General features: G+C 40.0%; 2 protein-coding genes across 4 annotated transcripts in view; both read left to right on the forward strand.

Annotated features, from left to right (window-relative positions):
• LEMD1 (LEM domain containing 1) overlaps window positions 1-12,100 on the forward strand; it is a 17,623-nt gene extending 5,523 nt beyond the window's left edge. The window contains exons 5-8 of one of the 2 annotated variants that reach the window (XM_081322802.1): window positions 1,015-1,101; window positions 1,824-1,919; window positions 10,886-10,944; window positions 11,801-12,100. In XM_081322802.1, coding sequence (XP_081178928.1) covers window positions 1,015-1,101; window positions 1,824-1,919; window positions 10,886-10,944; window positions 11,801-12,005 — 447 coding nt within the window. In that variant the 3' untranslated portion in view covers window positions 12,006-12,100. The remainder of the gene's footprint in view (window positions 1-1,014; window positions 1,102-1,823; window positions 1,920-10,885; window positions 10,945-11,800) is intronic. The other variant, XM_081322803.1, reaches the window with a different exon arrangement.
• A 24,833-nt stretch (window positions 12,101-36,933) lies between these two features.
• Window positions 36,934-59,811, forward strand: KLHDC8A (kelch domain containing 8A). Of its 2 annotated transcripts, XM_081325320.1 has the most exons (7): window positions 36,934-37,131; window positions 47,756-47,811; window positions 48,410-48,824; window positions 49,815-49,979; window positions 55,387-55,602; window positions 57,706-57,807; window positions 58,563-59,811. In XM_081325320.1, exons 3-7 carry the CDS (start codon window positions 48,449-48,451, stop codon window positions 58,754-58,756), a joined length of 1,053 nt encoding a protein of 350 aa, XP_081181446.1. In that variant the 5' UTR covers window positions 36,934-37,131; window positions 47,756-47,811; window positions 48,410-48,448; the 3' UTR covers window positions 58,757-59,811. The 2 variants fall into 2 exon arrangements, with proteins under 2 accessions (XP_081181446.1, XP_081181445.1); XM_081325319.1 differs by lacking the exon at window positions 36,934-37,131 and having other exon boundaries at window positions 47,568-47,811.
• The last annotated feature ends 10,930 nt before the right edge of the window (window positions 59,812-70,741 follow it).

Here is a 70,741-nt window from a genome sequence, read left to right on the forward strand (position 1 = left end):
CAAGATCTCACCTCCACCCCATTAGTACTCTGTTTTATGTATTTATTTATTGGATTTTTATCCAGCTTTATTATTTTAACTTATTTAATTTCTGCTTATTCAACGTCTAGTATTTTATGATGTTTGTAAACCACCCAGAGTCTCTTGATAACGAGATGGGCAGCATCTACATTAAATAAATACATCTCAATTTTCTCAAGATTGGAAAATAAATGAAGCCTTTTTGCTAAGGAAAGGGAGGCTCCATTCCTATCCATCCAGCGGGGAGAACCTGAATATGTGTGCACATAATTTCTAATTCAACAATTAGCTCTGCATGTGATCTTTAGGGCCAAAATATTGTTGTGCTCTGTGCTATTAACAATGATAGGGATCACTTCAGGAGAATAAACTACCTCAGAGAATCGTCTTTCTTGAATTTTGGATGGCAGGTGTCTGTTTTCATTTCTCCATGTTTTCGGCCATTACATTGTACCTATAAGAATCCAAACCAATGCAGATTTTGGCAAAGGCATTGAACTTTAACAATTAATTCATGTGATTTCAGCCTATCCAATGTGTCAGCACACAAGAGTTAAGCTGTGTCCCCAAGAGGCCATTTTAAAAAAGTTATTTATCTGCAATGGATGCTTTTCAAGTGAACATTGTAGATCACTTTTTAAAACCCCTCCTTTATAGCCAATACAGAGAAACGTTTCACCTTCTAAGAATTACTCCTGTGTGTATGTAAGAGAGGTAGAACCTGGTCCATCTCTCAAAATGTGCTGCCAAGACAACCACCTTCAAGGTTGTATCACTAAATATACATTTTGAATTGTGTTGTGAGTAAGCATCGACTCCTTGCATGTGGCTGCGCTAATCACATTACCACTGTGTGGGGGAAAAACAGGCTTTTTATAGCCTGCTAACTTTGAGCTTCTGCTCACATTTAAGAACTTGTACTACCCCAGCACCATGCATCTAATACAGTCTTATCTTTTTGCAACCTCAGTTATGCTTTCTCTTCTGCCTTAGAAAGCACCTTTAGATGAAGTAACAGAACGCCAGAAGAAACTCTTGTCACCTGATTCTGAGCACAGTTTAGCCAAAATAGTAGCAGAAGTAAGTACTGTAACTGCTTGAGCAGGTCCCCAAAGATGTAATTTGTCTTGTAATACATACCTTGGCATCTGTATCATTATTATTTTTTTTCAAAAATGGGAAGCTGGAGTATTTAAAACAAACTGGCATTCTCAAGTAGAATTATATTTCCAGTAATGCCAAAAGAAACCAAATAGACTCTGAATGCCTGTTGGGGTGGAAAAAAGTGGGTGGCTTGTTACTTTATTGGGAAGGTACCAAACTAAAAGAAAACAATTAAACAAAAACGAGTTGACCATATCTAAAGTGGCAGTGATTTTGTGAGATGGACCATAATACGCATTTAAAAACCCAGAAAGCAGTGCTTCATGGTCAAAGAGAAAAAGACTTTTGACATGTGTAGGATACTTACATTGCACTTGTTGGCAACTGCTTAAATAAAGCAGCAGGGGTTTTCCCAGGTAGCACCGGTGCCTTCCACAGCAATAGTAGCAGCAACAGCAGCGTGATTCCAGGAAAAGACATGTTTGGTTTAAAGACTTGCTGACAGATCCCGTGTGAATGCCTTTGCAACTGCTAAAGCCACTTTATTTCCTTCAAATCAAAAAGTCAAAAATTAACATGCAGTTGTACTCCCAATATTTCTGAAATTTGATCAGAGAGGATAGATATTTGCCATGGAAGTTTCATGCTTATACCCTGTCCGTATGTTTCTTCATTAGTATCAACTTATCTATTAACAGCTTCAAGAGATATTACCAGAAGGTAAAATGGCGTCACATCGCTCACAAGGATTAAGGAAGAAAGTTGGCAATAGCTCTGAGACAAGCAAACAAAAGGTATCTTTGGAACTCAGTGTTTTAAAATCTTATATTAAACTTATAATTTGTTAAGGTAGAATTTTGAAACAAAATGTAAAATAAATTATTATTGAGGAATCGCACACAGCTCTAAACAGGTCAAATGATATGTTTCTCTTGAAAGTGGCCCAACTGCTAGAACTTTCTACTGTATGAACTTAATTAGACCAAAACTAAGAAACCCTGCATCAGCAGGAATGTAACATTCAGATCAAAAGTAGTTAAGGGTACTTACTACCTATCTGATTTGGTCACACTTGACTTGGCATATGATAGCCAGATCTAGCTCCCTCAAATTGAAGATCTTTTAAAAAAATTTTTTATTGCTTTTATATAAACATATTTAAACAAAAAAAATACATATAAAAACAAGACATGACATAACAATACAATACAATCAACAACAAAAATACAAAAAGAATACTTAACTTCCATTATTCCTAATCTTTCTAATCATTTTCAGGTGACTTCCTCGAATCCCCCCTATCTGCGTTTCTTCGTTAATCCTCATTAGCAATTTCTATTTCATAATTTTAAATCATATTTAATATCTACCTATATTTAATTTCTTATCATTTAACAATCATTATTTCATATTATCCTTAATACTAAACATTAAATTCTAAAACTACAACCTATAAACACCTCCAAGTCCATTTCAAACTAGTTGGTATAGCAATATTTCTTCAAATAATCCTTGAATTTTTTCCAATCTTCTTCCACCGACTCTTCTCCCTGGTCACGGATTTTCCCTGTCAGTTCAGCGAGTTCCATATAGTCCATCATTTTCATCTGCCATTCTTCCACCGTTGGTATTTCTTGTGTCTTCCAATTCTTAGCTATCAAAATTCTCACCGCTGTTGTGGCATACAGAAAGAAAGTAACATCTTTTTTGGGAATTTCTTTTCCGACTATACCCAATAAGAAGGCTTCTGGTTTCTTAATAAATGTATTTTTCAAAACTTTCTTTAATTCATTATAAATCTTTTCCCAGAAGTCTTTTACTATGGGGCAAGTCCACCACATGTGGTAAAAGGTTCCTTCTACAGCTTTACATTTCCAGCATTTATTAGCATATGTATGGTAAATTTTAGCAAGTTTAACCGGTGTTAAATACCACCTATACATCATCTTCATCATATTTTCTTTCAAAACATTACATGCTGTAAACTTAATACCCTTTTTCCACATCCTCTCCCAGTCCTCCATCATAATGTTATGCCCCACATCATTAGCCCAATCAATCATCACTGATTTCACTTGTTCATCTTCTGTGTGCCACTCCAGCAATAAATTATACATCTTGGAAAGATTCTTTAATTTTGTATCTATCAGTATCTATCTAATTTTGTATCTATCAGTTTCCAATTTGGATTTCTCTATTTGAAAACCTCTTTTTTATCCATTTTATACACTTCATTCATTTGGTAATATTGAAACCAATCGTCAACATTATCTTTCAACTGCTCATATGTTTTTATCTTAAATTGGTCTCCTTCTTGTACCAATATATCCTTATATTTCAGCCACTTGGTTTCCATATTTGACCTTTTCTGGGTCTTAGCCTCTAGTGGCGAAATCCACCTGGGTGTTTTACTTTCTAACAGGTCTTTATATCTCATCCACACATTAATCAATGACTTTCTAATTATATGATTTTTAAAGCCTTTGTGGACCTTTATCTTATCGTACCATAAATATGCATGCCATCCAAATACATTGTCAAAACCTTCCAAATCTAATACATCTGTATTCTCTAACACAAACCAATCTCTCAACCAGCAAAAAGCAGCAGCTTCAAAATAAAGTTTCAAATCTGGCAGGGAGAAGCCCCCTCTATCTTTTGAATCTGTTAACAGCTTGAACTTAATTCTAGGTTTTTTCCCCTGCCAGATGAATTTCGATAATACCTTTTGCCATTCTTTAAAACAATTCAACTTTTCAATAATTGGAAGTACTTGAAATAGAAACAACATTTTTGGCAATACATTCATCTTAACAACTGAGATTCGGCCAAATTGAAGATTTTTGACTAAAATATTATAGGTGCTGAGGAGGCACGATTAAAGTACTTTTTAAATTTGCATATAATCTGGGCTACTTTCAGATGGGAGGTTCATAGCGCTATTCTTTCTCCATCTGAGACATCTTTAGAGTTCTCTCCAGGCTTTCAGAGCAGTAGAAGATATTCTGGATTTGGGGGGAATGCTTGGGGCGAAATGACCACCTTTTTCCATTCCCACTCTCCAGAAACACACTATATTGTAAACTGCTCAGAGCCAGGGCTACAAACCAATCTCGACAGTGTTTATTTTCCAAGTGGGTAGGGAAAAATCCCTGCTTTTTTTTTTCATCACTACCCAAAATCTTTTCATACACTTTACCATAAAGGTGAGTCTTACAAAGTGCTCTAAAGGTGTTTTGAAACAGAAGGCCCCTAATACTGCTTGTTTAGAAGCGTTTTCTAGCCTTTCCATCTCCCTTGTGGGGGGAAATATAGAAATGTGGAGAAATTAGAATACAAACTGAAGATTACAATGTCTACAAACAATTTCCACAAGACTTTTTGAGACAGAGAAGTGCTAAAAACTTCTGGCAGCACATTTAAACCCTAAAGTCTACTTTTAAGCTTGCAGGAATGACATAGCTGAGAAAATTTTATAAACCATCCAAAATATTTATAGGCCCCTGACTTTCCTCTACATATCAAACCTATTTATTGTATTGAACTTTCTTCAGCAAGGAATTAATAATATTCTAGAGGCCTTAAATGTGTTTAAAACAGAGTAAGTTACAGGGAGCTAACCTTTTTAGTTGTTCTCTTCATTGTTGTCCCTCCTGACCTCTTATTTCTTCTTGTGTAGAGAAGATAAAAATAGTAGCATTGCTGAAGGCTTTATTGGCACAAGAGACTTTAGATCATAAGGCATAAGAATAGCTTTGTTTGAAAAGCATCTTCACTTGAAAAATGCTTTAAATCCTTCTTAATGTAGCTGCTAATCTCTGAAATATTAGGCAGAAATTATTTTTAACACATTTTTTTTCTATTGGCTCTTGTGACCATGAATAATGACACAAGATAAAACCTTGAATGATTAATTCCAATCCACTCCCTCCAAAAGATGAAACGCTGTGGTTGTATCTAAAGACTTTTGCCTGTTCTTTTATGCTTTCCTTTTTGTATCTGGGGGAAATATGGGGCATGTTTATAGTATTAGTGTGGTATCCTTTGGAGGAGATATTCTTGAAGACTTTTGATGTCTTTGTAGTAATGTCTTGTGGATTATTGCAGATTAATACTAAATAGGTTGAAAAGTTTGTGCACACAATGTCAAATCTGCAGACAGTCAGTTCTGTAACTACATAGATCCCAAAGCAGAACAACTCTTTATCATGCTGGCTGGGGAATTTCTGGGAGTTGAAATCCAGGCATCTTGCCCAGGTTGAAAAGGTAAACAATAGCAGGTCTGCTAGTAATTTTCTTTCATCAGCCACCAAGGTATTCTTTGAGGCCTTCACTTCATTGTTTATTTTCTTTTCATGCCTGAGGGCTGGCAGTTTGTGTTCATCAGGACTGGCATTTCTATTTTGGCTATTTAAAGGTAGGCAGGTATGTATTTCAGAGCTCAAGCTAGAATTTGGAGAGCTCAGTGAGAAGAAACAGTATACTAGGAACAAAGTATTCAAGAGCAGGAAGGAGAAATTGCATCCAGTAAACAGACAAGATTTAGTTCCGAATCTACATTCAAGGACAAACCTTAAATAATGAGTAAGAGGTAGGTCATTGCCTAAGATGAAAGCAATACATTTCCTCCTAGGGAGCAACATCAAACTTGAAAACTATATTGAATAAGTCAGTTGCAATAGTGGCTGTTAATCAGGTGCTGCAGTTTATTGACTGGATATATATTTTGCCTTATCCCTAGCAGCTAAGGAACTTTCCTCTTCTTTATCTCACAATAATAATCCACTTTGGTGGGCTGGGCACTGGGAGTAATTTATTCAAAGTCACTGAATGAGCTCTGTTGTAAATGGGTCTTTCCAATGATGGTCTAATATTGCCACAGTACTTGGTACCAGGCTTCAAATCATATATCTGCCTTTGTTGTGTTGGATGGGCTTTTAACAGAAAAGAGGATTATACATTTAAGGATAATTTATTAGGCAGTTAGCTCTAGCAATAAGCTTTGGTTTTCTCTACTACGTTTTTGTATCTTTTACAAATTACCGTATATACTTGAGTATAAGCCGACTCGAGTATAAGCCGAGACCCCCAATTTCACCCCCAAAAACTGGAAAAAGTTATTGACTCGAGTATAAGCCGATCCGCCGTTCTGCAAGCCTCTGCCGCCAGCAGAGGCTCGATCCGCCATTTTGCAAGCCTGAATACACAGGAATACCCTGTGTGGCCAAGGCTCGTCGGCAGGTCTCCGTTCCTCCTGCCGACCTTTGGGGAGGTTTGGGCGCCTCCCCAAACCTCCCCAAACCTCGGCAGGTCTCCGTTCCTGTTTGGGGAGGTTTGGGCGCCTCCCCAAACCTCCCCAAACCTCGGCAGGTCTCCGTTCCTCCGCGCAGACCTGCCGACCTTTGGGGAGGTTTGGGCGCCTCCCCAAACGTCCCCAAACCTCGGCAGGTCTCCGTTCCTGTTTGGGGAGGTTTGGGCGCCTCCCCAAACCTCCCCAAACCTCGGCAGGTCTCCGTTCCTCCGCGCAGACCTGCCGACGTTTGGGGAGGTTTGGGCGCCTCCCCAAACCTCCCCAAACCTCGGCAGGTCTCCGTTCCTGTTTGGGGAGGTTTGGGCGCCTCCCCAAACCTCCCCAAACCTCGGCAGGTCTCCGTTCCTCCGCGCAGACCTGCCGACCTTTGGGGAGGTTTGGGCGCCTCCCCAAACCTCCCCAGGTCTCCGTTCCTGTTTGGGGAGGTTTGGGCGCCTCCCCAAACGTCCCCAAACCTCGGCAGGTCTCCGTTCCTGTTTGGGGAGGTTTGGGCGCCTCCCCAAACCTCCCCAAACCTCGGCAGGTCTCCGTTCCTCCGCGCAGACCTGCCGACCTTTGGGGAGGTTTGGGCGCCTCCCCAAACGTCCCCAAACCTCGGCAGGTCTCCGTTCCTGTTTGGGGAGGTTTGGGCGCCTCCCCAAACCTCCCCAAACCTCGGCAGGTCTCCGTTCCTCCTGCCGACCTTTGGGGAGGTTTGGGCGCCTCCCCAAACCTCGGCAGGTCTCCGTTCCTCCTGCCGACCTTTGGGGAGGTTTGGGCGCCTCCCCAAACCTCGGCAGGTCTCCGTTCCTCCGCGCAGACCTGCCGACCTTTGGGGAGGTTTGGGCGCCTCCCCAAACCTCCCCAAACCTCGGCAGGTCTCCGTTCCTGTTTGGGGAGGTTTGGGCGCCTCCCCAAACCTCCCCAAACCTCGGCAGGTCTCCGTTCCTCCGCGCAGACCTGCCGACGTTTGGGGAGGTTTGGGGAGGCGCCCAAACCTCCCCAAAGGTCGGCAGGAAGAACGGAGACCTGCCGAGGTTTGGGGAGGTTTGGGGAGGCGCCCAAACCTCCCCAAAGGTCGGCAGGTCTGCGCGGAGGAATGGAGACCTGCCGAGGTTTGGGGAGGTTTGGGGAGGCGCCCAAACCTCCCCAAACAGGAACGGAGACCTGCCGAGGTTTGGGGAGGTTTGGGGAGGCGCCCAAACCTCCCCAAAGGTCGGCAGGTCTGCGCGGAGGAACGGAGACCTGCCGAGGTTTGGGGAGGTTTGGGGAGGCGCCCAAACCTCCCCAAACAGGAACGGAGACCTGCCGAGGTTTGGGGACGTTTGGGGAGGCGCCCAAACCTCCCCAAAGGTCGGCAGGTCTGCGCGGAGGAACGGAGACCTGCCGAGGTTTGGGGAGGTTTGGGGAGGCGCCCAAACCTCCCCAAACAGGAACGGAGACCTGCCGAGGTTTGGGGACGTTTGGGGAGGCGCCCAAACCTCCCCAAAGGTCGGCAGGTCTGCGCGGAGGAACGGAGACCTGCCGAGGTTTGGGGAGGTTTGGGGAGGCGCCCAAACCTCCCCAAACAGGAACGGAGACCTGCCGAGGTTTGGGGACGTTTGGGGAGGCGCCCAAACTTCCCCAAAGGTCGGCAGGTCTGCGCGGAGGAACGGAGACCTGCCGAGGTTTGGGGACGTTTGGGGAGGCGCCCAAACCTCCCCAAAGGTCGGCAGGTCTGCGCGGAGGAACGGAGACCTGCCGAGGTTTGGGGAGGTTTGGGGAGGCGCCCAAACCTCCCCAAACAGGAACGGAGACCTGCCGAGGTTTGGGGACGTTTGGGGAGGCGCCCAAACCTCCCCAAAGGTCGGCAGGTCTGCGCGGAGGAACGGAGACCTGCCGAGGTTTGGGGAGGTTTGGGGAGGCGCCCAAACCTCCCCAAACAGGAACGGAGACCTGCCGAGGTTTGGGGACGTTTGGGGAGGCGCCCAAACCTCCCCAAAGGTCGGCAGGTCTGCGCGGAGGAACGGAGACCTGCCGAGGTTTGGGGAGGTTTGGGGAGGCGCCCAAACCTCCCCAAACAGGAACGGAGACCTGCCGAGGTTTGGGGACGTTTGGGGAGGCGCCCAAACCTCCCCAAAGGTCGGCAGGTCTGCGCGGAGGAACGGAGACCTGCCGAGGTTTGGGGACGTTTGGGGAGGCGCCCAAACCTCCCCAAAGGTCGGCAGGTCTGCGCGGAGGAACGGAGACCTGCCGAGGTTTGGGGAGGTTTGGGGAGGCGCCCAAACCTCCCCAAACAGGAACGGAGACCTGCCGAGGTTTGGGGACGTTTGGGGAGGCGCCCAAACCTCCCCAAAGGTCGGCAGGTCTGCGCGGAGGAACGGAGACCTGCCGAGGTTTGGGGACGTTTGGGGAGGCGCCCAAACCTCCCCAAAGGTCGGCAGGAAGAACGGAGACCTGCCGAGGTTTGGGGAGGTTTGGGGAGGCGCCCAAACCTCCCCAAAGGTCGGCAGGTCTGCGCGGAGGAACGGAGACCTGCCGAGGTTTGGGGAGGTTTGGGGAGGCGCCCAAACCTCCCCAAACAGGAACGGAGACCTGCCGAGGTTTGGGGACGTTTGGGGAGGCGCCCAAACCTCCCCAAAGGTCGGCAGGTCTGCGCGGAGGAACGGAGACCTGCCGAGGTTTGGGGAGGTTTGGGGAGGCGCCCAAACCTCCCCAAACAGGAACGGAGACCTGCCGAGGTTTGGGGACGTTTGGGGAGGCGCCCAAACCTCCCCAAAGGTCGGCAGGAGGAACGGAGACCTGCCGAGGTTTGGGGAGGTTTGGGGAGGCGCCCAAACCTCCCCAAAGGTCGGCAGGAGGAACGGAGACCTGCCGAGGTTTGGGGAGGTTTGGGGAGGCGCCCAAACCTCCCCAAAGGTCGGCAGGAGGAACGGAGACCTGCCGAGGTTTGGGGAGGCGCCCAAACCTCCCCAAACGTCGGCAGGTCTGCGCGGAGGAACGGAGACCTGCCGAGGTTTGGGGAGGCGCCCAAACCTCCCCAAACGTCGGCAAGTCTCCGTTCCTCCGCGCCCTGCCTGCCTGCTTCTTTCCGCTGCGGAAAGAAGCAGGCAGGCAAGGCGCGGAGTTTGGGGAGGTGCGCGCGCACCTCCCCAAACCTCCCCAAACTTCGGCAGGTCTCGGACGGCGGTGGCTTGGGAGAGGTGCGGGCGATCCCGGAAGCACCAAAGCCTCGGCCGCGCACAAGTCCTCGGTAAGTTTTTTTGTTGACTGGAGTATAAGCCGAAGTGGAATTTTTCAGCCCAAAAAGTGGGCTGAAAAATTCGGCTTATACTCAAGTATATACGGTACTGCACTTTCCCTTCGGTTCCTGGCAAATGTTTAATAAACTGGAGGACAATAAGATGGAATCATTTGGGGCAAAGTACTACACATGCATATTTTTTTTTAAAAAAACTTATATTTTTGTAGTTCCAGACAGAGAACAAGACTGGTTGACATCATAAAAACCAAACAACTTATTGATTATATTACTTTGTTGTTTGTATGTACACTTGAGAGCTTTTGCACCAAGGCAAATTCCTAGTGTATCCTATCACATTTGGCCAATAAAGAATTCTATTCTGTTCCATTCCTATTCCTATTCCTACTCTTATCCTTATCCTTACCTTCTTCTCTCCTCCCAACCCCATTCCATTCCAATACAAAGGCACAAAGATACTATGTTGACTATTCATTCCTTGGATGACCTCAGAAATGGTCTTAAATAGTTTCCCAAAAGAACAGAACAGTTTTGAATTACACCCAGAAACCTATTAACTACATTGCAGCAACCCTAGAACAAGTGTTGTTTAACTATGATGACTTTGATTTGCCTATATATGGCTTGCTATATTTTGTACTCATTGCCATTTCTGAGTAGTCCCATATGAAGCACATTACTGTAAATATAAACTGGTAAGTGGTAAATGCATGAGTCTCAACAGCTTTCACTAAAAAGGGAAAGTATGATAATTCTCCAGAATATTGAATCAAAGGATGGCTTTTTGAGGAGAAGGTAAATCGTTGCTTCTTTCAAGGCCAGTGAAAACAAGTCTGTCTCAGTAAAGAGAACTGTTTCTAGGACCAGAATTGTCATAATCCCCACTCTCCCAAAATAACCAGAAGAGATATGGATTCTACCCTGGGAGGTCAGGTTGGCTCCAATCCTGCTGGCTTTTTGTAAGAGTCTGAAAATGTGATTTTGCCACCCGTCATGGGAACCTGGAAGTGGAGTAGAATCTATATTGAGTGCTATTGATGGATGTAAGAATACCTTGGCTATGAATTTTATAGTATGATTTTTATACTTGTTTATGTTTTATTGTTCTCAAATTGTGCTTAAGGAATTGTCAAATCCCCTGAAGAAGATAATTTCTTTAGTTTACAAAACAATGTGCATTTCATGTATTTATGGTCACACCAATTCATAAATTCATCATTCTTTTTCAGAAAAGTGATACGCTGCACATTGATTATGGTCGTCCTGATGCGAGCACCGTAGGAACTAGGTAAAGTTCTTGAGAATTATCATAATGAAGGAAGCCTAAGAAGCTCTTCAATGCTTTTCCAAGTGGTTTCCAAGTAATGAAGAAAAACTAGCACTTATTAGGCAACCCCCCCCCAAACACAATACACAAAAGCCATAATAAAGAAAAACTAGCGCTTATTAGACAATCCCTCCAACAAACCTATTTTGTTGAAACAAAACATGATTTCCACAGAAATCATCTGTAGCTGCTCTGAAAAGTTGAAAATACTAAAAACAATTTACCTAATTGATGATTACAAGCTTCCATATGGATTAAAAGAAAGTGTTAAGAAAACCTCCAAGGAGTGAGTTTGTAATATTTTAAACTAAAAGTGAGTAAGATAGTGGGAATGACTTTCTAATGAGAAAAAGGCAAACATAGCAGCTATAGGATAGTCGAGATATTCAATGCTTCAACAATTAGCCTAACAAAACAATTGCTAGACAAAAGGCCACAAATGCTGTTAAAGATAGGATCAAAAACTGTCACTTTGCATGGATTTTTTTCTTTTGTTGTATAGGAGTTCCTGTCAGTAACTTGTACCTGTTAGATGCAAGCCTCATCAAAATTCTGTGGCTCCAGTTTCTTTGTATTAGGTGCTATTATGTTAATTTTCAACCTATTGTGAATTACTGAAATATTAGTTATTTGTATCCTTTCATAAACATGTTCTAATTTGCAGCAGCTGAAGTTCTCTAATATGCTTCTTTTCCAGGGTAGGCAAATATTGGTCTAGTCAGACACTACATATCTCAACAGAAAAAACACTAGCATTTTTTTTCCTTTTGGATTTTGGAAGCACAATCAGCTAATATATTGCCTTTTGTGTTTTTAGTTCTCGAAGAAGAACATTAAGAGAGACTCCTCCTTCACTTAAGAAACAGCCTGAAAACAAGCCACAAAAAACATGTGAAAAACCAGCTGAACGTCTTATACCAATGCGGATAAAGATTGCTGTGTTTTGTATCTTTGTTTTCCTTTTCTTTGTATATGTAACTATGGAAACCAGTCCATTCATGACCTTCTTTAGCAGAACATGAGCCCCTCCCTTCCTTGAGAGATTGGTGGGAGATCAAGGAAGGCACTTCGGTTAGCTATTTAGGAACAAGTGATTTCAGTAACTCATTAAACAGCAAATGGGATAATCCAGTTTGTGTGTGTGTTTGTTTTAAAATATTTTTTTTTATAAATGCTTCTCTAAACTAGAAGATGGGGCAGCATTTGATTCTTTACTATTTCTGTCTTAACTGCATAGTTTGCAGGGAGGTTATTAATTAATTTTATGAAAATGTTTTATCTGGTATTTTTCCCTATTTTAATTTAGAAAGTGAACTGTCAGCTCCAGAAATCAAGAAAAACATGCTGAGGTTGTTCTAAGCCATTTCCTTATTGTTCCTTGCCTGTAGATTAGGGGTGTCAAACTCAATTTCATTGAGGGCCACATCAGCATTGTGGTTGCCCTCAGGGGCCGGGTGGGTATGGCCAGGGTGGGCGCGGCCTACTGGGTGGGCGCAGCTGGAGTGCGTATGGCCTACTGGGTGGGCAAGGCCAGCTCTACATCATTGGCATCAAGGGTGCCTCTGGGGGCCTGGGCAGGAGTGGGACAGATCTGGGGATCTCTGGCAGAAGGAGGGTCTCTGGGCCAGGGCCAAGGCAGCGGTGACCGTTCCCTCACAGTTTCCAGGATGGCTTCGGGAGCCACATGAAACCACTTCGCGGGCCAGATCTGCCCCCCCGGGTCTTCTGTTTGACATGTCTGCTGTAGACAGAAATCGTTTCAAATCAAAGCAGACTACTTGCATCATACTACTTGCATACTCTGAGAACTCTTAAGAAGGAACCCTCTTAACTCTCTTCCTACACCACTGGTGGCAAACCTATGGCACGCTTGCCCCGGAGATGGACTGGCCCCTGCTGCCCTGGCCCCGGCCACCCAGTCTGCCAGGACCACTGTGACCACGCCCACCTGGCACCCAGTGATAGATAGGTGGGTTTTGGGTTGCAGTTTGGGCACTGGATCTCTAAAAAGTTTGCCATCACTGTCCTACACACTATCTAAACCTCACGAGCTTTTGGTCTTCTGGAATACACTCCCTCCCTCCTGAGAATCCAGACTACATTCCACTACATGAATGATTCTCTTAGTAGTTTCTCCCTTGCCCCATCCTTATCTCTAGTATATGAAGAGGTCTTCCTGCCCTCCAATGCAGAGAGCTGTCAAAAAAGGTCACTGCTGCAACCACCCAACCAACGGCCCACCACTCTCTTAACATGTGACATGTAAAAAGGGGGCAGAGTTCCAATTGTGTGGTTGTGGCTGTCATCTTGCCCTTTTAGGACCCTGTGGGCTACTTTGCTAGAGAACTGAGGTTAGGTCCAATAAACCTCATCTCAACTTGATTCCTGAGCTCAATAGCAGTAGCACTTAGACTTACCGTATTTTTCGGACCATAAGACCCACCTGACCATAAGACGCACCCAGTTTTTAGAGCAGGAAAACAAGAAAAAAAATATTCTGAACCAAATAGTACCAGTATACTAAAACAGGGCTTTTCAACCTTTTCATCCATTGTACCACTTTTAGGACAAGGCAATGTCACCCAGCAACGTGTCAAAAACTTGACGCCCCCCCCCTAAAAAAGGAAAAAAATGATAAAGTACAGGTAGTCCTCGACTTACAATGATTCACTTAGTGACCGTTCAAAGTTACGACACTGAAAAAAGTGACTTATGACCATTTTTCACACTTATGACCGTTGCAGCATCCCCAGGGTCATGTGATTTACATTCTGATGCTTGGCAATCGATTCATATTTATGATGGTCACATTGTTCCAGGTCATGTGATCGCCTTTTGCAACCTTCTGACAAGCAAAGTTAGTGGGGAAACCAGATTCACTTAACAATCATGTTACTAATTTAATTTCTCTCTCTCCTTCTCTTTCTCTCCCTCTCTCCTCCTCCCTCTTTCTTTCTCCTCTCCTTCTTTCTCTTTCCTTTTCCTTCTTTCCCTATTTTTCTCTTTCCCTCTATTTCTCCCTCTTTCTCTCTCTCCCTGTTTCCCTCCCTTTCTTTCTCCTTCTCTCTCTCTCTTTTTCTCTTTCCCTCTATTTCTCCCTCTTCCTCTATTTCCCTCCCTCTTTCTTTCTCCTTGTCTCTCTCTCCCTTTCTCTCCCTCTTTCCCTCTCCCTCTTTCTCTCCCTCTATTTCCCTCCCTTTCTTTCTGCTTCTCTCTCTCCCTCTTTCTCTCCCTCTCTATTTTTCTCTTTCCCTCTATTTCTCCCTCTTCCTCTGTTTCCCTCCCTCTTTCTTTCTCCTTCTCTCCCTCTTTCTCTCTCTCTATTTTTCTCTTTCTCTTTCTCCCTCCCTCTCCCATTGTCCCTTCCTTCTTTCCTTCCTTCCTTCTTTCTTCCTTCCCTCCCTCTTTGTCCTTCCCTCTCCGCGTTAGAGCAGTACCTACGGAGGCAGCCCTGCGGCCCGGCTTTCTCTTGCAGAAGGCAGGCTGAAACGGAGCAAGGAATGCGAATCGGCCGATCTCGCGCTCCTGCATTCTCCTCCGCTCGGTTTCAGCTTTTCTTGCTACAAGAGAAAGCAGGCTGAAACGGAGCGAGGGAATCTCCCTTGCTTTGTTTCAGCCTGCTTTCTCTTGTAGCAAGAAAAGCTGAAACCGAGTGGAGGAGAATGCAGGAGCGCGAGATCGGCCGATTCGCATTCCTTGCTCCGTTTCAGCCTGCCTTCTGCAAGAGAAAGCCGGGCCGCAGGGAGATTGCAGGAGCCAATTGCAATCTCCCTTGCTTTCACTTGCGGAGGTTGGGGCTGGCAAATACGGATCACCTTCGGACCATAAGACGCACCCTTGTTTTCCCCCCCACTTTGGGGGGAAAAAGTGTGTCTTATGGTCCGAAAAATACGGTATATATCACTTCATAGTGCTTTACAGCCCTCTCTAAGCCGTTTACAGAATCAGCATATTGCCCCAACAATCTGGGTCCTCATTTTACTGACCTCTGAAGGATGGAAGGCTGAGTCAACCTTGAGCCGACCAGAATCGAACTACTGGCTGACAGCAGAACAAGCCTGCACTACTGCATTCTAACCACTGTGCCACCACGGCTCTTCAAGCTCAAGCAAGAGCATTCTTCACTTTGCATAGAATACGGTTGCAGGCTACTTCTATCTGAATCTGAAAGGAAGAAACCTCCTAGGTTATCCCAGAGAGACAGCAACTTACTCTATGAGAAAACTGTCTTGTTAAGACTTGCAGGCATTGCTTTAATTCACCAAGAGTAAGCTTTAATTGCTTGCTTGCTTGTTTGCTTTGTGATTAATATTCTAAATTTGGCATAAGGATTTAATTTCAGAAAGTGCTTTTCTTAAAGAGTTACTTGTACTATCGTGATATTATCCATACTGGACTCAGATTTTGATCCTGAATGCATGAAAACTGTATTCATAATTGCCTACAGCTTAAAAACCTAGACCCAAGTTTTTTAAAAATATTTTTAAATGAAAAACATCACTCTAAGATTCAATTCATTTTTCTTTATTTTAATTGGTAGAAGAGATTGAAATACAAAGCTGAGCATTTGCAACTGCAATAACTTGGTTTCGACAACCACAGGAGCCCATAGGTGAGACGAGCTGAAAAGTTACTCTCTGAAAATGTATTTCCTATAAGTGCCTGGTTGTTTGTGCAATTTCTACAGTATCTAATGAGGTGCTATATTATGCTTCTCTCTTCCCATCCTTCTAAATTGCACACCTTATGGTTTTATTCTGTGGTAATATAAGCACAAGCAGCCATGTAGCTGTCATAGATTTCCAATGCACACTTCCTATGATTACTTCTTGACATAAGATTTAGTGAGAAGAAGGAGAAACTGTTTGACACATCTTCACATATCCATACAAATGATATACTATTACACTGTAATAATGTACAAAAAAGTATAGAGAAAATATAAATGAGTTGAAATCTAATTTTTATTTATTTATTCATCAAAGTTATATGGCTACCCATCTTGCATAAAAGTGACATAAAAGTGACTCTAAGCGGATACAACAAGAGTATAAATCAGTTAATATATTATAACAATTATGAGAAACAATATTTTTAAAATCAGAATGTCTAAGAAAGAAGGGCAGATGTTAATAACAATGGAGGTCATCTTTACCTCACTAGTGCCCTGGAACCCCAGCCCTGATGGCATAACCAGGTTTTGAGGGACTTCTAGAAAATCAATACGGATGGATCCAGCCTCACTTTGGGGGTTGGAAATGAGGTTATATAAAGTGGACATCACAGCAGAGAAAGCCTGGATCCTGGGACCCACCAAATGTAGCTCCTTAGCCTGTCCAGGGATCCATAGCCTCCCTGTTCTGCAGGATCTGTTGGGATAGGCAGATATGATTGGGGGGCAGGCGGTCCTTCCAATGACCTGACCCCAGGACGTGCAGGGTTTTAAAGGTCAAAATCAGCACTTTGGACCTGGAAGCAGAATGGCAACCAACACAGCTTGTGGAACAGATATAATATGTATTGTTCTAGAGCACGGGTGTCAAACTCGCCACATCATGTGACACGTTGTGATGTATCGTGACTTTTTTTGCATTGCCAGAGCTGGGGTGGGTGTGGCCTCCACAAGATGCAACCAGCCCGTGGGCCGGCAGTTTGACACCCCTGATCTAGAGGCATAGATAACTGCCCGCACTACTACATTTTGCACCAGCTGAAGTTTCCAGGGAAGATCTACGTATAACCTTAAAGTAGAATAGGTCACCAGGTAATGAATAACTGTAATCTAGGAATGGGTGCAAATGGCGCACATAATTCAAAGTTGTGCAAAGGCCCTCTTAGCCATGACTACTACCTGCTCATCAAGCAGGAGTCATGAGTCTAGGAGGACTCCTAAGTTGCAGTGCAACTCCATCTAGCACAAAATATGACATTGTCCTAGAGCTAGAAGGCCCCAAAACTGAAAGCCTCTCAGTCATGCCAGGGTTTAGCTAAAGGCTGTTGTTCTCCATCCAGACCCTGACAGCCTCCAGGTACCAAGATAAGACATCCATCACATTGTTCAATTTGCCAGGAGCAGAGATGTATAATTGGGTACCATCATCTTCTAACAATATCTCTCACCATGACAGCAGATGAACTCACCCAGCAGTCTCAGGTGCTTTTTCAAGAGGCAACTGGCCTTTCTTGTTTTTCTTTAAAGACATTTCACTTCTCATGTAAGAAGCTTCTTCATCTCTGACTGGATGGTGAGGAATGGAAGGATTTATATTACTTGCAGACAGCTGGTCATTTACATTCTTTTAGAGAGTCATTGACACCACTTGAAGGTTTATAGTGCATCCGGGTCACCTGAGTAGTGCAAATGGGTGTGGAGCCTTCTTGGAACTGCTGAAAGGACTATGTTGTAGATTGGAGAAAGATGATGTCATATGATGTTCATTTCACCAGGACCTAAAAACCTGGCTCTTTGAGCTATCTGGTCTGGACTGAGGGGTTTAACATTTTTAAATTGTTATTTTAATTTTTTGCGGCTAGACTTAATTTTATTTTATTTTAATTTTATATTGTATTGTTTTTAAATTTTGCCTTGTAAACCACCCTGAGTCCTTTGGGAGTAGGGCAGTATATAAACCAAATAAATAAATAAATAAATAAATAAATAAATAAATAAATAAATAAATAAATAAATAAATAAATAAATAAATAAATATCTCTCCCCTTCTGTTGATCTAGATGGCCTCTTTGACCCCTCTTTCAAACCAGCGATCCTCTCCGTCGAAATGGTAGACTTTGCTTTCTCTTCAAAAGAGTGGCCTTTTTTAAAAATACAGCAAAATCCACATTCTGGACAGAGAGGACTGTTGGTTTGAAAGAGGGGGTCAAGTTAAGGATGAATTTTTCTTTGGTATAGTTTAAGAACTGACTCAAACATATCTCCTCACTTTGTCTTTTAGCTGACCATAAGATTTTAACTTTTGGTTTGCTTTTGTTTTCATAATGCTCCCAGGACAACTTGAAATTGGGCAGCATAGATATTTGAATATAATAAACAAGCACAATAATAACCATTGTGAGTTTTGAACCTTGATTTTATTATAATTGCTAACCCTTTGTGTTTCAACAAGATCATAGGTAGCCAAATTACATTTGTTTTAGTTTTGAAGCCAACATCAGTTTGCGCTTTACAATGTTTCATCATCCCACAGATCTTTGCTTGTATTTAATTTATAACTAATGTTTCCTTTTAATATGGCTGGATTATCTAAGAACTTGCCTCAGAGTGCTGTATGTTTATCAAAGGCTAGAGATTCATTCACGGCCTCCCAAACTTCTAATGAGCTAGTTTCACAGTTTCTGGTTTATTCCTTTCTCTTTACATTACTTAGAAAAAATATGTGGGAAACAAAAATGTAGTTGATCTTTCTCTGCTGGATCAAAAATATTAGTCTAATTGGTAGAAGTACTGTAAAAGCAGTTGACTTCTTTTTCATTACACAATGCAGATTAACTTGAATGTAGTTTAAGGTAATTTTGGGCCTAAATTTACGAACTGCATGCTGTCTTCTGTATATATTTTATTTTTATTTTTTAAGGGGTTTTGTTGTTGTTTTTATGACACCCATCTCTGATTCTGATATTTCCATGTATTTCATTGACTGGTCTAGCACAGCCAGTGACTTCTTTCCTTTGAATAGTTGGAGACTTTAAATTCAACATAATCTTCAAATACTAATCTCTGTCATTGAGGCAATAATTTTAACTGTCAGAGCACATTATCAAGTCTTCTAAAAGAAATACTCTAAACAAACAGATGTCAAGCATTTAGTACTATTTTTCCCCCAAATATCAGTGGGAATCTCTCTCACTATAGTATGCTAAGTGTTCAAATTCTACTGATTATAATCTGCTTTCAGATTTTTAATGCTGACACAAACAACATTTACTCAAGTTACAGTATTATCTGATTAGTCTTGCTGAAATTGGGAGATTTATTTTTACATAGACATATATAGAATTATACTGTTGAAACTGTACAATATAGGGGGTGCTCATTTAACCATTGATCTCTTAATGGCTGCTCACTTCCGTGACTGTTCAAAGTTATGATGGACTCTCAAAAGTTACTTATGATCCAATTTCAAAGTTCCCATGGCCATACACATTTGGGCACATGATTGTATTTTGGGCTCTTGGCAACTGGCATGCATTTCTGACTGTCTGTAGCAGCCTGCAACCACCTGACTGTGATTGTCTATGTTTTTTGCTGGTTTCTGGTGTTTACTTCTAGCTTGTGGTAAGAAATGCCCATTGGATAAAATGGATTTGCTTAACAACCATGGTGTTCACTTAACAGTCATGATGTTTGCTAAATGATTGCCACAAAAAATAACATAAAACATCAGAGACTCTCTGGCATCACTACCCAGTTTTAACTGAGTGGGTGGGCATGCTACCATTCAAACCCTTAGACTGGATTGCACTTTCTAATATATACATGAGGCCTGTATGCATGGTGCAGAAACTTTCTTGGAAATACAGAGCCTGACAGCTCTGCTGCATGCCAGTCTTCTATTTACAATTCTTTTTTTCTTTCAGTTTGAAACTGTATTTTAAAAAGAGGGAGAGGTGGGACAAGGAGCCTGGCAGATGCCAAATATATAAGCTTGAGTACTGTTAGGCACACAAGCTAGTTTATACTGTTATGATCACTAACATTTGACCATACAGAGTATATGTTAGAAGTCAACTATGCTGTTAACCCAGTATGATCTGTGAAGAAGGAATATACAATGTACAGCATGCAATTTATATTTAATTTACAAATCTAATAATTTTTTTTGCTCCTATTCCCATGGAAACAAATGCTGGTCTTTAAAAACAAACAAACAGCCCTTTCATTTTTGCACATGGCAAACCACAGATATGTAGTATGGCTATAATTTACCTCTATTTTCACCAATCTATGAGTTTCTGACAGAGGTGTGCATGCACACACATACACATACACCACTCTGCGGAAGAGCTAGCTTTGGAAACTGCAGAGACTCTTTTGTTCAGCTAGTGCATCACATCCCTGTCTCAGTATCGCAGTGAAGCATGAGCTTTCTGTGAGAGCTGCACAGCAGCTGGAAACAATGAAATCTGCCTTCTTAGCAACATGTAACTATCCTGATTGTATTTCAGCTTAATAAGCTGCCATCCAAACATTTCTCTGCCACACACAGTGCACTCTTTCTCTCTCCCTTTTTTCCTTTAATAATCTGACTCTTAAATCTTTGGGCTGGAGGTGTTTCCATGGCACTAATTGTTATCCATCCCTACACAAAGCTTCCCCTTTTCCACACCCAGCTATCAGTGAAGGCAAAGGAGGCTCACTTCTCTGCATGTTATCTGTTGAAAAGGACCAGCTACTCGAAGTCATTTTCTCTTTTCCCCCTTCCTTTGTGTCAAGTGTCTAATATAACACCGGCATGGCTCTTAAATGACAGCTCTTGTTTGTCAGCGCAGAGCCAGGCACCGAGAAAACATCAGTCCTGCACTACACACCTTGGATTTTGTATCGTGACTGAGATGATTGTCTTCCCATATGATTCAGCCTTTTATTTGGTACTGTCCTCCGTTCTCCCTCATTTATATTTTGAGCTGGCATTTCTCTTCATGGTAAGGTAAGCTGATTTAAATAAATTGTTAAGGACCTATTACCCTCAATTTCAATGGCAATAACATTTAATGATATGCTTTATCTGAAATGAGATAGTTGCTTGTAAAGGCAAGGACTAGAATAATCTTTAGCATCGATTCAAACATACAATTTTTTTGCAAACAAGGCTCTCCAAGTTTCCCCCACTTGTGTGGCCTAAATTTTAAGATGCTGCAGAATTGGACATTGGCATCTGATTTCTTTAGGATAGAATGTGATTAAGCAGATTTCTAATTTTACAAACCTGGCACAATACATAAAATGGAATTTGAGGAAGCCATTAAGAAGCCTTTACCAATATTTTTTTATTTTTTTTATGTTTGTGTCCATTATGGGTAAGTAGAAATTAGGTTAGACCACTTAGAAATAATTGTTGAAATTTCTTATAGATGAATGCCTAACCATTTTGTTTTGACAATGAGCAAACTCATCACAGGAATTTATGGAGAAGATGCTAAAGCACATGCCTGTTCAGCTTTTAGATAGGGAACTATGGTGTGTACTTTTATATATGCACATAAGATAAATCAAATTTATATTGTGCATGATAAATATAATGGAAATACAAATACACAGATATATAGCTCCTGATAAATTTTGAACTGTAAAATGGAGGGATCTATTAAAGCTAATGTGTTCTCCCATCCCCCCCTTTTTTTCCTGTCAGGGCTCTGTGAGGAATAAAGGTTAAAGTCCTAGATTCTATCAGTTGTTAGAATCCTAGAGTGTACTCATATAAGCCAAGCTCACTTTTACATCCTAATAAGAATTTAGTGAAACAATTGTTCAACTACTTAATATGCTAAGTGCTTGTATGACTAATATACTATTTTAAATTGCACACGTGTGAGGACTTCAGTTTGACATTATCCCTTCTGAAAGTGTTTCTATTTGTTGTCCTGTGTTACCCAGCTTACTGGAAACTCTGGTGAGTGGTAATGAATTGTTTCTCAGTCATGTGGGTTTCACTGGTGATATCAATACAATTTTAAGGAAAGGAGAACATGAAAGAGAGACTATATAGTTTTCTGCAGTTTTTAAAGCAAAATTATTGCCTGTCTTACAGTGTTAAATATGCATGCCTGGGTACTGGATTCAGGCTAAAAAAGGGTTCTGAGTCTCTGAAAAGCTAAACATGGACCTAAGTCAAAGGATGCTCAAAACAGTATTTTGACTAGCTCTTGCTACAGCTTGCAGGAGCTGTCCAGCAGTTCTGTGGTTGCTCCGAAATTGTTCAAAAAAGCAATGTGAAAGTTAAATAGAAACATTTCTATCACTAACTTAAGATTTCAGTCTTCACTGTCATTTTTATAAATCTTATATAATAGCTAATGATGTTTAATCCAATTTACTGTTCCTTTGACTAGGGTAGGAAAAATCTAATGTGAACGTAGCCTTTGTGTTTGCAAAGTCTTGCCACTTCAATTACAGTGTCAATGTGACAGGCTAAAATACTCTGGAGTTATCTACATTGTGGGAAATATAACGATTTGCATCAATATACCTGAATAAGCCTCTGTAGAACAACAGCCTTTTATTGTTTTCTATTTCATAATTTTACATTTGTAAATGCAGTTTTAATTACTATTTTAGCATTTTATATATCCTTGTGGATAGTTAGTTAGGTGATCCTCTCTTTGGGAATTAGAATTTGCCCTTATATGCTCTACTGTCTATACATTTTTAATGTTTTGCTTTGCTATCAAAACTAGAGTTCTTTTCAACATTGCCAAAAATAAGCTATTTAGATAAGCTATATAGATAGGAGGGAAATAGTTACATTTGTTCTTCACTTTTAAAAAAATCCTTGTCATTACTGGCCAAAACTGCATAGAATCATTTATGCCTTTGACCACATCCTACCTAAGTTCAGCATTATTCTAAAATCCCTTGGAAAGTTAATATGTGAATATGCAAAAGTCTTGCAGTAAGCTAGAGTAAGCATGCAAATTTATTTAGTGGCTAATGTGTCATGCATTTCATGCTATCATATGGGATATTTTAAATCAACGGTCCCCAACCTTTGTGGTTTGGCGGCCCGGCTGGGGAGGGAGAGGGGAACTGGGCCTGACAAATGTATGTACACACAGCCCTTCCATGAGTGGCAGGCCAGTGCACACGTGTGCAAGTGCCTACTGGCCCACCTCTCGCACAAGTTGAGCCGCACACGTGCATATGCGCACACTCCGGCCAGCTACTCATATGGCCCAATTCTGAATAGACCATGGCCTGGTAGTGGGCTGCGGCCCAGGGATTGGGGACCCCTGTTTTAAACAGTCTACTGTGTGATTAGACTGCTATTGTAGTGCTGAGCCAAAATTATTTCAGAAGCATTGCTATAAAGAAAAACTTCCATTCATCAGTGTATTTTCTTCACCTGTTCAAAACTGTTACTGTAGTTCCAGTCTTAAGACCCAAAATCATATGTGCAAGGAGTTTCACCAACAGCCTTACAGCTATTTGCCTCACTGAGTTAATGTTTATACCTCCCTCAAGGAAATTCCTTTACCTTGACTAAGCAGAAATTTCCTACGAGCTAGTGTGGCACTTTTTCTGCAGTCATGTTTTATATTTGTAACTTGGAAAATGAACAAATCAGTTATGTTTTTTGCACAAATATGTTCTGGTTTGAACAGGTAATGTTTGATATCAAAATCAAAGCATAACATTTCTTCTCAGCTTTATACTGTTGAAACCTTACTTCAGTCTCCAATGTCTGCCATATCATTCTTCTGGAAATGCAACTCTAGAGAATTTAAGGAAAGCTGTTCTTATCTAGTGATGCAATATATATTTTATCATATGATAAAATTACTCAATATAGTCTTATAAAAAGATAGGCTAGGCAGCTAGACTGGTATCCTGCCATAAGCCACTTAGACCTTAGAGTAGAGGTTAGCCCTTTGTCTAAGCAAAAAAAACCAATATTGATATAAAAGAGAAATCAACATCTCTAAAACCTCAGTTACAAATCTAAAGTATACAATGATAAATTTCAGAGCACAAGTAGATGATATATAGCCCATAAGTTACATGTGGTCCTCAAAGGCCTCTCTCACGGACTACTCTGAATACCCAGATTGATGATCTCACTATTGCTGACTGAACAGCTACAACAAGGAAAATTAAAATCTGAGACAGCATCTTCATAACTTCTCAAACAGAAATGTTAAAATTGCCAGGAAGATTATTCACACTCATGCCCAATAATAACACACTCATGAATAATAACAGGTATTGAAAAAGTTAATTGCACATAATACTCTGAATATTTTTTTGTAAAATATAATTATTTTCCTCTTAACTTTCATCACCTAACTACTTTGTGAACAACTGAAATAGTCCCATAAAATCAATCGCTTATTGGGCATACATTTTTATTTGGATTCTTCTTACAAGGACTTCACAGTTCCTGCCTGCAGTCTAACATTGTGGAGAAGGACATTACTGACATACTGGGGAAAGAGAGACATGCATTACGCCATCCCCATTTTTACACTCAAAGGTCGAGGTAAGGATGTAGCAAATACATGTCTGCTTTTTAAAAATCATAACACCAGGGGGCTGTCAATTAATTTAATTCAGATTCAGCTGTCTTAAAACTGTTTTTCCCAGTGAAGCAAGCTCAGGTAATCTGTGTTTTATCAACATGCTTCATGAAAAGCAGTAACCAAGTATATGGCCATTAAAGATTATTACTTTTCTTTTAAAAAAAGTAGTTATTCAACTACTGTAATAACATTCTCTGACACATAAGAAGCAATTTCTCATTTGATATCCCGAAGATGCTTTTTCACGAGGCAACTGGACATTCTTGTTTTTCTTTGAAGACGTTTCGCTTGTCATCCAAAAAGCTTCTTCAGTTCTGACTAGATGGTGGGGAATGGAAAGATTTATACTCCTTGCAGTATACCGTAGTTTCCGGCGTATAAGACGACTTTTTAACCCATGAAAATCTTCTCAAAAGTCAGGGGTCGTCTTATACGCCGGGTGCTGAAAATTTAGGGACAGGGCTGGCTGGAAAACCTGGAGCGGATCTCCCATTTAGTCTGCGCAGGGAAAGCGGGACCAATTGGAGAAGAAGCTGCAGTCTGTGATTTTTTACAGGCTGGGGTCTGGGCGTCTTTCCTTCTAAAGTTGAAGAGCAGCTGTAGTATATCCCAACTTGAAAGGCAGGTGGGGAAGGCAGCAGCCAGAGCACCGGCTTAGCTCTAAGGACACATTTGACTCAGGAACTGGGTGGGCTGGCTGGAAAACCTGGAGCGGATCTCCCATTTGGTCTTTTTTTTTTAAAATCCCATTTATATCCTGCCCTTCTCCGAAGACTCAGGGTGGCTTACAATTTAAAGCACAAATCAATGTGCTTAGCAATAGCCTTCATTCTGTGTATATGCCTGTTTATTAGGGCTTTCACCCCCCCCCCCCAAGCAGCATTATTACAAAGTCAGCTTATTGCCCCCAACAAGGTTTTCAAGGTTTTGGTAATGGTTTTCAAGGCCCTACATGGCATGGGTCCGGAGTACCTCGGGGATCACCTGCTGCCGGCGTCACCTTCCCTCCGCCCTGTGCGTTCCCACAGAGAGGGCCTCCTCAGGGTGCCACCGGTCAGAGAATGTTGTCTGGTGGCCCCCAGGGGGAGGGCCTTCTCTGTGGGCGCCCCGGACTTATGGAATCAGTTGCCGGTTGAGCTCCGGACGGCGCCTGACCTTTGCTCCTTCCGACGCGAACTGAAGACCTATTTATTTGAACAAGCTGGCCTGGCCTGATGGGGGATGTGTTGGGGGTTTTATTGCGGTTTTTTACACTATTATTTATTGTTTTAGCTCGGGCTTATATTTAATTCTTTTTTAACTTTTGTACTTTGTATTTTATATGTGCCCTGTTCACCACCCTGAGTCCTTCGGGAGAAGGGCGGTATACAAATATAATAAATAAATAAATAAATAAATAAATAAATAAATAAATAAATAAATAAATAAATAAATAAATAAATAAATAAATAAATCTGGGTCCTCATTTTACCTACCTTGGAAGGATGGAAAGCTGAGTCAACCTTGAGCCTGGTGGGATGCGAACCTGCACTAATTGCAGGCAGCTGGTGTTACTTAAGGCTCTGCGCAGGGAAAGCTTTAGAGTGAATTAGGAAAAGTGAAAAAGTGAATTAGGAAAATAGGGAACGGTTGCTGGAATTGGGTATGTGTAGCTTAACGAAGAGAAGGGTGAGGGGTGACATGATAGCAGTGATCCAATATCTCAGGGGCTGCCACAAAGCAGAGGGAACCAAGCTATTCTCCAAAGCACCTGAAAGCAGGACAAGAACCAATGGATGGAAACTAGTCAAGGGGAGAAGCAACCTAGAACTAAGGAGAAACTTCCTGACAGTTAGAACAATTAACCAGTGGAACAACCTGCCTCCAGAAGTGGTGAATGCTCCAACACTGGATGTTTTTAAGAAGAGACTGGACAGCCATTTGTCTGAAATGGTATAGGGTTTCCTGCCTTAGCAGGGGGTTGGACTAGATGACCTCCAAGGTCCCCTCCAACTACTACTACTACTACTACTTATTATTATTATTATTATTATTATTATTATTATTATTATTATTATTATTATTATTATTATTATTATAGTTTAATCCACTTGCACTGTTTTATGTTTACATGTTTGATGACAAACAGCCTTATGTTTATAAGTGACAGTTTTCCTACTAAGCACCTGCATGTCATAAGCATTTGAATTAAAATTACCATATTAAAATCAAATCTGATGTTTTTTAATTTTTATTTGGTGTGCGTTGGAAGAGGGGTAGTCTTATACGGCGAGTATAGCCCAAACCCTATAATTTAACAGGAAATGTAGGGGGTCGTCTTATACGCCCAGTCATCTTATACGCCGGAAAATACGGTAAGAATGGAATCTTTCCATTTCCCACCATCCAGTCAGAGCTGAAGAAGTTTCTTGGATGAGAAGTGAAATGTCTTCAAATAAAAACAAGAAAGTCCAGTTGCCTGTTGAAAAAGCATCTTTGGGACAACTATGACCTGGATGACTGAGAATCTCCATAGACGTTTTTCATTTGGTAAACTCTTGATTTTACAGACCTTACAGAATCTGGATGTAATGGATAACATCTGAATTTCAGGCAATAATAGATTTTACTCCAAACAAGAGACCAAATCTGTGGTTTGGTGAGACAATCAGGACAACATTTGCTGCTTCTCCTAAAATATGGGCATGCTTCTGCATAGGCTTCATTTTAAAGTGATGACTTAGCTAAAGTTGGATATTTTCTTCAAGTTAATAGATTGTCCAATATTATCATCATCATCAGTGAAACCCAGTACCTCCACAACAAATAGTTAAAGGTAAGGGTTTTATTTTTTCATGTATGTACAGGTTTTGCAGCTAAAAAAAATCCAATTTGCAATTGAATGGACATTTGGAATTAATGGACATTCCGTCCCCTGCTATTCAATTGAAGATTTACTATATTTATAGTACGAGAGCCACTGATTCCTCTGATTAATGGAAGACAAAAAAAAGTGTCCTGTGTTTTTCATCTAATTCCCATTCAATTTGATTTTTTTCAAAATAGCTTTAAAGGTATTGCAGAGGACAAGTAAATGAAATTCTTATGATTAGAATATCATATATGCCATTTGCATTATATACCTACAGTGAGACAATTGTGTATTTCATTGTCCTATTCTTCTTTCTACGTTCATCTCTCCAGCGGTATGTAGCCTCCCAAGCTTCCCACATTTAACCTAAACCCTTTTAAAAAACTCCAGAATGGAACTTGCCTCACTGCCTTTTGAGTAGCAGTACCTGTGTCACCAGCTTGTTAAAAGCTTGAAGAAACGTTCTATTTTCTCTACCCACATATTTAGAGAAGACCTTCAAAATGCTATCTGTGCCCAGAATAAGACTTTGCAGCAATCCTAGACACTGTGGGTTATTGTACAGTAGCTCTGGGAATTGTAATTTAGCAACACCTGGAGGGCCACAAATGTCCAGATCTCATTTAAATGCATAGGTCTGTGCATGTTTTAAGCTTACTTAGAAATAGTTTCTACTAATAGCAATGAGTAGATTGCATATACAAAATGCAGAATGTGAATATATAAGTAATCCTCACTTAATGTCCCTAAGTGGGACTGACAAACCCATTGCTAAGCGATCCACTTGTAAAGTAGAAAATTACATGACTATGCTGATTTACAACAACAGCTCCAGCAGTTCTAGTTACAGTCATTCAATGAATCACCACAGGTTGTTAGGTGCAATACAACACATATGTGACTTTCAATCTCCTGTTGGCTTTCCCGCTGACTTTGCTTGTCAGAAGCCCCCTGGGAATGTCACAAATGTGATTGCATGAGCGCTGAGTGCTGTGATTGTTTTTTTTTATTGAAAAGTTTTAAAATACATTTTATCTTTAACAATCCCCCCTCCCCCTCCCCAACCTATCCCTCCCTACCCCTCCCCCCCTTTCCCCCCTCCCCCCCCCGACTTCCCAGAGCTAAGTACAGGGTATAAAAACAAAGAACAATCATAAACATCCATATGCTACCAACAATAAATTCTTAAATCTATCACTCTCTAGCTCATATAAAATAAAGGTTCCCCCGCACATGCGTGCTAGTCGTTTCCAACTCTAGGGGCCGGTGCTCATCTCCGTTTCAAAGCCGAAGAGCCAGCGCTTGTCCAAGGACGTCTCTGTGGTCATGTGGCCGGCATGACTAGACACCAAAGGCGCACAGAACGCTGTTACCTTCCCACCGTAGTGGTCCCTATTTTTCTACTTGCATTTTTACATGCTTTCGAACTGCTAGGTTGGCAGAAGCTGGGACGAGTAACAGGCGCTCACTCTGTTACGCGGCACTCGGGATTCGACCCGCCAAACTGCCGACCTTCTGATCAACAAGCTCAGCGTCCTAACCCACTGAGCCACCGCGTCCCTGATCATATAAAATAACTACAAGCAATATTAATATTACATATAAAAAGAAAGAAAAAAGAAAAAAAAGAAAGGAAGACTTATTCAAATGCTAAGTGAAACTTTTTAGTCCCATATTTCTTCTGAATATATTCAATCCATTTTTCCCACTCCATAATATAACGTTCTTGCGAATGATCTTTCAAATAAGCCGAAATCTTTGCCATTTCTGCCAGGTCAGAAACCTTTAAAGTCCATTCTTCTATAGTCGGCAGCTCCTCCTTCTTCCAATACTGACCTATTAAAAGTCTTGCTGCTGTAACTAAATTTAACATCAACTTAGTGTCCACAACAGTAGCACCTGTAATTATACCCAACAAAAAAAATTGCGGACAAAACTTTATCTTTTGCTTGAAGATCTTCTGCATATTCCACCAAATTTTTATCCAAAAAGCCTTGACCTTTTTACAAGTCCACCATATGTGAAAATATGTTGCATCTTCACCACCACACCTCCAGCATTTTGGCTGATAATTCGGATACATACTTGCAAGCTTTTTAGGATCTAAATGCCATCTATAAAACATTTTATAAAAGTTCTCTCTTAAGTTTTGAGCTTGTGTAAATTTTACGTTCCTCACCCAGATCTTTTCCCACGTATCCATTGTAATAACTTCTTGGATGTTCTGGGCCCATTTTATCATACAGTCTTTAACCAATTCTGTTTCTGAATCAATTTCTATCAATGCAAGATATATCCGTTTGATATGTGCTGGACCCTGATTTCTAATTTGCTTTATCAAATTTTCATCAGTCATTGCAAAACCAGTTTTCTGATCTTCTTTCCACCTGGCCCGTAATTGAGTATATTGAAACCAGGTTTGAACAATCTTCTCATCTCGCAAGAAATTATACGATTTTAAACACCATACATTTCTTTCCAAGCTTAAAATCTCCTTATACGTAGTCACGTCATGTTTAAAACCAACATTTATGTTTTCTATTGCGTGTTTTGGAATAGCCCACAATGGTATCTTGCAGTCTAGCTTGTATCTATACTTTTTCCAAACTCTCAACAATGCCTGTCTTAAAATATGCACTTTAAACACATTATCTACCTTCTTATCATACAACAAATACGCATGCCAGCCAAATAACAAGTCGTGGCCCTCAAGATTTAATAATCTCTCTTGTGTCAAATTAATCCAATCACTTATCCCTGCTAACGCAGCAGCTTCATAATATAATTTAAGATTGGGCATTTTAAGACCACCTCTTTCACGAGTATCCTGCATAATCTTAAGTTTAACTCGTGGCCTTTTCCCTGCCCAAACAAATTTATTGATACCCCGTTGCCATTCTTCCAAATTAGAATCTTTCTTAAGAACCGGTATCATTTGAAATAAGAATAAAAATTTAGGCAGGACATTCATTTTCACTGCTGCGATTCTTCCCAACAAAGACAATTGCAATTTTTCCCAACTCTCCATTTCTTTTTGAATTTTACCCTATAGTTTTTCATAGTTATTTTTATATAACTTTGTATTAGAGGGTGACAAAAACACCCCCAAATATTTGACCCTTTTAGCAATCTCAAATCCAGTTAATCCTTCTAAAAGAGCCTTTTGCGATACTGTCATATTTTTGGCCAGAATTTTAGTTTTTTGTGCATTAACTTTAAATCCAGAAACCCTCCCATATTGCCTTATTATCTCCATCAGGTCCACAACAGAATTTTCTGGCTGGGTCACTGTAACAACCAGATCGTCTGCGAACGCCCTCAATCTATAATGCTGATCTCTAATTTGAATGCCCTTAATTTTTCCGGAGTTCCGAATTTTTATCAATAATATCTCCAATGTTAAAACAAATAATAAAGGTGATAACGGACACCCTTGTCTTGTGCCCTTCTCAATATTACATGCTTCAGTCAAGCTATTGTTAACTATTATTCGGGCCGTTTGTTTTTGATATAATGCCCTAATAGGTTGCAAAAATTTATCCCCAAAATTCATTTTATCTAAAACTTTCATCAAAAATTGCCAATTCAATTGATCAAAAGCTTTTTCAGCATCTAAGAAAATTAGCGCCGCAGGGATCTGGTTGTTCCTTTCCAAAAACTCTAACACATCAACTATATGCCTCACATTATTTTTCATTTGCCTACCACTAATAAACCCAGTTTGATCCCCATGAATCACCTGTTGCAGAACCCTCATCAGTCTGTTAGCCAACACCTTAGCAAATATTTTATAATCTGTATTTAGAAGTGATATCAGTCTATAATTTTTAACTTGAGTAGCATCTTGATCTTCCTTCGGAATCAAAGAAATAAAAGCAGTTCTCCAAGACGGAGGCACCTTTCCCCCTCTCTGAATTGACTGAAACAGTTCCTTTAACGGCTTTATCAACTCCATTTGTAAATTTTTATAGTAAACCGCAGTCAAACCATCCATACCTGGCGCTTTATCCAACTTCAATTCCTTAATTGCTATAAGAATTTCTTCTTCTGTTATCAACTGGTTAATCTCCTCTTTTTGTACTTGCGTAAGAACCGGGATGCTAGCATTCTCCAAATATACATCAATGTCTTTTTCATTAATCTTTTCCTTAGCATATAATTTAGAATAAAAATCCACAAAGGCTTCCTTAATAAGATCCTGTTGAAACACAACCTTTCCCTTATGTTCAATTTTATCTATATTAGAAGCCCTTTGCTTTTTCCTTAGTCTATAAGCTAGCCATCTACCTGGCTTATTAGCATTGCAAAAAGTATTATGCCTAGCAAACCGCAAGTTGGTTGCCACTTGATCAGCCATCAATTTATCGAATTGTCCTCTTAATAGCTTAATAACTTCCTTAGTCTTTACATCCGATGGATTCAAAATTAAGACCTTTTCTTTTTCCCTAATTTCATTCTCCAGTTCTTTCCTTCTGGCTTCCAAAGTACGTCTGTATTTATTATTCATATATATCAACACCCCTCTCATATAGGCCTTGCTAGCATCCCAAACCATGTCCATAGAAGTATCCTTATTCATATTAATTTCAAAAAAATCCTTCATCCGCTGCTTACATTCTTCCACATTTCTCTGATTTCTAAACAAATTCTCATTTACGCGCCACGAGCGCCTATCCCTATTGTCCTTATTGATCTCTAACCAAACTGGACTGTGATCCGAAATAGTCCTTGCACAAATCTTTACCTTCTTAATCCTAGAAAAAAAATCATTAGTCAACAAAATAAAATCAATCCTAGAAAAAGATTGATGTCTGTCAGAAAAAAAAGTATAATCCTTTTCACGTAGGTGTATGTCACGCCAGATATCTCTCAATTCCAAGTCGTCCTTCATTTCAAAAAAAGATTTAGGCAATCTGGCATGACTCGGAGCACGCTTAAAAGAACCCGCCTTGTCCATCTGTACATCCAATACACCATTCCAGTCCCCCATAAAAATAAACGATTTATAATCCAATTGAGTGAGCTTTGTATGAAGTGAACTAAAAAAATCCGCTTGTTGTTGATTAGGAGCATACAGTCCAACTAAAAGCGTTTTTTTACCTTCTAACAACAAATCTATCATAACATATCTTCCTTGCGTATCTGCTTCAATTAATTCCGCTGTTAGAGTACTTTTAACGTAGACAACCACTCCATTTTTCTTATTCATCGCAGAAGCAACAAATTGCGTGCCCAACCTTGAGTTCGATAAATACTTTTGGTCCATAACCCTAATATGCGTTTCTTGCAAACATATAACATCAATCTTAAATTGTTTTAAATATTGAAAAACTTTCTTTCTCTTCTGTGGTGAATTTAATCCATTGACATTCCAGGTTAGGAATTTAGTCGCCATGCGTGGCATCCCGAAGCTTTTGAAGCACATCTTTAATAGCCCCTATATTTTCTTTGGGCCGCGCTCCTCCCACAGCTTCACTATAAGTACGCTTTGAGAATTCCATAAACTTCTGCTGGTCTTGCTCTTGTACTTGTCTTGCTCGTTTTACAGCGGCGCGCGTCAACCTCTGCTCTCCAGCAGCCACCAATGAAGCTGTAGTTTGATCCCCTCCAGCACCATTCTCCTCTGTCTGTCCATCGTCAGCCTCTTGAGGTTTTCCCTCTCCAGATCCCTTTGCTGCTTCCAGGAGTGATAGTGGGGTTGCTTTTAAAACCTTGTTATAAAAATCATGCGCCTGAGTCACAGTAACCAGACGGTATCTTTTACCTTTGTACATCACCACCAGTCCAACTGGAATCTCCCATCTAAACTTGATATCACGTTGCTTAAGTTCCTGTACGAGGAATGCAAAATCCTTCCTTCTCCTTAAAATCTTTGGAGGAATTTCTTTTAGAACCAAGACTTCTTGCTCAGCAACCACAACTTTAGTATCATAAGCAGCTTGAATAACTTCATCTCTAGTTGCTCTCTTTGTAAAATAGACCACCACATCTCTAGGTAGCTTCCTCTGCCTTGCAATCCATGAGTTTACATGAAAAGCTTTATCCATACATCCCTCTATTTCAGATGCTGGCTGGCCCAATACTGCTTCCAAAGCCTCAGAAATCAGCTGCTTTAGGTCTTCTTTAGGATTCTCTTTTAAGCCCCTGATTCTTATAGCATACTGCATCTGATGATACTGAACAAGACTCAATTCTCTGTCCATTTTGTCCCTTAAATTTTCATTCTCCAGTACCTTTACTTCTAATATAGTGTTCTTTTGACTAAGATCCTCCATTTTTCTTCCAAACATTGCACACATTCAGCCACACTTTCCACTGTAGACAAGATGTCTACCCTCATTGCACTAAACTTCTCATTAAGCTTCTCTTCCATCCTCTCCTCCAATTTCTCCATTCTCTCCTCCAACTTTGCCACCTTATCATCCAGCATTTCTGAAATTACCTGGGATTGCCTTGCAAAGGCGTCTTGTAAATCCTTAAGCGTCAATGCCACAGGAGGTGCAGGAGGAAGCAGAGCTTGCAACGATGTCTGTTGCACCGGGGAAGTTCCCGCACTCTGAAGAACTTTAGAGGAAGATTTAGCCGCCATCTTTCTTTACTTTCACTTGTTGCGCACTTTCACTTTAAGTTTATAAAGTCCATCAAGCTAAAGAGTAAGAATAAAAGTCCTCTTCACCTGAGCCTCCTGTACTGCTCTGCCTGCTCCTTTTACTCCATAGTCTTTCCTTCTGGCAGGGGTGGTCGCAAACGCCTGGCTCCGCTCCAAAAATCCCGGAGCAGAGACACTAAACAGCTGGGAGCAACCCAGGCTACGGGGGAGTTCAATCCTTCAGCCGCCCAAGCTTTCAGCTCAGGCGGCCCCGGAGAACTCAACCCCTACCTGGGGCCTCACCCCCTCCTCTTCTCCCGAGGAGGGGGCTTCAAATCCACCTAAACAGCTGATCGGCGCTGTTTTAGGTGGAAAAACTCAGCTGTGAAGCGGACAGCCCGAAACGGCTATCTTTGGCGCTGCGCCGCCACCGGAAGAGTGCTGTGATTGTTATAAATGCCAAACACCAAAAATCATAAACACATGATTGCAGGGACACTGTGACAGCCACATCTTTGAGGACTGGTTATAAGTCTCTTTTTTCAGCACTATCATAATTTTGAACAGATGCAAATGAATGGTCATTAAGTGAGAACTGCCTATATAGGATGAAATCTAAAAATTCCAGTTGCCAACTGGCTAACAAAACATTTGCACTAGAAGACTGATGCCTGGCAAGGAAGACTAACTACCAGATGTCCCATCCATTACTACTATTGATCTCTTATATTTTATATTCAACTCTGATTTTTAAAAACTTTACATGAAAATGGCTCTAGGACAGGGGTGTCAAACTCAATTTCATTGACGGCCGCATCAGCATTACGGTTGCCCTCAGGGGGCCGGGTGGGTGTGGCCTGGGTGGGCGTGGCCCACTGGGTGGGTGTGGCTAGAGTGCGTATGGCCTACTGGGTGGGCATGGCCAGCTCTACATCATTCACATCAAGGGTGCCTACGGGGGCCTGGGCAGGAGGGGGACAGATCTGAGGGTCTCTGGCAGAAGGAGGGTCTCTGGGCCAGGGCCAAAGCAGTGGGGGCCGTTCCCTCACTGTTTCCAGGATGGCTTCGCGGGCCACATGAAACCACTTTGCGGGCCGGATCCGGCCCCCGTGCCTTGTGTTTGACATGTCTGCTCTAGGATATAAGATAGCACAAAAGATCATTCTATCTTTTATCAATGCCTATGTGCAGGCCACAATGTGAGAATGCCTACTGTCGTCAGGAATATATTTCGAATACTTAACAACCACAATTGACCCCAAAGTTTCTGTTGCTAAGTGAGGCAATTGTTCAGTGAATTTTGCCCCATTTTACGACCTTACTTGCTACAGTTGTTAAGTGAATCACTGCAGTTGTTAAATTAATATCACGGTTGTTAAGTGAGTCAGGCTTCTCCATTGGCTTTGCTTGACAGAAGATCGCAAAAAGTGATCACATGATCCTGGGACAATGCAACTGTCATAAACATGAGTCAGTTCCCAAGCGTCTGATTTTTGATCACGTGACCATGGGGATGCTGCAATGGTTATAAGTTTGAGAAACAGTCATAAGTCACTTTTTTCCTTGCCATTGTAACTTTGAAAAATCACTAAAACAAGTCAAGGACTACTTGTAGTTTGCTCCCTCTTAGCAATTAAGAATCTAGGTTTGTGATAAGATTTCGCTATGGTCTGAGAGCCTTGCCGGGGTGGCTCAGAGGTATACAAGAGCCATTTCTCTTTTTATTAAAGAGTTTTACAAAAACAAAATTTTACAATATATCCCCAAATCCCTCCCACCCCAAACCCACCCACTTCCCCCCCCCACTTCCCAGAGCTAAATACAGGATTATAGTTACAATAATCATATTCTAAATAAAAAATATGCATAATATACAATTAACCAAATTCATAATGTGCTTTAACTCCCCTTTAACATAACTACAAACAAAGTACCAATAACAATATCCCACTAAAATCTACTCATAAGCTAAATGGAACTTTTTAGTCCCATATTTGTTCTGAATATAATTTATCCATCTCCTCCAAACTGAAATATATCTTTCCTGTGAATGATCTTTCAAATAAGCAGAAATCTTAGACATTTCTGCAAGATTCGAAACTTTAAACACCCATTCTTCTATAGTGGGCAAACTATCCTTCTTCCAATATTGTCCCACCAGTAACCGTGCTGCTGTTATCATATTCAACATCAAATTAGTTTCTTTAACATTACAATCTACAACAATACCCAATAAAAATAATTGCGGAGAAAACTTTATCTTTCTCTTAAAAATCTTTTGAATGTTCCACCAAATTTTGATCCAAAAAGCTTTTATGTTTCTACAAGTCCACCACATGTGAAAATAGGTAGCTTCTGAACTACCACATCTCCAACATTTCTCTTGTAGCACTGAGGAAATGAAAGAGAACCAGGCAGTCCCCAGACTACTGCAACTTTTGGCATACTTTTTCAGGGATCAACAAGTCATGAACAAAGGAAAGAGATGTGGAAGGTAGGTCAGGCAAGGCAGTAGTAGATCTAGTGAGATTTTGGGACAAAACTTCCCACTTTGATCTTAGCAAAAAGTGTGAAAGGGGAAGGAAGAGATGAAGAATTATAGTTCTAAGGGAGCCTCAGGTGAGCTAAGCATTTTTGGTGATCTTGCAAAGTGATTGAAAAGAGCAACTTGGTAATTTCTTGGCAGACACTGATTATCATTGCCAGATAAAGAATCATGGACTGAAATGGAAGATTATTTGCTGGGAGATATGACTGTGTCTTAGATCTCATGTCGCAGATGCTATGTTCCATTAAAGCGTGCTTTGGGTCCTGGAATACCTGTGACATATCAAATAACAGTTTCTGTGTAATTTGAATGTACAGTTGGTAAAATAATTGCAGAATACCTCTAGTATAATACATTTCAATCTTGGGAACTGACTGAATTGTACACAAGTAATTGGTCTAAGCTGCTATTACAGCTATCATTGGATTTGTACATATTTATTCTAAGGCTGAACAGAACTTCTCATGGTTTGAAAGCTCCTCGTGATTTTTTCATCAGCATTTCTTCCATTTTCACCCAACCCTGCCTTGCATTCCAAATGGAGTAACCCCTCCTCCTTCCAATTTGCCACGCAAGAGCCTGCTGGAAAACTTCCTGTGCACGCATGGGAGCCATAAAAGGCTTATTCTGGCTCTTGTGTTTTTTTTTTCTCCTTTGCTTGCTCCTTCACTCCCTCCCTCTTTTTTTAGTTGATTCTAGCCTAGGCATTGAGAAAATACAGGTCATCTCAGTCATTGGGAATATTTTTGCATATGACTGTATTCCAGAGCCAAACCAAAGGGTTGGATTTATTCAGCTGGAGAATTCTTTTCGGCACATTTTCCTCTACCAAAATATAATCTGCATCACTTTTGGATTTACTTCCCACTTATAAAGGACTGCAGCCCCCAGGGATCCCAAAGCACAGATGTGAGTAACAATCCATAAATGCAGTTGGAGGGATTAAGGGGGCAAATGAGAGAATGACAGGGAGATTTTGGAGTTCATCTTGCTGTCTTTTTCTTTTGCAAAAGGTCTCATTTCACAAGAACATACAGCTGGCTCCTCAATATTATACAGAAAAAGGCTATTTAGAAGCAACAAACTCTATGCTGTTATTTTTGCATTTTTCTTTCTTCTTTGCCTGTGGAGGATCTTTTTTGGTGCACAGCTTTCATGAGATCTTAGATTAATTTAATCATAGTTATCAGGAATTCATCTAATATTCCTCAGTAGTTACTGAGAAGAAAAATGTGACTCAGTTTGGCAAGCTGTATCCTTGATTTGTCAAATGTCATTCTGTATTTTAAACATTCAGGAGTATAGATGTGCATGCTATAACTGAGGAAATTGCATTTAAGCATGTGAAGCTAAGTTTACATGCCAAGACAGATATGCATTGGATATGCTGTCGGGATGGAGTATCTTACAGCATTTTTAAAAAACATTTGCTACCCAGGGTGAATTTTCTCTAAGGGCAATTTCAGGCAAAGTACAATCTTTGCAGAAAGTGTACTGCAGTGCTTTCAAAAGATGTGAGAGAAAGAGGCAGAAAACACCAGGCTAGGAATGTTATTGGTGGTCATGGAAAAAAAAGCCAATGGCATTGCATCTTTAAGATGTTCAAATAAATTATAGCAAGAATTAAATAATCTGTTCATATTCAGTACTGAAAGAATGACAAACAGCAAAATAGGAATAAATGATTCCTAACCATGGAAACAGACCTTGGTTGTGAATGATGCCTGACAGCAAATCTTATGAGCCTGCACCTGGCTTCTTGTGAAGTGGCTCCAGATACAGGATAGATTGACCTGAGTAGTTTGAGTTCTAGCTGGCAAGAGCTATCTTTATACCTGATATTAAAAACTATAAATATATTTTATGATCTTTTGCATGCAAAATATTTACTTAAATGCATTGTTCTATTGTTACTTCCCCGTATGTTTACCAGACAAAGAGGTTACACCACAGTAAGATAATATTATATAGTGCAGATAAATCCTTATGCAAAAGAATAAATGGTCACAAAATTAACATCAGAAGCAATACTTAGAGGCAAGCAGGAGAAAATGTCAACCTTCCCATGACATTCGGTTTCAGCTCTTAAAAAAAATGCAGAAAAGCTGAGTTGTAACTTGCCAAGTGTTTAATTCTGTTATCTGAGGCTTCAACCTAGTCCTAGAGACTTATTTTTAATTCCACTGTAGGTGTTAATTAATTCAGCAATGAAAGGTTCCTTATAAATGCACTGTGAATGATCACTGGGTTTGGTTTTTACACTTCAGAATGATACACTGTTTTAAATTTGATTTTTCCTCTTATTTTCACTGCCATTATTTTGTTTTCCTCTTATAAATTAAAAAGGAAACTCCTTTGAGTTTGAATTCAAGTGATTTCATGGATGTATTGATGTGTTTTCTTCAACACAGCATGGGACCATTTTTGGAATAATTTTTGTCCTACCCTATAACTATGTTCCCCATCTAAGTACCAACTCAGCCAAACCATCCCACTAAAGCCAGACAAGTTTGGCTTGTCCAAACCTTTGATCTAACAACAGACATCTAACAACCTTGGACATGTTTTTATTTGAACGCTATGTTATTTGATTTTTTTTTCATTAAGAACAAATGAATTTGACAACTGAACTGGCCTACTTCCCTAGCCTTTTTCTTTTTTGGTTTGGGTTGAAAATCCCAGTTATTGCATTATAGACCAGTCTTATAAAACTAACTAAAGAGAGCTGCAGAAAAGATCTCAATTTGTATCAGCAGGATGCATGAATTATAAAATTCTAGATCAGCACCGATTTTTGAAAACAGACAAGAATTTAAAAATAAGTATTTGTAAGTGGCTTTAGAGAATAACCAAGCAGACGACGGGCGGAGGAAACGAGGAGAAAGGCCAGGGATGCTTGCTCCTGGGGCTACAGGAAAGACGAGACTCTTGTAAGATTTCCCAGTCGGTTGGGCTTAGTTTGCGAAGCAAGCCGGGGCGCCCCCACCGGGTAGAGAAGCGGACTCGGGTGCCAGCTGCCCCTCGGCCCCGAGCCGGAGGATCCGAGCCAGGCAAAGAGATACTGGAAAGAAGCACTGCTTTCGGAATAGAAAACGGAGGACACCAATGGCCTCTCCCAAGGGGAAGAAAAGAAAGACGGCACAGTGTTCACCAAACAGTAAGGAAGATAGAACCAATACACAAAAACAACAGAAAATTGATGGTTTCTGTCAGCCTATACCATCTGCAGTGGGTCGTGCATCCTCCCCCTTTCTCCTGCCGGATAGCTGCAAGGCTTTGGCATTGTTTGGGGATTCTTCCCTGGAGTGGGATCTGCGGGTGCAGGCCGAGGACAGCCAGTTGAGAAGCCAGTTGAGAGGCTCGCTAATCCCTCCACGTAATTGGATGACAAATGACTCAGCAGTTTTAAGTGAGTCAGCTCCAAGCCAGGATAAGGGACTAGAGTTGGAGTTTGACAATCATAGTGGATTAGATTTAGAGCTTGAAAACCAGCTAAGTGATAGCATAAAGGATTTCATCAGCCGGCACAGCATGCTCACTTCTCAGACAGTCCGGGCCATTTTTGACCAGTTTGCAGAGGTGCGTTTAAAGTTGGACTCTGTGATCAATCTTGTTGCTGCAGTACAGATGGAAAAGCCACAGGAAATTTCGACTGGTTGCCAGACAGAATGACCTGGTCAGATATCATCAATGGTGTGAACGAGGGAAGGAGTAAGTAGACAGCATATTGGCTGTAATGGCGGAAAAAAAGATGGTGAGCTGGATGGGCCTGAAATCCCATGTCACAGGTGTGTGGGGGGAAGCAGGCGATTGCTGAAGGAGCAGATTGTATTGAACATATATAATTCTGAGACAAATGAGGGTACTGTAGATGGACTTCAAAAAGATGGATAGTGACCTCTTTGTCACAGCTTACTTGGAGTGACAAGGGGGCAATAGATCTGGTAGCATATGAATATCTTCCACAATGTGATAATTATTCCAGAATTCTTCTTAAGTTCAAACAACAGCTCTTTCCAAGTCTGCTCACGCGAATGAGAGGATTCTTGGCTTTTTACCAAATTTTACCAACCCGAGTTTTTTCTAGTAGCAAAGTCAGCCCGTTGATCCAGAGAGCCCCTAGGGAGGGTGGTGCAGCACATGGGACAGCTGACTTGAAAAGTAAACGAAATAAAGAAAGTAAGTTAACTGAGACAGGGAGGAGATCTAGCATTACAAAGGAAATGTTGGCTGAGGCTTTGGTTCCAGCTACTGTGAAATTTCCTTCAATTGGCTTAATGCAAGATGAGATATTTGATTCTGCCTGCTTAGAAACTTTTTCTTTACTTTCATTAACGGAGCAGCAAGAAGTACTTAAAAAACTTAAAGAGACGAGGAAGCTGCTGAAGCAGACCATTTCCTCTGCCACCCCTTTGGTGCCGATAGTTCTGTCCCCATTAAGTCATGACGCAGTTCTGGAGAGTCAGCAGCTTATAAGTTCGGGAAGCCAGATATCTGCGTTTATACAGCATAAAGTGCCAGAGACAGCTGACCTGACAGTGCAAAGTGCTGTGGGATGAACACTGGAGATGGAAGGTACCCAGGAAGGAATCTCCCAGTCCTCCTCAGTGGCAAAAATGATACCAAGAAACGACGTAAGCGCGGAGCCTCAAGTAAAATCATTTATTGTGGAGGCAGAGATTAATAGAACTTATGGATCTGCAAGCCTAAAAGCAACAGGCAAAGAAATGATGCCTAAACAGTCTTCTATGGAGCTCAGGCAATTAAATGGGTGTGTAAGCATAAACGGGGGAGGATGGGTGGAAGAGATTATTCAAGAAGCCTGACTAGGAAATAGTGAGCAATCACTTTCTTTAAGAGTCCACTTCCTCTCATGGAATGTGGCAGGATGGAGAGGGAGTTGGTGCACAGATGATTGTATTAAATTTTTAAACAGGTATCATGTAATTGCCTTGCAGGAGACCTGGGTTAGTGGTGATGAGGCCCCAATTGAGCTCCCTGGGTTTAATATTTGGCAGCTGCCAGCAAAGAGGGTAGCTATAAAGGGAAGAGCTACAGGAGGGTTGTGCATTTTGGTAAAAGCCGAATTAGGTTGGAAGGGAAATGAGATATGCTCGTGTGCCGGCCCTTTATTTTTTCAAGCAATCCATTTGGCATATGGAGGGAAGTCAATGGTATTTATAAATGTGTATGTCAATCCAGCAATGGGCGATCTGTGGGAGGCACTAGAAGTAAAGATATTAAATATACGTAAAAATTTATAAAAACACCTTTAATTTTGGCAGGAGACTTTAATGCCCATGTGGGTCCTTCGTTGGAGCCTTTTGTTGAAAATAGTACAATTCCAGATGGTTATTTACATAACCAACAATTATGGGACTCCCAAGATAGGAAAAAGAATAAAGATGGGGGAAATTTCTAACAATGGTATACAACTGTAACCTTCAAATAGTAGGCCAGTACACAGAGGTTAGAAGGTATCCCATAACCTTTTTTGGTCCCAAGGCATGTAGCTCTATTGATTACTTCTGTGTTTCTCACAGTTTAGTGGCAGGGGCTACTTCGGTCTTGACGTCACCAAGGCCAGAAAGTGATCATCTTCCGATTGAGATGTCCCTGGCACTCCCCTCTGATTTAAGGAAAAGGAACCAAATAATTCAACAAATAGGCTTCAACTTGGATATAGCCCAGGAGAGAAGGCTAACATGGAAGAGGGTTGATGGGAAAGCAGTGACAGAATTTATGAATTCATCATGTATGGAAGCCCTAGCACATATATGTTCAAATAGTATGGGTGAACAAGAGCTTATAGTATATTTTGTGGAAATATGTCAGAAATTGAAGCATTTTTTCATGACTACTAAGTCAATGGGCCAGTTTGATTCTAGTTACTCAACATGGTTTGATAATGACTGCAAGGAAGGGAAAAAACAGCTTAGGAAATCACTTAGGAGATACTTAATGAGCCCGAATATGGAATTACAGAAGAAGTATATTATCATGAGGCAGAAATATAAGCAGCTACTGAAGAGGAAAAAGGCTTCTTATATTGACAACTTATGGGCTGGCTTAGAACAGGCAGCAAAGCTGGCCTCACCCACACTCTTCTGGTTGGGGGTCTCAAAAATTATTAAAGATAGAAAACCAATAAGTGACCCAAATATTACTGCAGAAGGTTGGGAGAGGCATTTGGCCACTCCAGCAGTTGCGGAAAGCTCTGATGAAGTGATATCCTCTCTGAGCTTGATACAGGGATATGAAGCCTTACCCCAGTGGGCAGAAGTGTCAATCACAGAGGTGAGGCAGTTAATTTCTTCCCTGAAGACAAACAAAGCTCCAGGACAGGATGCGCTCCCGGCATCTCTATTTAAAGTAAACATAGCCTGGTGGGCACCTGTCCTGGCAGGTCTCTTTACTTTTATTAATAGAACAGGGCAAATTCCTGCCAGTTGGCGTACATCAATAATTGTTCCATTACATAAAAAAGGCTCTAGAGACAATCCGGATAATTTCCGGTTAATTAGTCTAATTGATATTTCAGCAAAAATTTATGCTAAGTATTTGCTTCATAAATTAGAAGACTGGATAAAGAGAAACAACATTCTAGCTGAAGAACAGTCTGGCTTCAGGAGCAGAAGATCTACAGTGGACAACTGTTTTGTGTTGGACCATCTAATAACAAAGTTTAAGTTTTGGAAAAAACCATTGTACGTGGCATTTATAGACCTGAAGGCAGCCTTCGATACAATTGATAGATCAATTCTATGGGATAAAATAGAGGCTGTGGGAATAGAAAAGAAACTGCTACATTTAATTAGATTGTTATACATGGAAACCCAGGTAAGAGTTCAAGTGAACAAAACAGGATCGGTAACAAATGCAATTCCAATTAAGAAGGGCGTAAAACAAGGTTGCATTTTAGCCCCAACACTTTTCAATTTATATTTAAACGATTTTCCAAAATGTCTGGAAGACTTATCACTAGTATAGGAACTAGTATAGGCCTATACTTATTACTAGTATAGGCCTAGTATAGGAACAAGACAGGTAAATTGCTTGTTATATGCCGATGATATAATTTTGCTGTCGGCCTCACAGGTGGGGCTGCGAAGGTCACTAGGAAGGTTTGCAGCATATTGTATAAAAATTGTTTGACAATTAACATAGAGAAATCAAAGGTAATGATATTTAGCAGGCAACAAAAGATGAGAAGATGGGTTTTAAATGGCAGAAGAATAGAACAAGTTCAGTCATTTACCTATTTAGGGCTAGTATTCCAGACAAATGGTAAATGGAATAAGCATGTAAAAGCCGGAGCTCAGAAGGCCGTGGCTCGGATGGCCCAATTAAACAAACTTATTTCAGAGAAAACTCCATCTTCATTAACCCCAGTGCTAAATGTCTTTCAAGTGAAAATTGAACCAATACTTACATATGGGGCAGAAATATGGGGATCAGTTAAGCTGCCTGGGCAGGAAATTCCTCAAAATAAGTTCCTGAGGAGAATTTTGGCAGTGTCCCCTGGAACCCCAGCATGCGTAGTAAGGGCAGAAACGGGAGTCCATGCGATCGGCACTAGGGCCATGCTGAAGACCGTTTATTATTGGCTAAGAATATCCTTGATGGAGGAAGGGAGGTTACCTAAGCTAGCGCTAATGGATCAGATTGTTTCAAGTAACAAAAATAATTGGTTATCAAGAATTTTGAAGCGGGTATCTAGCTTTGGTATTCCGTCAAACTGGCAGCAGTATGATCATAGGCAGATTCGATCTTGGATCGCACAGAGATTTAAGGACATAAGTGCACAATCGGACATCACACAGGTGACAGTAGCAAAAGTTTGCCCCTGGTTATCGGCTAATAAACACATTTTTAAAATAGAAAAATATTTAACCTTGCCTTTATCTCCCATCATAAGGAGATTTTTTACCAAATTGAGATTGGACCAACTTCAATCAAACATGCTTTGGGGCAGATATAGGGGGATTCCTGTAAGTGAAAGAGTCTGTTTATGTGGGACAGGGCAAGTTGAAACAATGTCCCATGTAATTTTTGATTGCCCCCTGTATTCAGATTTGAGGGAACATCAGTTGGGCAGGATCTTTTATATTAGTACCCCTGTGTCTAAAGAGCGCTTCTTGCATCATTGTTTGTTAGGCTCTAATTTGCAGTTGGTGAAATGGATTGCAAATATGCTGTAAAGTTGATGGAAATAAGAACAAAGTTGGTGCAGCAAAGTGTGGTAGATTGTAGGAAAGATCACTTGATTTAAAAATGTGATTTTAAAAGTAGTTTTAAGACTGTTTGGGGCAGACGCAGGGGTGATATTATAATATAATTTTAAGCATATTTAACCTGTATCTTAAATCATTGTATTCTATCCTGATTTTATTTCGATTGTATTTTGTTTCAGTTTCATTTTAAATTGTATTTTATCCAGTTTCATTTGAATTGTTTTTGTCAAGTTTTAGTGATATTTTGTTTTTGGAACTTGGCAATTTGATATGGCCCAAGGGCTAATCAATCAATAAATAAAGATGATTGATTGCATTATAGCAAATGAGTATACTGTAAAGGGGAAAAGGCCCATTAATATTTCAAAGTTAAAAACACTGACTGTTAAATTCACAATTCATATGTATGTACATATAGTTAACACTTTTAATATAGGCTTTTGCTCTGTTCTATGTTATTCTCTGACTTTATCATTGGGATAAATATATTCTAGGTGCTTGGTTAAGAATGTTAACTTATACCTGGATCTTGCTGGGCCACTGGGAGGATACTTTGCAGGAGATGCATGGTTAGGAGAGAAAGTTACACACACCAGTATTTAAAACTAAATTTGGGCCTAGTTAATATTTGGATGGGGAACACTGGGGAATGGTGTTTCCATCAGTTTGCCACTGGCTATCAGTTAAGGATGTATTCTGAAAATACTGCATGGCTTAGAACTGGGATTGTGTTTACTTATTCAGGGTCACAACAGGTGAGGAAGTGCAGATAGAGGTTCTTCCCTGGCAAGAAAAAAGTAATAATATTCCCATTACATTTTGGTATAAGAGAGATATTTGAAAGGGACAGCAGTGGGGAAAATATGTGCTTTTATTATATGAATTACATTTTAGGAATAATTAATTGTGCTCACACAGAGAGGGTCTCCTCAGGGTGCCGTTGGCCAGACAATGTCGGCTGGCGACCCCCAGGGGGAGGGCCTTCTCTGTCGGGGCGCCTGCCCTTTGGAATCAGCTCCCCTGAGAACTTCGGATGGCCCCAGATCTCCGGTCTTTTCGTCGCGACCTAAAGACATACCTTGCAGGCCGACCTGGACTGACGTTGGGGTTTTTAATTAATTATGTTTTTAATTTTTACTGGTTTTTAGTGGGGCTTTGTAAAATTTAATTTCTTTTAATATTTGTATTTATTGTTTTTATTGTTGTTTTTATTGTTAGCCGCCCTGAGTCCTTCGGGAGATAGGGTGGCATATAAGTCCCATAATTAAATTAAATTAAATTAAAGTGATAATATATACAATGTTATTACATATCTATATTTGTGAGCATTCTTGAGGGTTTTTTTCAGGAGGAAGAGGTGGAATATAAATTCAGAAATCAAATAAGCCAAGCCAAATAGCGGATGATGATAACAACAAGGCCCAATTAATTTATCTATGAATTTTATTTAAATGTTTAATTATAGATTTTATCATACTAAAATTGTCAAAGTCCCACAGACCAGTCTAAATGAATTTTCTTATCTGAGGAAGTTAATATTTAGTAATGCCATCTATTCTACTTGTAAGAAGGATCTCTTCTGCATGTGTCATTTGAGAAAAAGGATGTCTATTAAAACAAATGTCCAGTCAAACTGACATAATTGATATTAGCACAATTTACATAATTTGCATAATTTTGTATTTCACATGTTTGAACTGCTTTGGAAACAACAGACTTGGTGTGTTATTTGGGAGTGAAATTTCCACTCACATTTTATCCATTCATTTGAAGTTTGCTGAATAGGAGTTTGAGCTTTTATTATACAGTAAGTGAATTTAAAAAGCAGACAAACAAATCTGAGCATAATTGTTTTTCTCCCAAAATCTTATAAAATAGTCTATAAACAGAATACTATTGCTTAAGGCCAGATTTCTGCCCAAGTTGTTAGATCCATTTAAAATAAATTGTTTGCCATAAAACAAGGTCAAATGAGTATTTAGAGCCAGTAGGCACATTAGTTGGCACAATAGCACATATTGGGATCATATTATGGAAATTCTTGTAAAATGGTTGCCTTGGTGGGCATGGCCAATTGGGAAAACATTCTTTAATCAGAAAGTAATTTAGTTACAAGTAACTGGAAATTAAAATGATTTTTTCTATTCATCCTGCACTTAGTTTTACAGTGATATACTATTCCCTTTGTAAAACAAGAATAGGAGCACTAGACTAATTCATGTGTTAGCATCAATAAAAACTATCAAGCACATGCCAATTTATCTTCTCATTTTTGAAAACATGAAAAGTCTGATGGCATTTTATTGGTTTTTTATAAACCGTTGTGTGATACAGAGCAATATATAATCTGGGCCAATGATTATTCTGGTATAAATCAGTCTACTTCATTTAATGAAGTGAACTCTACTTCATGAATGTATGGAATAATAAATGTGCTATCTAAGAGGCCGGGGATTAGGTATTATTGTTATAGACCAGGGGTGTCAAACTGCTGGCCCATACGCCGGTTGCATCATGCTGAAGCCACGCCCACCCCACCTCCAGCAATGCGAAAAAAGTCACGATATGTCACGACACATCACATGACATGGCGAGTTTGGCACTCATGTCATAGACTCACAGGGTTGTCTTTTTAAAAATGCCTCCCTGCCATTCTTGTTTTTCCATGATCTATTTAAATTTCTGTTCTAGAGCTTACTCATTTTCTGGATTACATGCATGAAGCTTTTCCTTTATTTTACCTGCAAGAATAGGTGCATGCCAATTTGGTGGGGACCTCAGTTACACGCATATATGCTTATGCCTTTAAGGCCACTTAATTTCTTCCATTCCAAAGGAGGAAAAAAAAACCCTGTCTGGAAATAAAGCATTCAGCCTGAGCCTGCTTATGCTCACATGGGGACACTGGAGCAGCTGCTGCTCCCTGTAAGCATAAGCAGCTGGGTCCATTTCTCCCTAACCTCATTTACATACTTGTCAGCTGTTTAGAGCAAGACAGCAAAAATAATCCCTTTGCTTGTAATAGGAGTTTGCAGTTTTGACTGTGCCCTAATTAGAGCGCAGTTTCCTGGTGCTCACAGCTCAGTGCTGTGCTGCATGAGGCAGCAACAATTTATGAGAGATGAAGTGGGTGTGAATGAACCAGGAAGACAAGAAAAAGGGGCTTCGAAGGAGAGATCCAAGAAAGAAGCAAAGTTGACTGGAGGAAAATCTTCATAGCTGGATAGAGGCTCTGATCTGCATTGAATTTTGGGGGTGCAAGAACAAAAGGAATAAATTTATCTTATCTTATTATTTAGGATCAATACCCAGCAGACAAAGAAATGGAGGATTAACTGAGAAGACCCAATAAAAGGTATGAGAGTTATTTATGTATCTATAGAACAAAGGGGACAATCTCCTCTTGACTTTAAGCCCTCCAGATTGATCCCACAATCAGCATAATAACCAGAGGTAATACCATAGTAGCTGCAGTCTAACATTAGTATTTGATAGGCTACAGATCAGCTACAGAACCAGTCTGGGACTCCAGAAGATGGTAGAGGACAGGAAGGTCTGGAGGAACATTGTCCATAGGGTTGTGATGGGTCGGACACGACTTCGCAGCTAACAACAACAACAACAAGATATTGGGAGATCATTGGTTCTAGCTCTGCCCTAGGTACAAAGCCAGTTATGTGACCTTGATTCAGTCACTTGTCTCAGCTCTAGGAAGGAGACAATAGCAATAAAAACAACTTGCCAAGAAAGCTGCTGAGTGTTTTCTAGGCAGTCTCCAAGAATTGGACATGATTGAACAGACAAGAAAAAAAATCTAGAGATGGTAGAAAAGTCATAGAAAAGTTAGCTGTTAGGACAGAGAGATGCATCCATGAAATTCTCAAGCCACTGGAAAACTGCATCCCTATGTTTGAACATCTCGTTTGCTGAAACTTTCTTATGTTTTGTTGCAGTATACATGGATTACTAGCAGATGTTTCCCTGTCCCTGAGATGGAAGTGCCAAGCATCAAGGACTTTCAGTGGAAAACTCTAGCACCTTTGCCCAGTCCAAGAGTCTATTCTTCCCTGGTAGAGGCTGGTGGACAGGTGTTTGCCATCGGGGGCTGTGATGACAATGGTGTGCCAATGGACTGCTTTGAAGTGTATTCCCCAGAAGCAAACCAATGGAATTCTCTGCCCCCGATGCCTACGGCCAGGGCTGGGGTAGCAGTAGCTACACTGGGCAAGAGGATAATGGTGATTGGAGGCGTGGGAGCCCATCAGATGCCTTTGAAGATAGTGGAGATGTACAACATAGATGAGGGCAAGTGGAAAAAAAGAAACTCTTTGAGAGAAGCCTCGATGGGTATCTCTGTGTCAGTAAAAGGCAAGGAATGTTTTTTTAAAAAAAATAAAAAAAAATGTGTAGTAGAAACAACTTTAGCTTTGAAGGAAGTACCTTGTCCTTGGATATATTTCTATTTATAATTGGTGGGATGAATGATTTTTTTTCTTATACAGTCAGTATTGTCTGATTTTGACCTTTTCACCTGAATTGTTGGAATAACCATCAATGAATTGGTCTGGTTAAGTTTATGCGGTTTTCAACCATCTGGCCTAGCACTCGCTGTGAAGTCTGTTTTGTAATTGGAAGGTGGCCTGACCTTTTCTTCTTCTTTTTAAACCCACACACAGCCAAGCATGTTTTGTATTCCTGCCAAATATGGAAGAAGTTGTTTATTCTGTTTGCTTTGGTGAAGTTTTTATAGCTCCCAAAGGACAGATAAATCAGTGCTTTCTAGTGCATGTGACAGGCTGAAGGTTTTTGCAAAGCATGGAGTGCCAAGATCATTCAGTAGGAATTTATATAGTAAGGTGAATGTGTGCAGTCAAGCATCAATCTTTTTTCCCTTCAGTATCTTTACCCTCACATTACAACCTGCTTTTGAATATTTGAATCATTTTAGGTATGTGTTTGCAATGGAAAGTATCAAATTGCTGTTATGGAACAGAAGGCCAGAAGCCTTCTTTTACCCAAACAAGCATTTACCTGTTTAAATGGGAACTTGACTGCAGGAGAGACTGCTTAGAGAAGAAGTATTTATTGGAATTTAGCAATTTATCATTGCTGTTTCGCATGTGAACATCTCTTATTAAATGGACTAAAGTCATAAATAACTTTCTAGCAAAAGCACTTGGTGGAAGTTTTATCCTTAGAGCAGCAGTCAGGCTATGTGATCTGTGGAACATGATAACAACAATGAATGTGTTTCAATTCAGAGATTATTCTGATTTTATATTTAAAATGCATGGATTATAGCTCAGATATCCCAATTTCATAGTTGGGATTTTATTTCTTTTTCTCTTCCTGTTCCAGACTACCGGATATATGCAGCTGGTGGAATGGGAGCAGATCTACGTCCTCACAATTATATGCAACATTATGATATGCTTAAAGACATTTGGGTGTCCTTGGCAACCATGCCTACACCTAGGTATGCTGCCACCTCCTTTCTGCGTGGCACCAAGATCTATGTTCTGGGTAAGAATACACCTCAAGCATCTTCCCATTTTGCAGCTAACTCTAACCTTTACCCTAATTTATCTCCACGTACATAATTCAAGAACCCGTTTCTTCTTCCTTAAACAGCTGCTCAAAATATACAGTGCTGGAAATGTCCTTTGAGTAAAAAATGTCTGAGCAGTAACTGTCAGGTTTTCTACAGGAGCCACAGGTGCATGGCTACATTTCTCCATCATGGTGGAAGGAAATAGCATTTACATGAATGTCACTTTTCCTGAGCAATATTGTGAGATTAAAGAGAGGAACCCACAAACAGGTTCTTGGAAAACAACACTGAAGTGCCATTCAAAAATCATCAGTCAGAAATAAAATAAGGAATATCTTCCCTGGTTGCCTAAGGCAGCATATTGCTCCCAACAACCTGGGTCCTCATTTTACCAGCCTCAGAAGGATGGAAAGCTGAATCAACCTTGAGCTGTTCAGGATTGAACTCCTGGCAGTGGGTAGAGTTAGCCTGCAATACTGCATTCTAACCACTGCAGCACCACAGCTCAGAAACATCCATCTCAGTCCCTGTTTGGCTATTTTTTGCCAGAAAGCAGACACATCTTCCTATGCATAAGGATGAAAGGTGAAAGAGGAAAAATGGGTCTTTAAATGGGAATTGCCATACAGTAGTTTACATTCTTACATTTTATTGAGCTTTTAAACAATGCTATCATCCAGTTATTGTCCTCCCCAAAATGCATTTGTATTTCTATCATAACTACAGAAGGTTCAATGTGAACTGCAGTCTTCATGAGTGTAGAGAGCCTTAGCATTGTTCCTCCTTTTATCTTAAAACTATTGGGAACCTTCAGCCCGTAAATGTTTTCTCCTCCTTACCTCCCAGGTCCCAGATTTAGATGGCTAGCAATTTTAGAAGGCTCTACCTTCAAAGCTTTTAAATAGCCAATAACCTCCATGAAGTTTGCAGTATTTTAAAGCTTCTTTTGCAGTGCAGGGAGACCATTTTTAAGGAACATGGAATACTACTGTACCACATGGGTGAGGCTAACCTTGTTGCAGAAACATACAAGGTGGTGTTAGCCATCTCATTCATAATATAACCCTCTAAGATAAATAGATAATGGGAGTTTTTTAAAATAGCTTTCAATTACTTTCTAAAAGTCTAACTGCAGTATTTGTGCAAATATACATGAGAATAGTTGTTCACATGGAAATAGTTACATTGAACTGCTTGCTTGACTGAACAGAATCATCTTGTTCTTTGCCTGAAGCAACTGTCTCATGCATTCATGAAAGCATGTCATCAACTCAGACCATAGTATCCAATAGTTCAGTATCAGCAGCAGGACACTGTAACACTTCATTGTTAGCTTTAAGGTCTAGGAAGTATTATAACTGGATCTGATGGAACTTAGAGAAAGCCACATATAGAATTGCAATGCATTTAGATGTATGGTATGTCACTGGTATTTTTACTTGTAACTGACCAGAAATATGCAAGAACGAAGGGAACCACCTGTCTAGAATCAGTGTTCCAAATTCAGTGCTTTATGGGTTCACTGAATGCACAGAGATTCTGAATGTGTAGTTTTGAAGCTGTAAATTCCAAAGTTTTCTGAAGTGTAGGCACTAATCCTTAGAAAAACAGGCAGAAGAGATACAGAAATGACAAAGTAACTTGAATAAAAGAGAATAGCTGCAAAAATGAGATGGACAAGGAAGACAATTGAAGTAGATAAGCTTGTCTCTTGGATTCTGAGTTCAAAAGGAGCCAGGCCAATTTATCTCCAACTTTTTCCCTAGGGTCCAAAAGAAACAGAGAAAAGAATAAAACGTATGAATAATTTATATCAGGTCGACTTCGTATTAATACTGTGTGTACACCTCTAAGTTAGTCTTGACTCCTGCTATTTGTTTGAACAAATCCATATAGTTTTCTTGACAATATTTCTAGAAGTGTTTTGCTTTCTTCCTTTGGCTAAGAGAAATTGACTAGAACTCAGCTGGTTTCCCACTTAAGACAACACTAAAACTCATGGTTTCCTTTTTCTTTGCTCAGTGCTTTTAACCACTACATCTCTAAAGTTAGTTCTAATCTGGGGGGGGGGGGGACAACCAGTAAATGGGAGCAAAAAGATACTAAGTTCTGATTCTTTTCTGAAACATCATGGTCAACTGGAGCTTTGCATGTCCAGTATAGCATCCTTACTAAGCATGACAAATCCAATTCAACTGGCATTTAACAGATTACATATTATATTATCCTCATCAGAGAAGTCTCCAGGAGCCCAACAAAGTAAAACAACTTAAATCACGATTAAATCCAGAATTGGAATTTGGTGGTGAAAATTAGTTATGTTGGTCCTAAAATATTCCAGTATTTTAATTTAATCAGGGCCTGTATTAAACCAACTGAAGATCATACAATGATATGAAAATTGAATTCTTCAGGCAATATAATATGGTCAAGGAAAATAACAACATAGCTCAAACATCCCCTTTGGTCTTTTTCTTTTTTCGTTATCCCTTTTTGAATATTATTTATTTAACTATTTAAATACAAATAAAACTTCTTTTGCCAGCTCCCAATTAACATTTTAGTTATTGCAATTTATAACAATGTTTTGTTACAGAAACAGGGCTGGCTTTAGAATAGGCTGTGTAGGTACTGGCCTAGGGTGCCATATGTCCCTGAGTCAGTACTATACAGAAACATCCAAATCCTATAGATTAAACATAATTAAACCAAAGCAGTTTTTCTACTATTGGCTAAACAGTATCTAAGTGAATTATAATAAGCAGAGAACCTTGAGGCACCTTGTATTCTATTTATCTTTAACCATATGAGCTTGAAACTGTTTTCATTTACAATTTTATTTCCTTTTTAATAAATGATAAATACAGTTTACATTTAAACATCTACTCTTGTGACTAGTGGATCCACCAATTTCAGTCATTGTTGGTGACATCTGTGGCAGAAAATCTAATATTTGTTATGTCTCCAGAGAGGTAAAAACTATAGAACCAATTATTAGTCTTAGCTCTTTTTTTAAAAAAAATATACTTTATGTGAGATCAAGATTACTAGGTTCTTCAGTTCTATCAAACTTAAGAGAAACTGGAAAGACTTAACATTTTTTTCACACAGGGTCGAGCTAATATAGGGTTTGTTGTCACATGTTCAGACTGTATAACTCAAGCCACCAGTGGTCCACAGTGGTCCTCCAAGTGATTACATCTCAACTGCCCCTCATTCATTAGCTAAAGCCAGTTTGCTACTTCTGCCTACCTCCCTAGGTTCACAAATTAGTCAGGTAGTCCGAGCTTGCACATTATCTAAGTCTGTCTCCCCTCTTTACCACCAATTAGCAACTTTCTCATGGCTTTCAGGATCGTTGTTTCCATCAAGAAATATCTTGCAGTGTTGCCTGAAGATCAGACATTTTACTTGCTGTATAGCAGCTAGCATTATAGAGTGGAAAGAATGCATAAAAGGAAAAAAATCTTTGCAAGAAAGAATTCCTGAGCCTAGTGCTTGAAATGTAGTCTTTATTTAGGAAATAACATGGTGACAGGAAACTCTGAATTACTTTCGTTTATCTTCAGCTAAAACACTGTAGGATGCTCTTGTCTCTTATGGAGTGAATGGCACAGGTCAGAGACGGTATAGAAAGAAGGCAAAACTGAGAGAGGAGAAAGTGATGAAAACCTAAGAACAGCAGTTAAGTAGATATGCAAAGTACTTTAGGCAAGGAAGTGAGAGTCCCCCTTCATTCTCACTACATCTATTGTCCCAAGGGTCAATAATTTTATCAATTCAGAAGGTTTGTACACAGAAAATTGAATTTGAACATTGATAATATTGCTAATAAAAAGCATTTGGAGACTGCAGAATCTTCCCTACACCCAACCTACCTCTTTGATTAAATCAGAGAGTTATGTCTGAGCAGAGTGAAATGACAAAAGGCATTTCTGTTTTGATTTAGCTGTTCTCATTCTAAGACAGAAAAAAAATGTATGTTCTAAAGCTTCCAAAGTTGGGCCAGGATCTTCTGTGACCTGCATAGAACAGGAAATCTATCACTCTCATCATAAGTCATGATATATAATACTCAAAGGTTAGTTCTTGGCCCCCTAGGCAGAAAATCCCACATTTTCCCCTGGCAGTTCTATCTGCTATATGGGCAATCTCTGTCTCATGGATTTTGATGAGTAAATAGGTTGTCTTCTTAATTAATAGCAACAAATTTTATCAACTTTTTATACACTTCAGTATGGTCTTAGAACGAGAGTAAATTCTGTTCACGTCTACGCTAAATTCTGTTCACATCTACACCAGAGCTAACACACTGTACTGAGTACTGAGGCATGAGTAGATATGAACTGGCTGGAGAAATCTGTGACTTGGTCCACACATCGTAAAGTTGTCCAGTTTGAAAATGGGCAGACAGTAGTTATCAAGCTTCCTGCAAGGGGAGAGCAAGAATTATAGAAGAGGAAGTGAGTTTTTTTAAAAAAATTACTAAAGTAGTTACATAAACAGAACTTGCAGTAAAAAGCTCTTTTGCCTCCCTGTTGTTCATTCTTCCGGCAGCTGGTAAGCATGCTTAATCCTTCTTGGGTGATTTTAAAGCAGATATATTTTCTACAAATCTCAAACTCTCCCAGATGTGCTGACAGCTCCCTCTCATTTCTTACTCCAGTTCTGTGTTGAGGGAGTGATTATCCATCATGCCTTGATAATCATTTTGGTTAAGGCCAACTGTAAATATAAAAGAATAACACCACCACTAGCACACGCGCACACACACACACACACACACACACACACACACACACACAACAGTATATAAAATGGGCAAACTGCTGGAAACTGCTATGACATGCTTAAAGATCATAACTGTCACCTTGATAAAAATATGCAATGCTTTTGAAGCACAATTGATAGGACATCTATGGAATAAATGTATTATCCTGCAACACTGCATACTTTATGCCAAATATACAGACAGAGGTTTGTCTGATTTATGAACTAGAATAACAGTCTAAGAGTAATCATAATAATCAGTTGTGCCATGTGGTAAGTTAGCTTTATAAGTGAAATGTTCTTATAAAATCTGTTCAGCTGAGTGACTATCCAGAGAAAATTACTTAATGAGGGGTAATTCTTTTTTCCAAAGATTTCATAAGAAGTTGGATCTTGTTATTTCCTAATAGGACAAGGAAGAAAAGGACATAAAACTGAGTTGGTCTTTCATTAGCCCAGAGAATTCCTTTCCATTCACTTGTGATAGCATCTCTTTACCCCATTTTCCTCAGTTTCCCATTCCCTACTGCTTTCAAAATGATGAAAAAATAATATTGGTATGAAGCCAAGCTGACCTTTCACTACAGTATCTGCTTTTCTTTACTGAAGGCGGAAGGCAGTCCAAATATGCTGTGAATGCCTTTGAAGTCTTTGATATTGAGACCAGATCTTGGACCAAATTCCCCAATATTCCCAGCAAAAGGGCTTTCTCCACCTTTGTTTGCACAGAGAACAACATCTTTAGCCTTGGAGGATTGCGGCAGGGCAGATTGTACCGTCAGCCCAAATTCATGAAAAATGTGGATGTCTTTGACATTGAACAAGGTGGGTTCTTCTACGATTGCCTCCAAATTCCAATGTGGCTACATTTAGGTGTGGTGGGAGGAGAACAACCTTTTGATAACACACTTTTTATAATTAGTAAAATGTTGCCTCCATTTCTCCTGTGGCTTGCTATGTATTTTCAGCAATACTATTTGGGAAAATTCTGAAAGAATAAAAAATGGTGGTATGTACATAATGAACTGAAGTTTGCTTACTCAAGCCTTATAATGGGGTGTACAATCTGTGTTCCCTGGTTTGCATTTAACCTCTACAAGTCCTATTGATCCTAAAGAAATTACTGCCAAATTTCCATTATTAAATTTCAAACTGGGCAGAAAGGAAAATTGCTAAATACATGAAGAATAACTATATGAAACTATATGTATTAATATTAATTAGAATAAAATGTACTTCCATTCTGATTCCACCTACTTGTCTCTAGCAAATCACACAAAAGTAAAAAGCAGCCCATGTCCTAAAATGTTATACATCTCTGATGTAATAAGGGAATTAAGGTATGTAGTATAATAGTAAAAACTCTGGATTGCTGCTTTTGAGTTCACAACCCAAGTTGTATATTGATCCCTAAACATTTGAGAAGCCCGTCATCTAAATTATGTTTTCAAGCCAAGTGTTTGCATTGTAAAGTCTTCATTAGTTAATGTGACAACAAATGTAATAGTTTAAGTAGCAAATATTTTTATTCAGTTTGGTGACTGCCCCTTCAAGGATTTCAAGAATCTTATTTATAGCAAAAATAGTTTCTCTCCAGGTGCCAGAAAATTCATTGTTCCAATTGTACTGCCAATTGTTCCTAAATCTATATTAAGTTTTAAAGTTCAGATTTAAAACTTTTATGTGAAATTCAGAAGTCCAGAAGTCAGTTTTAACTTAATGGAGGAGATGGGTCTGCAGAGAAGTGAAGCAATTTATCATCTTACTGTGAACAGTAACTGCTCACTAGAGAGAGGACCCCACATATTATTGAATTAATGGAGGGGAGCAGCCTTTTATGAGATTCTCTTGAACTTCAGATTCTCATGCTTTCTGATGCTATGGGCTTCAGATTTGCTAAAACCCAGGAGGGGTTGGATGTGGAATGTTAACTTTTATATGTTAATCAATGTTAATATTTTAGAGCTCTGTGTAGAATTTTACTGGTAACTGGATAAAGAGGTGTTACTTATTTGATTTGCCTATTGTTAAGAAAAAGTGGCAGCGTGCTGGCTCAATGGTTAAGATGTTGGGCTTGTTGGCTGGAAAGCCAGCAGACCAGGTTCGAGACCTGAGCACCACATAGTGGGGTGAACTCCTGTTCTCAACCCAGCTCCTGCCAATCTAGCAGTTTGAAAACATGTAAATGCGAGTAGATAAATAGGTACCATTTTGGTTGGAAGGTAAAAGCACTCTGTGATGCCAGCTGGCCACATGAGAACAGAAATGTCTTTGGGTAACACTGGCTCAATGGCCTTGAAACGGAGATGAACACTGACCCCCTATAGTCGGCAACGACTAGTGGAGTATAATCTGCAGTGACTTCTCTTTTTATTGCTAAGAGATGGTTATGAGATGAAGAGTTTTATATTTATTAATTAAGAGAAGATGAGATTATAAAAAAAATTTATATTTGTTGTGATGAGGGTGGGAAGCTGCTTTCTTAAGGGGAGGTTCTTTTTACTTTTGCCTTCTTGCACTTTTTTCTTGGTGCTCCCCATTCCTCAGCAAACTGGTATCTTTCCTGAGGCCTGCCTCAAAGGAGTAGAATTTTTCTGGTAATAGTATATATTCAGTGGGGTTGACTGAACAGGTCCCTACATTGCTGCACTAACTGTATTACCATAATAATTTCCCCAGAAAGCAATGTCCATATATGTACATCATTGCATTCTGCAGCAGTTAACAATGGCAAAGGGCGGGAATACAACTGAAAGACTTGGTGATCATGTCTGCATCAAACAGTAAAAAAAAGTATAAGGGGGGGAGGAAATATGAGCACTCAGAATATATCAGTGGAAAAAGATCTATTGAGTTATAGGCCTCTAGCATGTTATTAGCTATGAAAAATGTCATGATCATTTAATAATGAATCAGGTTAATTTTCAGGAGGCTGGATGAAGATCGATCGCTCATTTTTTCTGAAGAAACGACGGGCAGATTTCATTTCTGGCTATTTAAAAGGAAGAATTGTTGTTGCAGGAGGACTAGGTGAGGATTTTTTCCCCATCCCTTCAAAGTTTGAACTATATTTTCCTGAAATGGTTAGGAAATAGACCTGTCCATGAGTCTACCTCAGAACTTTTCCAACGAGTACAGCTATGATAGCCAAATTATCTGAAGAAATGTTTAAATTCACAATTATTTGTACAGCTCTGAATATGATACAGTACAAAACAAATCAATTTCTTCTCTAAAGTGAGAGAGACAACCAAATCTATATTCAGGGGTAAGAAATGTGTGTGTGTATGTGTGTCTATATTCATATCAAAGCAGAGGGAGGGAAATCACCTTTTTCTGAAACTGGACTCAACATGGCACGTAATCGATTCTGTCTTCTGTCTAGCAGAATAACAGCACTACAAATCCAGCTGATTTAACTTGTTTTCTGTGGTTTCTCAAAATCAATTAGTTAAGAAACAGCAATAATCTCTCCAAAAATTATGGTTCCCACAGCAGTTTCTTCAAGTTTGGGAACTTGACGATGTATGGACTTCACCTCACAGAATTCACGAGTCAGGCTCAACCACGCTGGCTGAGGAATTCTGGGAGTTGAAACATCTTAAACTTTCCAAGTTTGAAAAACACTATTCCAAAAGATATATTTGCTCCAATTATGCATACATAAACAAACACATATACATGTATATCCTTTTTAAAAACAGTAATCAGTAGAATGTTGATTGGATGGCTTTGGGAATTCTGTGCATTTTCTATCTGTCTGTAATCATATTTCTCTCAACCAGGAAACCAGCCAACTGTTTTGGAATCAGCTGAGGCCTTTCATCCTGGAAAGAATAAATGGGAAAGTTTACCACCTATGCCTACTCCACGATGTGCTTGCTCCACCATTGTGGTAAAAAACTGCCTTCTAGCAGTAGGTGGAGTGAATCAGGGTTTGAGTGATGCCGTAGAAGCATTATGTGTCTCTGATTCCTAGCAGGCATGTCATTGGATGCTCACCATTCATAGTGATCTATAGACCAAGAAATAGCTCTGTAGCCTTTAAAGCTGGGCCAGTATCTTCAGTACGTGAAAAGTTGACACTTTTCCTTCACCAACTCAAAGCAGCACTGCCTTGCTTTCCTCTGATTCCTTTCATAGTGTCCTTTGGAAACAACAAATTCTTGCTCCATGTAACTACACAGTCTTGTGGTTCTGTCAGCTGGCAGAAGCTCTTTACTATAATGATGTCATCATCTCTCCAAGCATTATGGAGCACCAGTGACTCATGAATTTATAAGACACTCCCGCTGTCAACTCTGAAAGGCCAAAAATCAGGCCAGTTTTGTAATGGAGCAGTCAAGGTTCATAGCCTGACATGACATTTCATCCAAGGATTTAAGAAGCATATCATCTAGGACTATGAGAAGATTTTGCCTTCCTCTGAAATATCATGTACTAGTCACAGCTATTGAACAAAATCGTTAAGATTCTATGCTAAGCTTTTCCAAGTACTTTTTGAAGAGTAACAATGGAAACAAAGAAGGGAATCCCACAGAGCTAGAGTGCAGTGTGTCCCAGCATTCCTGAGCTCTTTGAATTACTGCCATTATGATAACAAACTTAATGTCTTTCTGTGGGAATCTTGAAGAGTTTGTAGTCTTCAAAATCCCCACTGTGATATTGCCATATAGGGATTCAAAGCATCTTGTATGAATGTCTTCCCAATCATGCAGCTTATGATGTCGAAGTCACGTCAATTTGTGCGAGAGCAACAAACATATTACCTTGATTAGTAATATATTCTATCATTAGAATGGCAGAATTGTTCTGTTCAAAGGCCTGAAAACAAAAGGTGAAGAATCAAATTCGGGAGAAGAATGCCTCTGCCCCAGGAACCAAGATATTACTCCTTTCAATGACCCTCCCTCCCTCCCTCTTTGTGTGTGTGTGTGTGTGTGTGTGTGTATCTTTCACACATTCTCCAACTCCACTATTGGTTCCATCCAAGGCACACAAAGTGTGGTTGAGTTTAATATAATTGATGTCTGAGTAGCAGGGAAGTTATGGACTTGACTCATAGCCACTTTCACACGTCCCATGGCAACAGCAACATTTGGGTGCAGTCTTGCTTGTCTTTTTAAAAAAAATCTGTTTCATATATTGTTTATTTATCTTCATTAACCTGCAGGGTGAAATTGTCAGTTTCACCCAAGTGGCACAATTGATCAGTTCTGGTTAGTTATTAACAAGTAACACAATTAAAATCAATGTTCATATTGTAACTTGAATAATTCCTATAGGCAGTTAGTGTTCTGTTCTTATACAGAGAAAAGAGAGAGCCCAAAGTTTACAAGAATACCATTCTTGGTGTTGATTTAGCTACTATAGAGCAATCATACACATACACTAAGGGTTTTTCTGCACTGCAGCCTTAAGCTGCTTAGCTCTTCTGTACATACTGCCTGGAAACGAAGCAGGCTTAAGGAATCCATTTCCAAATTTCGACCTTTCGTCCTCTTTGGTTATAATGATGACCAGGTGTCTCATTTGGATTGTAGTTACCACTGGCCCTGACTGGTGGATTCCTACCTTCTTTATCCCTTCTCCCATTCCAGGAACATACAAGCAAATTGCTTTCTGTACTGTGGGCAACAGAATTTAAGGTTATGTAGTTTCTACTGATGGACCTTTTCTATGAGCTCCCCACCCTCATTGACTCCCCCTCACTTTCTTATCTGGTGCAGCCACCATTTAAAAAGAACACATTACATTTTTATCATCCCTGTTTCACTTGGCTGCAAGGGAAAACTGACAGAACTCTTGTCCAGTTCAAGAGATTATACAAGGGGGGGGGGAAAGGTCACATTTCACCATTCAGCCTGTGAAATTGCAAAAAAAAAGTGAAATGAAGAAAACAAACAGAAATTCACCATTCTGGTCCCTGTAGGAGGGGGCAGGAGGGTGAGCAGACCAGGACAAAATGGCAGTGACAGGAAGGGGCATTCCTACCATAGTGTGTGGTAGCTGAGTGGAGTGGGCAGGTATAAGTACATTGAAATCAAAGGCGCAGTTCAACAGAATGACACAAGTCAGAAAACATTACTTTTAAGCATTGAGAAGAGGCTCTGCATTCCTGCTCTGAAGAAACAGCCAGTGGCTTATATTGATGGGAATTAGCTCTGCAAATTGGTTTCAGTCCATGCTCCTATCATGTGACCTGTAAAGAAATCTTCAAGTCATATTGCTACCCACCCACCCCCCACCCCGCAGTGAAGGCCTAAAAGAAGCTTTGGATTGGTTAATCACTAGGGACTGAGCATGACTCAAGAGAGATTTTATCTTTCTAATGGATGTGCATTGTATCCTGGAAGGATGTCCCGTCCTCAGATAAGCAAACACAAAGACAGAAATATCAGCATCTTTCAGCCAGCTATTTTTGACCACCTTAGGACACTGGCTTCTCAATTATGAATTAAGAAGTTTGGTAGTACTATTTTGCTTTTTAAATTTCGGATGATTTTTAAAAAATGCTACCTATCCACATAGCTCTGTCCAGGTTGGTGCTCTGGCAAGCCCAGTTTCCGTCAGATAATTAAATCAGCCAGACTGTAAAAACAGATGACACAAAATAAAAAGTACATAGGAATGGAAACCACAATCCAAAATTCTTTTTTTTTATTGAAAAGTTTTACAGTACATTTTATTTTTAACAAAGCAAAACAAAACAAAACCCCTCCCAACCCCCTCCCCTCTTCCCAACCCTCCCCAACACCTCCCTCCCTCCCCCTCCCCCCTCCCCGACTTCCCAGAGCTAAATACAAGGTATAACAGTAAAAACAATAATAATCTACCATATGCAAACAACAATAACTATTGAGTCTGTCGCACTTTAACTCTTATAAAATAACTACAAGCAATATAAATATCACATCAATACTTATTCAAATGCTAAGTGAAACTTTTTAGTCCCATATTTATTCTGGATGTAATCAATCCATTTTTTCCACTCCACAAGCTAAAATTCTTGCATGAAATCAGTGCTGGTGAAGAGACTAAGACTTTGAAAAAGAAAAGCTCTTTGAATGGTATCAAAAACATAAAAATTGAGATGCCAGGTGAATTTGTCTTGGAAGAACATCCTACTGAGAGACGCAATAGTTGAAAACCCATAGTGTTTCCCAGTGCTTTTTTTGTAAAAGAAAAAGGTGCCGGAACTCACACATGTCATACAAACTGCCTTGCTTACCCTACAAGGTTCCATCCAAAAAAGGTGCCGGAACTCCGTTCTGAGCGTTCTATGAGGAAAAAAGCCCTGGTGTTTCCCAGACATCCATCTCATTTCCAGAAACTAGGAACTTTCAGAAGAAATTATCTCAGTGTCCAGACTGGCTCTCTCATGTGGGATTATATAATCTTTCCAATACTTGGGTTTGAAGCAATGCAGTTTGTTAAAAGTAAGCATCCGATTTTGAATCATACTGGATCGAAAGCATGATTTTCAAGATTTGTTTATTATTTCGAACGCATGCCCCACTTTCTGTTATGGTAACGAAGAGAAACCTTGGAGAGCACTATTTCCATCAGGTAACTAAATTAACCAGTCTGATAATTATCAAAAAGCCACTTTGAGAGGCTTAAAAAGCAATTCAATGGCCCAACATCATCATCCAGGAGACTTCAATTATGTCTGGCTAATATAAGCAATCTGTGCAGCTTTTTGACCCAAGATACTTTCCAGGCATACTACATAAAATTTGCAAATTAGCAAGACATGAGAGAGCACATAATAATTATTTAAAAATTTGGGAGCCTGTCCTTTTTTTTTTGTAACATCTTTCTGTGACAAATATGTTCTTTAACAGAGTGCAGAGGAAACAAAACTAGATTAAAAGAAAGCAGATCAGGGACCAACTCTATTCCAGCAAAACTGGCCCGATTTTATGTGCATTGTAAAGTATAAGTTTAAATAAATGGGGTTTGCTTGCTTTTTCTGGTTTGTGGACAGAATATAAAAAGGGCTCCAGAAATACCCAGAAGACCACTGGAAGCAAACATTAAAAAGAATGCTCTTTAGTCAGACTTGTTTAAGGAAGATATCCATGCATTTTACTTTGTAACAGTACTGAAGTGAATTGCCACTACCGTACCTTCTTCAAGGGTATTTTTTTCAGTTTCTCAGACTAGTTTTTTTTTTAATTTAAATTTATATACTGCCCTATTCCCGTAGGACTCAGGGCGGTTTACAGGGAAAATTAAAAGTTAAAATACATCACATACAATTAAAAACGATTAAAACTAAGATTAAATTAATCCCTGAACTTCACTAAAACCCCATTAATTAAATAATTAAAACCCCTCAGTCTGGGCCAGACAGCTCAAAAAACCAAGTTTTCAAGTCCCTACGAAATGAGCGAAGGTCGGGGGTGGTCATAAGCTCTGTGGGAAGCTGGTTCCATAGGGCAGGCGCACCCACAGAGAACGCCCTTCCCCTGGGAATAACCCGCCGGCATTCCTTAACCGGTGGTACCCTAAGAAGGCCCTCCCTGTGGGAGCGCACAGGACGATGGGAAGTTGATGCCGGCAGCAGGTGTTCCCTTAGATAATCCTTGATGATTGCCTATTTATTCTAAGCCTGATTTAGGTTCAAAGCCCAGAGAAGATTATCCAAGTGCTGCTATACAAGAGTGAGCATAGCTTACGGCAGGGGTCTGCAACCTTGACAACTTTAAGACTTGTGGACTTCAGCTCCCAGAATTCCTCAGCCAGCTGGCTGAGGAATTCTGGGAGCTGAAGGCCACAATTCTTAAAGTTGTCAAGGTTGCAGACCTCTGGTTTACGGCAAAGTTAAAAAAATATACGTCTTGTAATTGTAATGCTGGTATCAGAACAGCTCTTCCAATTTTATTAGTCAATAGTTGTTGGTCTTATGCAACTGCACATGTAGAAGCATCTTGGCCTGACAGAGTTGCAATTTCAGCCTGCATTTAGCAAAACATTTTGGGAATGAAAGAAGACACAAGAAATTGTGGAGCCTTGGTGGAGCAGTGGGCTAATGCCTCCTTAAGTAACACCAGCTGCCTGCAATTAGTGCAGGTTCGCATCCCACCAGGCTCAAGGTTGACTCAGCCTTCCATCCTTCCGAGGTAGGTAAAATGAGGACCCAGATTGTTGGGGGCAATAAGCTGACTTTGTAAAAAATGCCGCTTTGGGGGGGTGGTGAAAGCCCTAATAAGCAGGCATATACATAGAATGAAGACTATTGCTAAGCACATTGATTTGTGCTTCTTAGATTGTAAGCCGCCCTGAGTCTTCGGAAAAGGGCGGGATATAAATGGGATTTTTTAAAAAAATTGCATGGCAGCTTTAGTATAGTGTAAACTTGCTGCTTTGGGACTGTGGTTGCTTTATTCTTTCAAACTGGCAAGGGCTGTAACAAGAGCTCAGGATGCAGTACACAAAGGCAGACTTTCTTCTGGCAAGTGGGTGGAACCATCTGTGAGAATCTTCTGCCCATAAAGAGCTGGCAGCATCTGCAGATGATGCAAATACTAGTAGGGAAGCCTCTGAACAGTCTCTTTCCTGCTGCGAATCTTTTGCAACCCACACATCAGACCGAGGGAGTTAAAAAGATAGATATCCTTAGCTTAAAGAAGGAATATTAAAGGCTGCTTAACACACAAACACATCAGCAAAAAAGGTCCATCTGACAACACTTGCAGGGTAGGAATTGCTCTGCAATCATTTTCCAAGTTTTAATTGACAGCAATTTCCGGTTATAGCATTCCCATATTTTCCAACTGTTGTCTTTATCTTATACAAAAACCCATTACACAGGCAGGGACAGAATAATATTGCAATGTGCTTTGTACTCATATTCCAGAAGATGTCTAGAAGCACTGCAGATGTTATGTGTTTCTTGTCGCATGTATACAGATGTTGGGAAATTGCCTTGAGAGTTTGGCCATACAGGATAATTTCAAATTCAGGCACAATAGTTGTGGCATGTAGACTTCTTTCCTCTAGGTAAATTGAAGTTAAACTCATTAAAGCAGTGTTTTGTGAATAACATTAAAATTAGGATGTGGTATTAGTTGCTCTTGCCATGCAGAATGGTAAAGAAACAATCACAGAATAATAATAATTAATATTACCTGGATGAAATAGAAAACGCTTCCTGGCAGATCATAGGATGCTAATGGCACTTTGGCCAAGCTGTTATTTTAATACAGTGGTGGGAAACATATACACATCCAGTTTTGTCTGAAATAAAACTTCAACAATGCCAGTTAAGATGGTGATTGGTCAGGATATTGGAATGTAGATCAATTTATGGAAGTTTTCCATTCTGTTGTAAGGTCTTATCTGTATTGTAACTTTGTCACATGAACAGAGTTGCAGAGTCATTGAATAATGTATAATCAAATGCATATAATCATAGCTATTCAGACTGGTAGATAAAAAAATAGGAGAAACTCAAAGAACAAGGTGGCTCTGAGGTTGCATTCTTGTGAAACTCGTAAGATATCTTGTGGATTTTCTTGCTAAGAACAGTTGAAATTTATCTCAGGGCATTTCTGCATCTGGAACAGCAGATGGCAGCATCTCTCCAACCATGGCTGATCTCCAAAAAACTAAGCAAGACCAGACTTTGAAATTCCCTGAAGATGGGCTCCTACATGAGTTCGAAAGTTCAGAAGACAAAACCTCTGGTCCTGGTGACCGACCCAAACGGAATCCTGCAAGATCAGGCCTGTTTAGTATTTGAAGAGGGGAGACTTCTGGAGGCTTTAGATTAGACTGGGAAATGAAGTAAGCAACTCAGAAGAAATTAAAGGCAAACCATTTGCATATCAGCGCCTGAAAATCTACATGGGGTTGTCTGTGAAATCATCTGGAATTGTGATTGGAATAAAACTTTGCTTTTTTATTTCTAGTTCAGGAAAGAACAGTTAGCAAGTTCACTTTGCCTTGGTGTCCTGGTGGATGAGCACTTGAGCATGAGCCAGCAGTGTGCAGCAGCAACCCAAAAAAATCCAATACAATTCTAGGTTGTATAAACAGAGGCATAGAATCAGGATCACATGAGGTATTAGTGCTGCTTTATAAAACCCTAGTAAGACCACACCTGGAATACTGCAGCCAATTTTTGTCACCATATCACAAAAAAGATGTTGAGAGTTTGGAAAAAAATCAGAGAAGAGCAACTAAGACGAACAAAGGCCTGGAGACTAAAACATACGAAGAACGGCTGCAGGACTTGGGTTTGGCTAGCTAGTCTAAAGAAAAGAAGAAATAGGGGAGACATGATAGCAGTGTTCCAGTATTTGAAGGGCTACCACCAACAAGAGGGGGTCACGTTATTCACCAAAGCACCAGGACGAGAAACAATGGTTGGAAACTGATCAAAGAGAGAAGCAACCTGGAACTAAGGAGAAACTTCCTGACAGTGAGGACAATCAACCAGTGGAACAGCTTGCCTCCAGAAATCGTGGGCGCTCCATCATTGTCTAAGATGGTATAGGTTCTCCTGCTTGAGCAGGGAGCTGAACTAGAAGACCTCCAGGTCCCTTCCAACTCTATTCTTTTCTATTCCACAGCAATATTTGTACAATAACAAATATCCTTCTTACATTCATAACAAAAGCTGGGACTCCCTGCTATCTTCAATGGTTGTCTTTTATAATTCATACAAGTCTAGTTGTACTGTCACTTAAGCACAAAGTACCACATCATACATGACTTACAGAGAAAAGATTTGCCTACATCAAAAGCCCTGGCACTTGTATGGGACATGTTTCCCTCCCTGAATTAGATGTTTATATGCCTAAATGTAACATTTTACTACTTTACTTATTTAGCAAATTTATATGATTGTCCATGTTATGTAGCAGGTTCTTCGCGCAGGAAAGAAGAGGAGGCAAGTGAGTTCAGCAAAGCTCATAGTGTATTGCTTGCAGAATCTGAAATGAGAATAGGGCTGCAGCTTGCAGCAATTTATAGCTAGGCCCCTAGGCGGCAGCCAATGGGTTTAAAGCAACCATTGCCGCCTAGGGGCAGCCAATAGCAGCACTAGAGACCTGGAATCTGGGTTGCTGGAGAGCCGTTAGCTGCTCCAGCTTACCACGTGGTGTTACACTTGAGCCCAATACATAACAGTCCATCTCACAGAAAGTGGCATTTTATTATGTAACAAAGTATTATAAAGACAGGTGAAGAGTTTACGTTCTGAATTGGAGAAGTTGATTATTGTTCACATACATGGCAAAAATATCATGTCTAGCTTGAGGATTCCACTACAAGTGGGTGTGGCGGTATATCATTGTAAATAATCTGCTGCCCCAGCTATTCAGAATCAAGCATGCTGGTTGATATCCTTAGCCATGTGCTGGCACTTTTTTTTCTTGTCTTGATGTGAATATGAGGGTCTTCAGATGTATTGGACTACAAGTCCCATCACCATCATCCTCTGACCAGAATAGACATTGTGAACATAGGCATTAACAATCAAGAGGAGTTGGAAGTAACACGATAATGTGATAGTTGTACTTTCTGAGGGTGCAGAGAAAAACTGATCATGCTTTTTTTTCTCCTTTTCATATAGGAAAAAAAATGAGGTTACTTTGGCCAGAATCCTTCAGTTTCTTCATTTGCTGAGGTCTACATTTAGCATAGCATAGTGCTTGAGGAGAAACAAACCCTGTAAGAACATCTAGAGACAGATGCTGAAAGGCCAAAAGAATAAAGTGTGTTAAAGAAGTTACATGCTTCAAGTCATTGTTGACCCCTGGCATGGACAACCCCTGCAGATTTCTTGGCAAGATTTCAGAAGTGGTTTTTCCATTGCCTCCTTCCTCAGTCACCCAGCTGGCTTTGTGTCTAAGACCTGACTAAAACTCATGGTTTCCTAGTTTCTAGCCTGGTACCTACATCAAGCACTCTTTTTCTTCTAACACTTATCTGAACTGAAAGCAGTAATCCCTAAAGAAGCTTACCATATCTACATTAGTTAGCCTTATTTCACCCATCAAATCTTGGCAGAATTTGGGGGTGTGGTCTAGATGGCCTCTCAGAAGCACAAAAATGGATCTGGGGGGATATGTAAATCCTCCTATGCTTCAACATATCTCAAGGCAGGACTTCTCAGAGATCGGAGGGCTCTGAACGTATTGCCTTCAGCTATAATTTATTTATTTAGCAACTTTATATGGGCAAATTTTAACTCAGTCTTCCTGACCTACCTCCATTTGGCCACATTTAGAGGGCACCATGTTGACAAAGGACGTAAAAGCACCTGGAATTTTGAAACTGAATATTAAAAACTGGTTTGCTGTTGCTGTTATAACTTTCACTAGCCCTTCCTGCCATGTTCACCTTCTGCTTAATTTACTTTTATTTGTTAGTCTTCTTTGGCTAATAATTAAAGAGCCATTTAGTAGAAATATGCCCAGATCAGGAAACTATCTGTAATTTAAAGAGAAAGTATAAAAGTACAGTACACCAGTTTTCCTTAAACTGGTGCTTTGCAAAGGCTTCCAGCCATGTACTGAGTGATTATGCTAGCTTGGAATAAAGGCCGTTTTAGTTTAGTACTTTAAGCCACAGTTTTGGAACATCTGAAATGTGCTTGGAAAACCAAGGCTCCTTAGCTTTAAAAAAATGTGGTTTACTCAAGAGTTAAATTCATGATAATGAATTAACTTTATAGTAAGTCTTCCAGCTAGGTCATTGAAGTAAATTGATTGTGACCCTGGAAAAGCTGGTAGAGGTAGAAATAAATTTTGCAGATTCCCATCCTTAAAAATCATAGTTCACAGCAAGTAGGAGAGGGGAAGCATTCCACTCTTATTTGTTTTTGTCACCAAGAAGCCCCTTGATGTGCTGCTGCAGCAACAGCTGTGAAATGGTGTTTCTCTCTGATCTTGACCTGACACCTCCCATGGATGAAAGGCACAAGACGTTTACTCTGCAGCTGACAACACAATCAGCTCTTATTTATATCCCACCTGCTTGGCTTCAGTTAAGTAAACTGACAGCAGATGACTCCTCTGTTTCCACACCTGGGGTACCAATCTATGTTCTCATCCTTTTAACTTACTGGAAATTATCAGACAATTGTCCCCATAAAGTCTTGAAAAGAATTTGGTAGGAACAAAATGGAAATGAGATGTTTGGATAAAATAGGGATTCAGGTTCTCAAACAGTAGGAAAGTTCCTCTTGGCATAAAATAGAACGCAATCATGTATGTGCCAGGCTGCTCAGGTGAAGGGGCAAATTAACTCTTTAGTTGGCATTCACACCAGTTCCATCCAGGTTTGTGCCCTCTTTCCTTATCTAACTATGCTTTGGGGATAAATGTGTGTGTGTGTGTGTGTGTGTGTGTGTGTGTAATTAAACAAGCAATGAAGAGAAAAAGGGTATATTAGATGAGCAGCAGTTAGAATGCAGTATTGCAGGCTAATTCTGCCAATTGCTAGGAGTTTGATCCTGACTGGCTCAAGGTTGGTAAAATGAGGACCCAGATTGTTGAGGGCATTATGCTGACTCTGTAAACCTCTTAGAAAGGGCTGTAAAGCACTGTGAAGCGGTATATAAGTCTAAGTGCTAGTGCTATATTATAAAATGGAAGCACAGGAGAAAATTAGGGTTAGGGTTAGGGTTAGAACATTCATAGATTCTTCCATTGTATGATAAAATTGTATTGTGGTTTAAATTATGTATCTTATTAAGTTCAAGACAGAGGCATTAGTAACTGAGAGAAGTAGTTACTCTCTAATTTAGATATAGTTTAATCTTGGGTGGATTAGCGTGCTACATATTTTAAAAGTAGCCAGAAATTGGAAACATATATGTGTGTAGTGATATTTTACTGGGTTTATAAACTGCTCCAGTCATGACTGACTCCAAGTGGCATATATCCCAATAAATATGGGGAATGAAGAGATTAAAACACAGTGCTACTATTTTTGGTGTTTCTTCCCTGGCATATATGTGATGCAGAGAAATACTATCAAATTTAGAGTAATTTGCTCTGGAGAGCTTCAATACATTTGAAAGTTATCAAACTGGTAATAATTATTAAAGACTAGACTACTGTACTCACTTGGGTTCAATGAGATTTTACTTCCATAGAACCATCCATAGGATCAGAAGGCATACTCTGAGAAGACACAATTGCACTACTCCAAAATGATGAGTTCTCAAGCTGTGTTCTGTAAAAGCAATATCAAGGGAAAGGGGAGAGAAAAGTCAACAAATTTAAACTAAAATGGGGATAGTTTGTAAAGCTGCAAGAAGAAAGGCACAGAGATGACTATGAAAGGACATCTATTTAGTTGTAGTTGTGCTTGGAAACTATGATTCCAATTTGCTCCATGATATGTAAATCAATCAGATATTCCTTCTCTAAATAAATACTGGTAATTTTTATTTATTTATTTTTATTTATTTTAATTCCATTTATATCCCGCCCTTCTCCGAAGACTCAGGGCGGCTTACAAGCTTAGCATTTGTTTTTTTTAGTAATTTTATAAAGAATTACAGCAATAAAAAACTAATACAAACTGAAAAAGCAAGAATAAAAAATAAAAGTTGCAGGAAAAAAAGAAAAAAATAAGAATATATTTAAAAAAGAAATATATAAAGAAGTGACTTCCCATCTTCATCACAATAAACAATTTTAGTAACATATCTTCTCTTAAAATACAATAATCTCTTATTCCCATATCCATCTCTTATCTATAAACAAATCCATAAAACCTCATCATTTCCATCCCATGTCCCTTAAGAGTCATGAGAGATAACATATGTATTTTAATCTTGATCAAATAAACTTTATTTTCCTTTCTTTTACTTCTAACAGTCTTGATTTTTAATCCAGCCAAATACTGTAATGTCCTAGAACTTAATTTCTTTCCATGTTTTCTTTGTCCTTTCTCATAAAATTCTTCAAAACTTTAACAAGCCTCTTTTGTAGCTTAT

Source organism: Vipera berus, assembly GCF_964194415.1.
Source record: "Vipera berus genome assembly, chromosome: 3".
Classification (NCBI taxonomy): domain Eukaryota; kingdom Metazoa; phylum Chordata; class Lepidosauria; order Squamata; family Viperidae; genus Vipera; species Vipera berus.

What these genes read in the sequence shown, in the direction of transcription:
- KLHDC8A (XM_081325320.1), top strand. Translation starts at nt 48,449, where the DNA reads ATGGAAGTGCCAAGCATCAAGGACTTTCAGTGGAAAACTCTAGCACCT. An exon ending in TGTCTTTGACATTGAACAAG is followed by an intron (nt 55,603 to 57,705) that starts GTGGGTTCTTCT and finishes GTTAATTTTCAG; the next exon opens with GAGGCTGGATGAAGATCGAT. An exon ending in TGTTGTTGCAGGAGGACTAG is followed by an intron (nt 57,808 to 58,562) that starts GTGAGGATTTTT and finishes TCTCTCAACCAG; the next exon opens with GAAACCAGCCAACTGTTTTG.